At 42.6% G+C, this 72,089-nt stretch overlaps 1 non-coding gene across 1 annotated transcript; it reads left to right on the forward strand.

Annotated features, from left to right (window-relative positions):
- Window positions 1–24,319: 24,319 nt before the first annotated feature.
- On the forward strand, window positions 24,320–24,427 carry LOC126205367 (U6 spliceosomal RNA). Its single transcript, XR_007540565.1, has one exon. It is a non-coding gene; the product is annotated as a U6 spliceosomal RNA (small nuclear RNA).
- Window positions 24,428–72,089: the final 47,662 nt, after the last annotated feature.

Raw genomic sequence — 72,089 nt, forward strand, 5'->3', positions numbered from 1 at the left:
AATATAAATTAAGTTAACAAACCACTTTACTTTTCTCTCTCATTATTTCAATGTCCTGAATAATGCGTCATTACAGGTTCAGTCAACAAAGCATCTGGCTTGTGTTCTTGTATTAGAGTGTAATTCTGGTTTTCTTGAGTAATTATGGTATTTCTATTTTCTTTAATTAATTCAGTATAAATGATATTTAAAATTTCTTGTGTTGTTGAAGAAGAACCGTGCCAGATGCGTACGTTGAGTCATACTTCCACACACAGAACAGTTATACTTGTGCTTTGGTTTCGTAGGTTTTATAGTTGCTGGGGACTAAATTAATTAATTGTGTTAATGAAAATTTCCATTTCATTCTTTGTTATTGTTCTATGCAGTCAGATAGCGTAATAATACTAGTCAGGGCCAACCGTTACGAGACTTCGTAATCGGACAAACAGCTACAAAAAATTAAATTTATTTGCATTTTATTTTAATTAAGCCCCCATGCACGTGGCGACCGCTGCTTCGGATCGTCCCTTGGAATTCTTCTGATTGTAGAAATAGTAGACAGTAGGATTGTTGTAGTAATTTGTAGTTTAGTAATTGTAGTCTATTTTGCATGTGTAGATTTGGTAATTGTCATTCATCTCATGGTATTTTTATTTTGCAAAATTTAATTATGTTATCTTGTGTACGGGTTTGACAATTTAGTGCATTTAGGAAGATTTCAATTGTTCGTTAATCGTGTTTGAGGGAAACATTTCGTGTGAATGGTATTGTTGGAGATAAAGTGTCATTGTGTGTAATTTTCATATAGTGACGAGTTTTGTATGTTTTGTAAATGTTTACGCGATCAATGAAAAAGGCAAAAAGGATGGATAGTCAGAATGACGAAATTGTTAACATGGCGAACTCGCCAACAGAGGAAAACAGTATCATGAATAATGAAGTGGAAAACAATTTAATAAGTCGGGAAAATAGTCCGGAACCATTTCAAAATTTTTCTCAATCAGAAAATTTCTAGAATTCGAGATTAACGACAGAAGTTTCTGGAATAGTATCGAACACAGATAGCTTTACAGCTATGACGAAAGAAGTTGGTTTCGCGGGAAATGTTAGGGGCGAAAAGAATTTCGAACCGGCTATTATGGAGCAGTTGATGGGTGCAATATTAAATCTGGGATCACAAATGGGAGCAATGGAAACACGGATGGGTACAATGGAAACACGGTTAGGATCTGAATTTAAAACAGAGATGGGAACTTTGCGATCTGAAATTAAAACTGATATAGGAACAATTAAAACTGATATGGGAACAATGGAAACACCTTTTGACTCACTGGGATCACAGTTAGGATCGGAATTAAAAACAATGGAAACACGGTTAGATTCGCGAATAGGGACATGTTTCAAAAACATGAAGGATGAATTAAAGAAAGAGATTAGAGAGGAAGTACAACCGATTTTGAATGCTCACAATAATAGATTAATTGTAGTAGAGATTAGACAAAGGGAACAGGATAGAGAACAGGAAGAAAGAGATCGCATGATAGTACAAAAATTTTCAGAGTTAAATTTACAACTTGCACATGATAAGGAAGAAATATTTGAGAGAATCGAGGAATCCGTATCAAATGACAGCATAAATAACTTAACGCAACAGTGTGAACAATCAGCTACTAAATGTGACAATACCGAAACCCGAGTTGCAATACTTACGAAAGACGTAAACTTATTGGAAAGAGATGAGGAGATTCCAGATAAATTGACAAGTCTTAGTTTAAATGGGGATAGAGATTCGGATGATACAGCTCCATTACCATTTGCAGAAACCGAAGAGTACCAGAACATAAGTAAGCATGTTGAAAATCAGGGAAAATTTAATGAACGCGTGAAAAGGGAATTTGAGGCATTACAAAAGCAAGACAAATATATTAAAAGCGAAATCGTAGGAAAAGACAGCAGACGAATTTTAGTATCACAGATAGCAGAGGGCTTTGAAGAAAGTAATTTGTTTCATTTACGGGATGCAACAAGAGAGCGCCAGGCGCGCGAACTTGACAATAATCGACATTGGGACTGGGACAGACGCGGTAGGTCTTTGTCGCCACGAGGCGGAAGCTTTGACTGTAAACACTTCTTGACTGTTCGGAAATTTAAGATCTTTCGTAATTCTAAGAATGAGATACATCCATGTGCATGGTTAGATCAATTTACGTACGCACTTCCGCCAAGTTTGCCACTAAGTCACAAACTGAAAATTATGTGCAGCTATTAAAGTCCTCAGGGGATTCACTATACTAAGTGAATATGTGCCGTAGCGTTCACAGGGCCCCGAGCTGTAGTGGTGCTATTTCCCTTTTAGTTTTCTGCACCGCTGCCTACTCTTTCACTATTCTTTGTATCTATAAAAACAACTCTTCTACTATCCATCTATCTAGACAGTAGGTAAAGATTAACTGGATATGACGATTTTACCCAAAAGTGACTTTGGAAATTACCGTTTGGACTTACTATATTTTCTGCAGCATTCATTCGTAGTTTAAACGAAATTTTACCTGTTTATCTTCGTGACAATATTACTTCATATGTTGACGACATTCTTATTGCTAAACGTTCTTGGAGTGAGCACAACAAAATTTTGGATTCATTATTACGTATTTTTGCAAGAGTTGGCATTACAGTGAACTTAAAAAAAATCTGAATTTGGTCGTTCTCAGGTGAAATTTCTCGGTCACATTATTTCTACAGAAGGTATTCTTCCTGATCCAGAGAAGCCAGACGCAATTCGTAATTATGCTGTTCCTTCCACAAAACGTGATGTTCGTAGTTTTCTTGGTGTCTGTAATTTTCTTAGACGCCTTGTTAGATTGGATGATTTGGCAACACCTCATTTACGCTTTTCAGTTATGCACACTTCGGTCCCAGAAAATGCTTTCATAAATTACGAGAAAATTGTTACTCCAGTAATATGGAAAAACGTATTCGATCTGTTCTTGCCAAATGCAAATTATGTCAAAAGGCTAAGCCGCCAACTGTTTCTCACAGAGCACCGTTGTTTCCTATCATTCCAGCGAAATTAAAGGACATGGCTGCAGTCGATTTGTTCGGTCCAGTGGTTCGTTCTACTAATGGTTTTGCGTACATTTTCGTAGCAGTGGAATTGACATCAAAATATGTGTGTTTTACACCTTTACGCAAGGCAACAGCTCGTTCAGTATCTAATACTTTCATCAAACATTTTCTCAAAGAAGTTGGTCATGTTGATAAGGTTATATCAGATAATGGATCACAGTTTCGCTCTAAAATTTGGCTTCGTACTCTACGGCGTCGTAAGATTAAACCAATTTTTATTTCACTTTTTCACCCTCAATCTAATGCTTCAGAGAGATGGATGAAGGAAATCAATAAATTGTGTCGTCTTTATTGTCATCAGAATCACAGAACGTGGGATCAGTATCTTCATATTTTTCAAAACATTCTGAATGAACTTCCTAATGACTCAACTTCTTTACCACCTCTATTGATATTAAAAAATAAAGTACCAACAAATCGCATTTCTGAAATCGTTCCTTTTCCGCCTTCACGGAAACTGCGGCATTCCGAAGTTGTCAACCTGGCTCTACGAAATATTGCATCTGCGGCTGCTAGAAGAGAGAAATCAGCGAAACGTCCTGGTCGTTTAAAAATCTTGTCAGTTGGTCAAAAGGTGTTAATTAAGTCTCATCGTTTGTCTCATAAAGGAAAAGGCTTATGTCGCAAATTTTTTCTGCTTTATAACGGTCCATATAGAATTCGCAAAATTATTCATGATAACACTGTTGAAGTAGAAACTCTTAAATCTCGGCGCTCTAAGAGAATACATCATATATCTAACGTTAAAATTTTTGTGGAATGACATACTTTCGAGAAACCAACAGTTATACGTAAACATGCGGAGAATGCAAAGATACCGCGCTGTGTTCTGGCGGCGGCGCGTACTCAAAGCAACAGTGAAGTCTGCGCGCCGCACAAGGCTGTCGTTGACCGCAAACAATCACCTTCTACGTCACGCGTCTACAGCTGATCGAGCGCTCAGTGCGAATGCACTGACAGCCGTAAACAAATACACAGTCTTAATTTCTCCGATTAAATTCAGTATAAAGCTATGGTGACTTTATAAATTATGTTATTAACGTTCAGTATTTTTCAGGATACGGTTGTATAAGGTATTTAAGACCTTCAAGTAAATTCTGTGCGTGTCCGACGTTAAGATGACTTGCTATGGAGAAAATTTCAGGAAGAATGTAATTTCAAAGAAAAAAGTAATTAACTAAAAAAGGTAACTATTAATTGAGTTTATTTTTCAGGTAATATAATTCCACTTAGGTACGTATTTTAGATGTAATTTGCTGCTTGCGATTACGTGATTCATACTTTGTGCTATATTTTATGTTCTATGAATTTACTTGTGAAGCGACGTGCTTGCGTACATTAACTGATTTTGACAATGTTTTATTAATGAACAGTGTTATTACTTGCGTATATTATGCATTGCTTGGCTGCTATGCTTTTTCACTGATGTCACATTTTTTTTAATTATGTGCCTGCTGTGCCTATTTATTTAAATTATAATTGTCCCCTGATTAATTGTGCTGACTGTAATTAGGTATGTAGGTTACACTTTGTGATTTATCTGCTTGCGCCTTCATGTTTACTTATTAAGATTACATATGAACATTTATTTGCTTATGCTGAATGATGCTAATGACTTGTTTATTACGTAAGATATATGTTTGCTGCTGTGCGTATGGATTGCCTATTTACACACTTCTGTTTTGTTGTCATCACTACTCTTTAATTTGGTATATAGAATACTGATATACGGTGTACGAACATGGAGTTTAGGTCACACCATGGTGCTAATTATAGATTGTTCGCTTGGCAGAGCCTCGTTGTAGGGATTGTGCTGCATCCACTTGTTGACATTCTGTTCTCTACTGGTATATTTACTCGCTATTGCATGTTTTGCTTACGCTCAGTGCCTGATATTTTTAAGATAAGAAAATGAACTGCTATAATTCGACGAACGACATTAGTACGAGAAACTTCATAGAAGTCACATGAGCTGGAGGTTTTATGGAAGCTGTATAAATTTATGCTAATAGGAAGGAAGCTAACGACATGACATACCAACACTAGGTTTAGATCATTGACAGTTATTACACTGCATTCTTCGTGAGCAATTGAAATAGGAAGTGACACGTGACACAAGAAATACTCCACATGTTTGCTTCTGTTTGCCATAATTTTTGAAGTGGTGTACACACTGAAATATCACGATCATTAACATTTCGTAATCGTACTTAATTACTGAGAGTTATTCGAACTAAGTCTGTTACAGGTCATGTATGCATTTCTTTTATTTAATGATGGACAAGGAAACAAAGTGTATCTTATAATTTATAATGAGTAGAAAATTTGGGTCAGATGGATTACACAGAGGTTGTGTGTGGACACCGTGTCTTCGGATTGTATGGGATGCTGAATTGAAGTTGCACTAGGATTTTGTCTGTACTTGTTCGAGGAGACTGACTAGAGGAAAGAGTTGTTATGGAAGTGAAATGATATTGGTACTGAGGTTTATATATATCGACGTATTGAAGAGGTATGATTGAGGTATTGAGATTATGTGAAGTTGATGATTATTGGAGTTTTCGTGGACAAGAGGTAAGGTAAATGAGGTATTATTGAAGTATTGAGATTATGTAATGCTGATGATTATTGGAGTTTGGTGGATAAGAGGTGAAGTAAGTTAGGAACATATTTCTTTTTTGTTGGTCTATATGGAACAAGGAGGATGAAGATGGCAGACTAGAACACTCAAGTAGAAAGAAGATTGTCTACACACACACTTTGTCAAATCACTAAGCAGTATATACTTTTTTTTGAGAGAAGAAGCATTTGCATATCTTGGCTCACTGACAGTTGTTCAGCAACCGTACATTTTGATTTGGCTTGGCAAACATTGGTCTTGACATGATGACTATGACGTTGACTAACTATTATTGACTGTTATACATTGCTACCACTACTACTTGATACACATGATGAACATAAAATTTTGACAGAATTGCATTTACACCGTTAACACTATTCAATTACACAGTAGCACTAATGTGGATGAAAGATGAGTGAGCGTGTTTTGTGTGTTTTCCTTTTATAATCCCAGAGAAGTGATCCCAACCTATCTCCTAAATATTATTTTACTTGTTTGTTGTGGCTTGCACTGACACCCATAAATATTATAGGTTTACTGGTATTTGTGTATTGTAATAGTTAATAGGACAATTATCTGATATCATTTGTGTGTTTGTTATGATTTGTATGTTTAGTGTAAAAGCATTGTATGTGTATTCAAACTATTGTTCATGCCTGAACTGTCTGATTAGTGATGGTGCTGCACTTTTCAACATGATGTGTGACATTTAGTCATGTTTAATTTCTGCTGATGAACAGTGTGATTAGTGAAAGTGAATGTTATGGACTGCGGTCTGCACCTGTTCAACATTGCTGGTGCCACTAATGGAACTGCTTATACTGAAATGGTGTTACTTGTTGGTGTGTGCACCTATTCAACATTACTGGGTGCCACTGATGGACTGTTTCTACTGAAATTATGTCACTTGTTGGTATTTGCACCTGTTGACCATTGCTGGGTGCTACTGCTGGAACTGTGAACTACTTGTTTCTTGGGCTATGGAAAGAGTTTATGTGAATATTTGTATAAACTGATTTTTTGTGTATTACTGTTTGTGAAAAGTTATGAGACTCTTACCTGCACATATTCGTCATTGCTGACGCTATTGATTGAACTGTTTAACCACATAATACTTGTGTAAACTGTTATGTAAAGTCACATGTATGAAAGAATTTGTATTGCTTACTGTATTCTATACATTAGGTTATTGAAAGGTCAGTGCAAAGCCAAAATTTTATCTAGTTATATGATATTTACGCATTAATATTATCTTTTACTTTTGTCTGTATTTTTTTGACGAATTTGGTGGTATTTTCACCACCAATGCTGGCAAAAATACCATCAAATTCTAGCCCGTGGAAGAAGGGCATATGAAAGGTGGCTACACTGAGCCACAGCGCCAGAGATCGCGCTAGAGAGTATTGTTCCGCCGCCTCCACTGGCAGTGATTATTGAGATGTCGTAGTGGGCAGTGATTATTGAGATGTCGTAGTGGGCAGTACTTGGGGAGAGCTCGTGGTAGTCAGTGCTGAGATGTCGTAGTGAGGAGTGTTTGTTGAGATGAGCTAGTAGGCAGTGCTTGCTGAGATGTGATACTGAAAAGTTCTTGTTGAGATGTGATAGTAGCGAGTCGGTGTGGAGAGATTGTAATGTCTAGAGTGCTTTTCATCAATATAAATTAAGGTAACAAACTACTTTTCTTTTCTTTCTCATTATTTCAATGTCCTGAATAATGCGTCATTACAGGTTCAGTCACCAAAGCATCTGGCTTGTGTTCTTGTATTACAGTGTAATTCTGGTTTTCTTGAGTAATTATGGTATTTCTATTTTCTTTAATTAATTCAGTATAAATGATGTTTAAAATTTCTTGTGTTGTTGAAGAAGAACCGTGCCAGATGCGTACGTTGAGTCATACTTCCACACACAGAACAGTTATACTTGTGCTTTGGTTTCGTAGGTTTTATAGTTGCTGGGGACTTAATTAATTAATTGTGATAATGAAAATATCCATTTCATTCTTTGTTATTGTTCTATGCAGTCAGATAGCGTAATAATACTAGTCAGGGCCAACCGTTACGAGACTTCGTAACTGAACAGACAGCTACTGAAGCAAAAAAAATTAAAACAGTATTTGCATTTTATTTTAATTAAGCCCCCATGCAACACAAGAAATTTTAAATATCATTTATACTGAATTAATTAAAGAAAATAAAAATACCATAATTATTCAAGAGAACCAGAAATACACTCTAATCCAAGAACACAAGCCAGATGATTTGTTGACTGAACCTGTAATGAAGCATTACTTACGACATTAAACAATGAAAAATAAATCAAGTTTCGTTACCTTCATATATTGACCAAAATCACTCTAATCATTACAATATATCTCCACACCGACTCGCTATTACCACATCTCAACAAGAACTTTTCAGTATCACATCTCAGCAAGCACTCCCTACTAGCACATCTCAACAAACACTCTCTGCTACGAGTTCTTAACAAGCACTGACTACCACGAGCTCTCCCCAAGCACTGACTACTACGACATCTCAATAATCACTGCCAGTGGAGGCGGCGGAACAATACTCTCTAGCGCGATTTCTGGCGCTGTGGCTCAGTGTAGCCACCTTTCATATGCCCTTCCTCCACGGGCTAGAATTTGATGGTATTTTTGCCATCAAATTCTAGCCCGTGGAGGAAGGGCATATGAAAGGTGGCTACACTGAGCCACAGCGCCAGAGATCGCGCTAGAGAGTATTGTTCCGCCGCCTCCACTGGCAGTGATTATTGAGATGTCGTAGTAGTCAGTGCTTGGGGAGAGCTCGTGGTCGTCAGTTGGTCAGTATATGAAGGTAACTAAACTTGATTTAGTTTTCATTGTTTAATGTCGTAAGTAATGCTTCATTACAGGTTCAGTCAACAAAGCATCTGGCTTGTGTTCTTGGATTAGAGTGTAATTCTGGTTCTCTTGAGTAATTATGGTATTTTTATTTTCTTTAATTAATTCAGTATAAATGATATTTAAAATTTCTTGTGTTATTGAAGAAGAACCGTGCCAGATGCGTACGTTGAATCACACTTCCACACACAGAACAGTTATACTTGTGCTTTGGTTTCGTAGGTTTTATAGTTGCTGGGGACTTAATCAATTAATTGTGTTAATGAAAATTTCCATTTCATTCTTTGTTGTTGTTCTATGCAGTCAGATAGCGTAATAATACTAGTCAGGGCCAACCGTTTACGAGACTGCGTAAACGGACAGACAGCTACTGAAGCAAAAAATTAAAATTATTTGCATTTGATTTTAATTAAGCCCCCATGCACGTGGCGACCCTGCCGGTTGGCCCTGACTAGTATTATTACGCAATCTGACTGCATAGAACAAGAACAAAGAATGAAATGGATATTTTCATTAACACAATTAATTGATTAAGTCCCCAGCAACTATAAAACCTACGAAACCAAAGCACAAGTATAACTGTTCTGTGTGTGGAAGTGTGATTCAACGTACGCATCTGGCACGGTTCTTCTTCAATAACACAAGAAATTTTAAATATTATTTATACTGAATTAATTAAAGAAAATAAAAATACCATAATTACTCAAGAGAACCAGAATTACACTCTAATCCAAGAACACAAGGCAGATGCTTTGTTGACTGAACCTGTAATGAAGCTTTACTTACGACATTAAACAATGAAAAATAAATCAAGTTTCGTTACCTTCATATCTTGACCAAAATCACTCTAATCATTACAATATATCTCCACACCGACTCGCTATTACCACATCTCAACAAGAACTTTTCAGTATCACATCTCAGCAAGCACTCCCTACTAGCACATCTCAACAAACACTCTCTGCTACGAGTTCTTAACAAGCACTGACTACCACGAGCTCTCCCCAAGCACTGACTACTACGACATCTCAATAATCACTGCCAGTGGAGGCGGCGGAACAATACTCTCTAGCGCGATTTCTGGCGCTGTGGCTCAGTGTAGCCACCTTTCAAGGTTATATCATTAAATGAGAAGCAGTTGTGGGATAGCACTAGTTCAAGTAGATGAAGCAACTTGACTCTCGGGTATGGTTAGTGCTTCGTGTCTGGTAATGTTTTTTCACGCAATTTCAGTTATATCTTTGACAGGTGCATTTTTGAAGGCCACAATGATATCTTCAAACCTTGCGTTTTATGTAGTGGCAGTGAGCTTAGGGAAATGGACTGTCTTCGCGAGAATGTGTCCCTTCTACCACACGGTTTTCTTTTTAAATGCTTCTACATCAAATGAGAAAGAAGCTACCTTGCAATGTCTTGCTACAGGCAGTGTGTGGTCAAGTCGACTTAAAATGCGAAGTCTGCAATCCATTCCGGATGTTCAAATTTTCGTTCCTGCACTCCTCTTTCCTTCATAAATTGAACAAAATGGAATTTTAGATCAAAAAATCGTTCCAGGCATATCCCTTGACTTAACCAAAGTACTTTTTCAGTAAGACATGAAGTCAGCATACTTTTCGTTCAGTTTCATTGGAGATAGTTGCATCTGATAATGGAATAGTCTGTGCAACTTCAAAAATTTTTCTGTTCGTACCACCAATTTTTCACGTGCAACAATCCTGCAGAATTAGCACAAAGTACTTTTTATGTACCGAATGACGACTGCCATCTGTGGATCGTTATAATTTTCTGCTTTTTCATTGTCATCTATATATTTAAATTCTTTCTGCATGGTTTTGTAATGTTTCACAGCAAATATGCAGTAATGTCGTTAGGCGAAATGAGAATCCTCATCCCTCTCTACTGTTGTTTCTATTCATTTTAAAGGTTTGCGACGATAGATCGATAGGTAGTCTGTTTTTGCGAGAACAGCAATTGGACCTGCGAATGTCCTTCACAGCACCAACAAATAGTGACTGCTAAACAGCGCTGACAGCACGTTTCTGTCGAACTCTGAGGGTTTGAAGACCGAAAAATCCCGCACGGGAATGCTAAATGAAATGTCGCTCTGTTCCGGGTACTTCCGAGAAGGACTGAGTCACAGGCCGGGACTTGGCCCGCCCGCAGGTCTTACGCGTTGTACGAGTGAAGTCTGACACTTCGTGACCGACCCTGCTGTTAAGGTTAGTTACCAGTCATCAGTGGAAACTACTGAAGGGAGGTTTGGATCGTCTTGCAGCAACTGTTTAAGTTGCTAGCACATATCCGCACGATCTCGGTAATGGTCGTCTTCAAGCAGTCGTGGCAGGAACATCGACGCAATCCTCCCCAAGTCCAGTTCTCTTGAATATTTCCATGTGTATCGTTATATTTTCCCAAGTTTTTGTATTGGCCTTAGATTATCGTTCTACGATTTTGAGGGCCAGCTCCTTCAGTTGCTGAACATTTAACGGTGTAATCCCAGTTGAAGGCGGAACGGAACGTTAATCATCAGTCGATGGTCGCACGTTTCTGAATTGCGTATACCAGTCGTAGGTCTATGTCTGACCAAAAGCGTTGTCTCCTAACACTTGCTTCAAAATACCCTTCCGTGGTTTTCCCAAGTTTCCAACTATACAGATACGCTAACCTTTAAGGGCAGCCATCGCAAAACCGCAAATTCACGGAGACATGACAGTGGAAAATGCTCACGTACACCAACCAACCAAACCACTCAGCTAGCGGCTACTTGTGCGCATAATTCAAATTTCGGGAACCTTTGAACACCATCTTGTTCTTGCGAATACCAGAATTCACGTTGTGGACAGGTAAACAGCACTTCTTTTAATGGACAATTTATGTTTGATAGTTCTGACAATCACGAGAGAGCAGTTGTCCTGAAATGTTATAGAATGCCTTAAAATACCAGCCTCTAATTTCTTCAAAGTGACGGAGCATGTAACTTAGTTGTTGTATACTCCGCAGTTCTCGATGTGCAGCAAATACCCAGATTCTGCCCGAAGAAATGCAGTAATCTACAGCGAGAGGCCGTTGTGGGAAGTTAGCGATATTCCATGTCATTCTTTAGGAAAAAATGTCACGGTAAATCATTTGACTACTTTGGTTGATCGCCAGTACATAACTGTATTCAGATTTAATGTTTCTGATTGTCCGAGAACTCATTTTTTATTGGACACTGATGCTCTTTTGAAGAGGCCAGCTTACTATATGCGTACTTGTTGTTGATCGACATCTATCGTTACCCATCCACATACAAGAGTCAGTGCAGAAGTACTGAAATATTGATGTCTTTTCTGCTGAAACGCAATAACGTGGATTGGGTAGCCCAAGCGGTGGAGTAAATAACGTTTACAACATTAGAGGGGAGGCAAGTCGATCACCTGTAACAGCACGTTCTACGAGGAAAACAAAAACGCCGGTAGCAGCAATTTGTAACCTGGTGAGATACGCCACGAGCTTGTTGAAAGAGGTCTTTCTTTTTTGCTTCTTGGAACCGTATCCAACAAGTGTTGCAAGGAAATTGAAGCCCGAGAAGGAAAGAAAAGTATTTTACTGATATATTGCTTTTCGGTCACTACGTAATGTTTTTTGGCTTTCGCAGATGGGTTTTCCCAATGGAGCGATAACGATCGCTCCCTCTATAACGATTTTAAAAATGATTGCATCAGTTCCACACAGTAGACTTCGAAAGGGGAGAGAAATAAAAAAATGAGAAAGAGACGGAGAGAGTCGCCATATACAGGATGATTTTTTTTTCCCATCGTGTACAAACTCAACTGATTGATCTATGACAGGATACGGAGCAACAAAGGTTTAATGTTTAATGAATTTATGTCCGGAAATGCATGGTTTCCGTGCCAGAGACCATTTATTCAATCATACATTGTTACAGAGACGGCGGTCTAATACGTGCTGTACCATGCAGCCACATTTGCAGTATGCGTTGAAAGTGGTTTCCCTGTACTTCAACGCAAGCATGTACGCGCCATAGCGTGTTCTGTCTCAGACGTTCGCATCGGCCAGGTTGCATCCAAACAGTGTCAAAGGCAGCATAATACACTACTCCAGTGTTTCCACGTCTGGAATGGTCTCTGCACAAATTACACTTTTGATTTGGCCCCATAACCAGAAATCTCACCGATTGAGATCCGTGAAAGAGCAAGCCATGCAAATGGTATTCCTCGTCCGATACATAGACGAGGGGAGACACGATTGAAATGCGTTAGGACGTTAACATGGAAGTGCGCTGGAGCATCGTCATGTAGCAGCCACATAACTGTTCAAATCAATAATGGAAATTCTTCCAGCAGAGGAGGCAAAGTCACCCAGAAGAAACGCCAGTACTTCCAACCCGTCAGGCGATGTGGAAGGATGAATGGTTCAAAAATACGGTCGCCAATTATCCTCGCTCGCACATATCGACAGCACCGATGCTGATGATTCGGTGTCACCATACCATGAAGGTTCTGCATTCTCCGCGTATAGGTGGCCTCATCTTGTTTAGGAAGGATGACACAAACATCGGAGCTGGCCGTGGTGTCCGAGCGGTTCTAGGCGCTTGAGTCCGGAACCGCGCTGCTGCTACGGTCGCAGGTTCGAATCCTGCCCCGCGCATGGGTGTGTGTGATGTCCTTAGGTTAGTTAGGTTTAAGTAGTTCTAAGTCTAGGGGACTGATGACCTCAGATGTTAAGTCCCATAGTGCTTGGAGCCATTTGAACCAGTTTTGAACCAAACATCGGACTCCTGGTTGCCTGGTGAAGAAACCAGTGACAGAACTGCTCCCGATGTGGACCGTCTGTTGCTAGTAAGCCCTGCACACGTTGTAAGTGATAAGGGTAGTAACAACCGACATGGAGAATGCTCCACACGATCTTCTGTCTTAACCTGTACTGGCAGGCCTGCTGTTTGGTACTGACACGGCAGTTTCCGTCTACAGTGTTAATCAGATTTTCTTCAAAATCTGGTGTCAGAACATTTCAGGTACTTCCTTCATGATTTTCTGCCTCCTGAAATGACCCTGTCTCAGACAAACGGTGAGACACTGTTGCAAACACTGAATGCTGTTGCTTTTGTCGGTGGGGACAGGTGTCCTGATACAACCTTGCTGTCCGCCTGCCGTTGCCAATGACAAGCTCTCGATTCGAATACGGAACCATTGTGTACAACACTGTATCACATCCACTACAAGGTGAGTCAGCTAAAGAAGGGAATCGGACACAACATTACCAATTAGTATGGCAGGATAGGGCGTTAGGGCATGACGCATGAGAAACAGTTCCACCCTCTAAGAGGAAACCATCCAAATTGTAACTGTGGCAACATGGGACAGCGCGCATTAGACCGCATTCTCTGAAAAAAAGTATGATCGAATAAATGATCTCTACCATGGAAACCGTACATTTCCCGACATAAGTTCATTAGACCATTTTTGTTCCCTATCCTCTCAACGATCAGGCCCTAGAGTTTGCACACGGTGGAAAAAATCACCCTGTATAGAGATAGTATCTGAAATTTAAATAATTTGTAAGGTTAAATAACTGATTGCCGTGTGAAAGGTAATTAGTTTAGCAGTAAGTGATGAAGTAAATGTGTCAGTATTCAGAGCTTCTGTTAAGGATTGCATGCCAACATTCTATGCTTTTGTTAAACATTGGTGTTTCATGTTTAAAATAACTTCTTGTTTGCCATCAGTCTTATGACTACCATCTTTTGCCACAAACTCTTTATCTCAAACTGACACTTGAATCCAGCTGCCTCAGCTACTTGTTATAAGTAGCTCAATCCCTTTCTAGCCTTGAAGTTTTTATCTTCCTCAGCTCCCTCCTGCAGCTTTGAAGTCATTACATATTTTCTTAATGTGTATCTTAACATCCTACGTCTTCTTCTTGTCAATGGTCTCCGCATGTTCCTTCCTCGCCGGTTCTGTGGAGCACCTTTTCAGTTCTTATTAATACGAGGTGTCGCTAGAAAAAAACCGGACTAGTACTGGTGAAACAATAAAACGAATGCAATAAGGCTGAAAGTCGCGTGTCCTGTCACGTGACTCTCGCTCCGCCTACTGCTCGAGTTTCATCTGCCTCCTGCACTCAGTCTGCCCGTGGCGTCTGTTTTAAGTAGTTGACGTTTTGTCTGTGCGTCGAAAAATGTTGAGTGTACAGAAAGAACAGCGTGTTAACATCAAATTTTGTTTCAAACTAGGAAAATCTGCAAGTGAAACGTTTGTAATGTTACAACAAGTGTACGGCGATGATTGTTTATCGCGATCACAAGTGTTTGAGTGGTTTAAACGATTTAAAGATGGCCGCGAAGACACCAGTGATGACACTCGCACTGGCAGACCACTGTCAGCAAAAACTGATGCAAACATTGAAAAAATCGGTAAACTTGTTCGACAAGATCGCCGTTTAACAATCAGAGCAGTGTCTGAGTTAACAGGAGTTGACAAGGAAAGTGTTAGGCAGATTCTTCATGAAAGTTTCAACATGAACAAAGTGTGTTCAAAAATGGTTCCAAAGTGTCTCACAATTGAACAGAAGGAACGCCGAAGAATGATTTGTTCTGACATCCTGGAAAACATTGAAAGTGATCCCACCTTCTTACAAAATGTTATTACTTGCGATGTATCGTGGTTTTTTACTTACGATCCAGAAACTAAACGCCAATCGATGCAATGGAAAACTCCTGGTTCTCCACGACAAAAAAAAGCACGAATGTCAAAATCGAAATTCAAGGCAATGATGATTGTTTTTTTTTTTGACATCAAAGGGATTGTGCACATTGATTGGGTACCAGAGGGACAAACAGTGAATCAGCATTACTACATTAGCGTCCTGGCTACCCTACGTGAGCGAGTACGGAGAAAACGGAACGATTTGTGGAGAAAAAAGTCATGGATCCTTCACCAAGACAATGCCCCAGCTCACAGTGCGTTGTCAGTGAAGACGTTTTTGGCAAAACACAACATTCCCATCTTAGATCAGCCACCCTACTCACCTGATTAGGCCCCCTGTGACTTTTTTCTTTTCCCTAAAGTCAAGTCAGCTTTGAAAGGAACTAGATTTGAGACTGTTGAAGCAGTAAAAGAAAAAGCGAGGGAAGTAATGTAAGGACTTACCGAAAATGATCTGCAGCATTGCTATGAACAGTGGAAAATTCGTATGGAGCGGTGTAGAGACCGAGGAGGAGAGTACATTGAGGGAGATAACATGAAATTGTAAATAATTGTAAATAAATGTTTTTTCCAGCATCGGTCCGGTTTTTTTCTAGCCGCACCTCGTACACCTAATTTTCAACATTATTTTGTAGCAGCGCGTATTAAATGCCATGAGTATTTTTTTTTCAGTCTACCCACATTCCATGATTCACTTCCATACAATGCTCCAAACGTACATTCTCAGGAATTTCTTCCTCAAATTAAGTCCAATGTTTGATACCGCCTTGATTACACAAATTTTGATACTTTATTATTACTCGTTTCGGATTGTGCCATCTTAAGGTCATAAAATATTCTGATGTAGGTATCAAAGTCAAATTATACACTCCTGGAAATGGAAAAAAGAACACATTGACACCGGTGTGTCTGACCCACCATACTTGCTCCGGACACTGCGAGAGGGCTGTACAAGCAATGATCACACGCACGGCACAGCGGACACACCAGGAACCGCGGTGTTGGCCGTCGAATGGCGCTAGCTGCGCAGCATTTGTGCACCGCCGCCGTCAGTGTCAGCCAGTTTGCCGTGGCATACGGAGCTCCATCACAGTCTTTAACACTGGTAGCATGCCGCGACAGCGTGGACGTGAACCGTATGTGCAGTTGACGGACTTTGAGCGAGGGCGTATAGTGGGCATACGGGAGGCCGGGTGGACGTACCGCCGAATTGCTCAACACGTGGGGCGTGAGGTCTCCACAGTACATCGATGTTGTCGCCAGTGGTCGGCGGAAGGTGCACGTGCCCGTCGACCTGGGACCGGACCGCAGCGACGCACGGATGCACGCCAAGACCGTAGGATCCTACGCAGTGCCGTAGGGGACCGCACCGCCACTTCCCAGCAAATTACGGACACTGTTGCTCCTGGGGTATCGGCGAGGACCATTCGCAACCGTCTCCATGAAGCTGGGCTACGGTCCCGCACACCGTTAGGCCGTCTTCCGCTCACGCCCCAACATCGTGCAGCCCGCCTCCAGTGGTGTCGCGACAGGCGTGAATGGAGGGACGAATGGAGACGTGTCGTCTTCAGCGATGAGAGTCGCTTCGGCCTTGGTGCCAATGATGGTCGTATGCGTGTTTGGCGCCGTGCAGGTGAGCGCCACAATCAGGACTGCATACGACCGAGGCACACAGGGCCAACACCCGGCATCATGGTGTGGGGAGCGATCTCCTACACTGGCCGTACACCACTGGTGATCGTCGAGGGGACACTGAATAGTGCACGGTACATCCAAACCGTCATCGAACCCATCGTTCTACCATTCCTAGACCGGCAAGGGAACTTGCTGTTCCAACAGGACAATGCACGTCCGCATGTATCCCGTGCCACCCAACGTGCTCTAGAAGGTGTAAGTCAACTATCCTGGCCAGCTAGATCTCCGGATATGTCCCCCATTGAGCATGTTTGGGACTGGATGAAGCGTCGTCTCATGCGGTCTGCACGTCCAGCACGAACGCTGGTCCAACTGAGGCGCCAGTTGGAAATGGCATGACAAGCCGTTCCACAGGACTACATCCAGCATCTCTACGTTCGTCTCCATGGGAGAATAGCAGCCTGCATTGCTGCGAAAGGTGTATATACACTGTACTAGTGCCGACATTGTGCATGCTCTGTTGCCTGTGTCTATGTGCCTGTGGTTCTGTCAGTGTGATCATGTGATGTATCTGACCCCAGGAATGTGTCAATAAAGTTTCCCCTTCCTGGGACAATGAATTCACGGTGTTCTTATTTCAATTTCCAGGAGTGTACATGCAGATATATACTGTCTGCTTACATGTATAAGTTGACGCTGATTCCCACATCAGAATATTTTATGATCTGAAGACGACAGTAGCCGAAACCAATAACAGTGAATTGTAGAAGCTTGTGTGATCAAGACGGACCTGCAAAATAAAGTGCCACAGTATGATCACGGACTCATCGCCCAAATATTGACATTAAGATTACTGCAAATCTCATGTTCTCTACTCCTTTTACTTCGTCTGTCTTTCGTTTACTATAGCTCCATAGTGTGTGCTCTTTACAACATTCCATTCAACAGGTCTCCAGTTTCACTGAGGATAGCAAATCATCAGTGAATCATATCATCGATATTTTTCAGTCTTAAGTTTAATCCCACTTCTGGACCGTTGTTTTATCTATCCCTCTACCTAATTTCATCGTAAATGACAAACTGCCTATTGGCTTCTGTCTCGGGTTCTTCGGCCGACGTTCATCTAATGATTTTTCTGACGTTTCGCCAGCACGAGTGGCTGGCATTGTCAAAGCTTCACCCTCCACTGCCGGTGGTGAACTCGAGACAGAAGCCAATAGGCAGTTTGTCAACAAGTGGCCACGAAAGCCTTAACAATTTTGTGTTCATCGTAAATCTTCCGTAGCTCCGTTTAATTTTGTTACTGGATCCTCTGTGTCTACCGTATTGACAATGTCACCATATAGTTCTTTATTTGTTTTTATTGTTTTTTTTCCTTTTCCCTGCAGGCTTTTTCCCTTGGGCTTCCCCGCACGTCCAATTTATTTCATTCCTAAGAGATAATTTTTCGGAACACTTATTTCATTGATCATTCGAAGTATACTATCTGAGCGAACGTATTTGGTGACCCCCATGTAATGCAGAATTGTCCACTAAATGTTACGAGAGGAGGACTCACCAGTGTTGTCAGTAGAGAAAAAAGTAAAAGCAAAATGGGTCGGAAGGCGAGCTATGTCTTTTGGTATCACCTGACTAGCTAATCCGTTAAGGATATTTCAATCCTCGTAAAACTGTCCACGCCGACTGATGATAATGTGATGTGAAGTGGGGCGGCGAAGAAAGAACTACAGCTAAACCAAGAACACACAGACATCATGTACTGATGGACAGCACCTGTCGAGTACTGCAGAGGGTGGTTGTAAAAATTCACATGAAATCGGCGGAAGGATCGCTAGTGAGTTTCAAAGTGCTGCTACCAGTCCACTAGAGCTAATGTAAATCGCGATGCCACTGAGCAGTGGAAGACTGTAAACGAGTAACTTGGAGTGAAGCTCTTGCTATAACCTATGTTGATCCAGTGGAGCGGTTTGGGTTTCCCAAATGCCTGGAGAACGTTGCCTGCCATCATGTGAAGCGCCGGTAGTGCCATCTGAGTGGAAGTTGATGTTTAAATATGGGGGTATTTATCGGATAAGGAGTGTTCTCCTTAATGCGGTTAAGAAAACGCTAGCACAAGAAGTTGGTGATTGAGTGACGTGCTCACGTTCTCTAAGTAGTTTATCTGGAATTTAGAAGTCTTACTAAACAGTTAGGCTGTTCTATACATTCAAGATTCGTGTGACAAGCGCCTAGCATCCTATGAGCAATTCATTTTGAGTATTTTTTGTTTTTTGAGTCATCAGTATTCTGACTGGTTTGATGCAGTACGCCAGGCATTCCTCTCCTGTGCCAACCTTTTCGTCTCAGAGTAGCAACTGCAACCTACGTCCTCAATTTTTTGGTTCAGGATTTCCCATACGATCCTTTCCCCCGCCAATTCTGCGGAGAACCTACTCATTTCTTACCTTATCAGTCCACCCAATTTCCAACAATTTTCAGTAGTACCATATCTCAAAGGCATAAATTCTCTTCTGTTTCGGTTTTCCTACAATCCATGTTTCACTGCCATACATTGCTGTACTCCAAATGTATAGTCCCAAAATTCTTCTTGAAATTAAGACCTGTATCTCATATTAGCAGACTTCGCTTTAGCAGGGATACCCTCTCTGCCAGTGCTAGTCTGCTTTTTATGTCCTCCTTCCTCGTCGTCATGGGTTACTTTGGTGCCTAAACAACGGTGTTCCTTAATGTAACGGAACCAAACTGCGGAGGCCATCGGTCCCTAAGCTAAAACTCTATTTAATCAAATTTAAACTAACCTACGCTAAGGACAACACACATACCCATGCCCGAGAGAGTACTCGAACCTTTCTAATCCGAGAACTTCGTTCTTGGTCTCCCAGTCTTATTGGTTCCTCTTCATCCTTTTACATATTATATATCATACGTCTTTTCTGCATCCTACCCCTATTTTCCTCAGGATATCGAACACCTTGTGCCAAATTGTGATTTTATTAAAATGCATGATGCATGTCGAGCCCTGGGGGCTCATCGCCAGGAGCTTTGACAGTCCACATCAATTACGTTTGTTTTAATTGTGAGCCCAGCGAGATCTCATTGTTGTATTACAAAATACGTCATTATGAAATATAGGTTTATAGAACTATGACAAATCGTAAAGTAACTTATTGTTTCTAGTAGTAGTTGTATGGTTCTGGAGAATGTTTATGTACAAACACACACTATTATACAACACGCCTGCAGATAAATTTTGACACAGCACATTTTCGAGCACAATTTGAAACAAGTCAAAGAATTTCGACCATGAAGACGCTACATTTTTACGAATACGCAGAAATTATTTACAAAGTGTTACATTATTATTTAAGTAGGTGCCCTTAATAATACAAATATTTGTGTGTGTGGAAAACGTGCCTATATTTTATGAAATGGTTTCATTGTTAAATACTTGTTTCTGTAGGAAAAAATAAACTCTTACATTACTGAAAAAATTGTGACTGCTAAACTCTGTTCATTCAACAAGTTTTAGAAGCTTTTTCTTTGGGTAATATTATTTCCAATTGCTGTGGCTGGCTCTGAGCACTATGGGACTCAACTGCTGAGGTCAGTAGTCCCCTAGAACTGAGAACTAGTTAAACCTAACTAACCTAAGGACATCACAAACATCCATGCCCGAGGCAGGATTCGAACCTGCGACCGTAGCGGTCTTGCGGTTCCAGACTGCAGCGCCTTTAACCGCACGGCCACTTCGGCCGGCCCAATTGCTGTAGCAGATCAAGTTTCCTACCATTGTTTTCTTCATGGAATACGGTTAACCTGTTGTGAACGTCACTTAGTCCTTGTCTGTTAAGATACATGTTATTAGCTATTGTTGATTCGCCAAAGTCTAAAAGCATGAACGTGTTATTTGTAACGTGTACGGATAGTTCTCCCTGTTTTGCCTAAGTAAAATGAAGCGCAACTGTTACACTGTAATTTAGATACTCTTCTTCATTCTGTTATTGGAGTGTTTATTTTTACTGTGTGAGGTAAGTGCTGCCCCAGTTTGGTGCTTGTGGAGAAAGACATTTTAATATTGGTGTTTCTAAATAATTTAGCAATTTTTAGTGATGCTGTGCCTAAATAGGAAATGCTTGTGAGTATATGTGCAGTGACTGTGCAGTGTCAGAGGCTTTTCCTGTAGTGCTTATATTACTGATGTTTGTCTGTATTTTGTTTTATAATTTCTCAACTGATTTTCCTACCAGATTCAAACGTCTGAGATTCCAGGCCCCGATTCATTATTCAATCTTTTTCTCATGGTCACCTCCTCCTTCGTAGTTCCCCCTCGGAGGTCCTAATGAGGTACTTGCGCAGAATCTTTGGCCTATTGAGAGACCATCATGAAACTATTCAACTATAGGGCATATGTCCTGTGAATACACATTATGTGTCTTTGTGCAGTGGTTTCCATTGCCCTCTGCATCCTCATGCCGTTGATTACTGCTGATTCTTCCGCCTATTAAGCGCAGTTTTCCACCCCAAGGACAAGAGACAACTCGAATTTCTGTCAGCTCCTCTACCCTCTTTGATAAGTTTGTTGGTAGAGCGAAAGAGACTTCTTATGCCGGAAGTCTTTGTCCGCCATTGATTATGAATTTATTGAAAATTTAAGGAGTGACTAATTTCGAACCAGGAATCTAAGACGTTTTGATTAGTGGTCAAAGACGCTACCTCTAGACAATGCGTGGAGTCTACGTGAGAGGAGAAGAAATTTGAAAATACACGGAAGACATGGGGATATAGTATTACTGGCAGACTTTGAAAGAGCTCTGGAAGGTTTTATACCAAATAAGACAGAAGAGATAGATATCATTCCAGCGGAATTTCTAAAATCAGTGGGGGTAATGTTAACCAAACGACTACTCAAGTTGGTGTGTAGAATCTATGGGACCGGCAGCATAGCATCAAACTTTCGGAAAACATTATGCACACAATTCCGAACATAGCAAGGGGATAAGTGCGGCAGCTAGTGTACAATCAGCTCAATAGCTCATACATCCAGTTTTCTGGCAAGAATAATATATGTAAGATTGGGAAAGAATACTGGAGGACTTTCAGATAGCGATTAGTTTGTCAATTCAGACGTTGCACTTGATAACAGAAGCAAGTCTGTGGTCATAAACCAACTGAAAAGCTTGTAACGGTGTTGCAGGGTAGGTTGTGGTGAGAAATAATTGTTAAGAAAGCAATTCGATATATTGAGCCGTTTCTGCGTTAATTAGCATTGAAGTTAGCCAGCCAGGCGCTGCAAGCGCAGTTTCAAGTGTCCCGCCAGATACAGTTAGTGTCAGCTGTACTCATAACGTAGATTACACCGCACGTGACTGCTCAGCCTTCGACCTGGGTTCGATCCGTCCCACATCCAATATTTGTATTACTCTTTTATTCGGTTTTAGGAAACCAAACGAAGAACGCGTTTGGTGACGATGTATCTGGTAGGACGCTTGAATTTGCGTGTGTAACGGCCTGATTGGCTAACTTCAATGGAAATTAACTCGGAAACGGCGTAACGTACCGATATTTTTTCTTAACAATTATTTCTGAGCACAGCCTACCCTATTACAGCCTTAAATATTTTCAAACCGTTTCTGACTCCCCCACCCACTCCCTCCTGTATATCAGCAAATTATCAGATTAATAAGTCATGGTTACAAAATACTAAAATGATTTCTTTACAAGCAAGTGGAAAACTGATAGAAGCCCTTGGGGAAGGTAGGTTTTGGTTCTGGAGAAATGTAGGACCACAAGAGGCAGTACGAACCCTGTTTCTTAGCTGAGAAGGTAGATTAAATAACGGAAAATCCAAGTTTACAGCAATTGTAGATTCAGAAAAAACTTTTGTCACTGTTGACGGGAAAACTATGAAAGCCCGAAAGTAGAAGAGATAAAATAAAGGGAGCGAATGGTTATACACAACTTGTTCAGAAACCAGACGATAATAATATGAACTGAAGAGTATGAAAGGGATGCAATAATTGAGAAGGGAATGCCGTACGTTTGTAGCCTATCTCCGATGTAATTCAGTCTGTACATTGAGCAACCAGTACAGGAAACCAAAGAAAATTTGGGAGAAGGAATGAATGTTCAAGGATAAAAAATGAAAACTTCGATGTTTGTCGATGACACTGTAATTAAATCAGAGACTGCAGAGGAACTGTCAGAGTAGTTGAATGGACAGTGGCTTGAGAGGATGATATAAGATGAAAACCAATAAAAGCGAATTTTGTGTAACAAATGCAGTCCAGATTGAATCAGTCACCTTGAGGGAATTAGATTAGGAAATCAGACGTTTACATTTCTACGTAGGCAGTAAAAATAACTGATGATGGACGAAGTATAGAGGGCAAAAAATATAATCTGGCAATAGCAAGAAAAGCATTTCTGAAGAAGAGAAGTTTGTGAACTTCAAACAAAATTACGTGGTAGGAAGCGTAGATCTTTATGGGAGAGTAAAGTGGACAATAAGCAGTTCAGACAAGAAGGAAATAGAAGCCTTCGAAATCTGATGCAACAGAAGAGTGTTGAATATTAGACAGATAGATCGCATCACTAAATGAGATAATACTGAAGAAAATTGTGGAGAAAAAAAGTTTGCCATAACTTCACTAAAGTATGGAATCGTCTCATAGGGCGCACTTTGAAACATCAAGGAATCATCAGTATAGTACTGGAGAAGGTTGTAGGGATAAAAATTCTAGAAGCAGACAAAGAGGTGAATACTGTAAGTAGGTTCAAATGGGTGTAAGTTGTAGTAGTTATTCAGAGATGAAGAGGCTTGCATAGAAGAGGACAGAATAACGTGGAGAGCTATATCCAACCAGTCTTCTGACTGAAGACCATAACAGCAGCCCAGTGCGACACTTTGCATCTATGTGCGGTAGTCGCTGCTCCTTTAGATCGTGGAGGGTCCCCTCATCACAACTTGATCTACTAATCACATATGTGTCCAGTGCTTGATCAACTGTTCGTATAAACTTTGGACACAGTTCCTCTACATTCTCATGTATGTTGCTAAATGTTTCAGAGTTTAATTAAGGTATGCCACTATTGACTCTTTATCCAGTTTAACGAACGTATTAATCAAGATACTTGCTTTAGTTGCTCTTTGCACCTTGGTACCCAGCTACTTCATGATCACTGACACCAGTTTCGACATGAACGTTGTGAAGGAAGTCATGTCTATTCGTTGCCAACTTAAAACATTTCTATCATGTATGGGCTTCTACACTACTTGTTATACGTTGTCAGCAGAGAAAGGATGTAGTACAGTTTCACTGTATGTGTCTGTTACAAACCAAGATTGTTGCTATATGATTACTCGTACTCGCTTCAACGGTGCATACCCTAAAAATTAGAACGATACAGTGAAGATTACCATGGCCCCTGCGCAAGGATGACACGCGGAATTGTGAAGCATTCCGTACTTTGGGGAAGGTTGGCAGCCCTGGCACATATCGCATACGATTAAATAATATTGTGATCGTGAAAATAAGTAGTTACTCAATAATAATGGTCAATTAACTTAATATTACACCGCAAGGAAGTTAATTAGAATCTATTCCATTATTCCATATCATCTGTTGAAGCTTTCACTCGCTTCAAAGCATACCTAGAAAAAAATAAATAAATAAATAAAAAATAAAAAAACTGAAGGACGGTTTACATACTAATTTAAGACGTTTGCGTAAGTACTAAGTGAAGCAGTTACAATTACACATATACACTCCTGGAAATGGAAAAAAGAACACATTGACACCGGTGTGTCAGACCCACCATACTTGCTCCGGACACTGCGAGAGGGCTGTACAAGCAATGATCACACGCACGGCACAGCGGACACACCAGGAACCGCGGTGTTGGCCGTCGAATGGCGCTAGCTGCGCTGCATTTGTGCACCGCCGCCGTCAGTGTCAGCCAGTTTGCCGTGGCATACGGAGCTCCATCGCAGTCTTTAACACTGGTAGCATGCCGCGACAGCGTGGACGTGAACCGTATGTGCAGTTGACGGACTTTGATCGAGGGCGTATAGTGGGCATGCGGGAGGCCGGGTGGACGTACCGCCGAATTGCTCAACACGTGGGGCGTGAGGTCTCCACAGTACATCGATGTTGTCGCCAGTGGTCGGCGGAAGGTGCACGTGCCCGTCGACCTGGGACCGGACCGCAGCGACGCACGGATGCACGCCAAGACCGTAGGATCCTACGCAGTGCCGTAGGGGACCGCACCGCCACTTCCCAGCAAATTAGGGACACTGTTGCTCCTGGGGTATCGGCGAGGACCATTCGCAACCGTCTCCATGAAGCTGGGCTACGGGCCCGCACACCGTTAGGCCGTCTTCCGCTCACGCCCCAACATCGTGCAGCCCTCCTCCAGTGGTGTCGCGACAGGCGTGAATGGAGGGACGAATGGAGACGTGTCGTCTTCAGCGATGAGAGTCGCTTCTGCCTTGGTGCCAATGATGGTCGTATGCGTGTTTGGCGCCGTGCAGGTGAGCGCCACAATCAGGACTGCATACGACCGAGGCACACAGGGCCAACACCCGGCATCATGGTGTGGGGAGCGATCTCCTACACTGGCCGTACACCACTGGTGATCGTCGAGGGGACACTGAATAGTGCACGGTACATCCAAACCGTCATCGAACCCATCGTTCTACCATTCCTAGACCGGCAAGGGAACTTGCTTTTCCAACAGGACAATGCACGTCCGCATGTATCCCGTGCCACCCAACGTGCTCTAGAAGGTGTAAGTCAACTACCCTGGCCAGCAAGATCTCCGGATCTGTCCCCCATTGAGCATGTTTGGGACTGGATGAAGCGTCGTCTCACGTGGTCTGCACGTCCAGCACGAACGCTGGTGCAACTGAGGCGCCAGGTGGAAATGGCATGGCAAGCCGTTCCACAGGACTACATCCAGCATCTCTACGATCGTCTCCATGGGAGAATAGCAGCCTGCATTGCTGCGAAAGGAGGATATACACTGTACTAGTGCCGACATTGTGCATGCTCTGTTGCCTGTGTCTATGTGCCTGTGGTTCTGTCAGTGTGATCATGTGATGTATCTGACCCCAGGAATGTGTCAATAAAGTTTCCCCTTCCTGGGACAATGAATTCACGGTGTTCTTATTTCAATTTCCAGGAGTGTATTTAGTAGTGCCGTATATACTCAGGTCATTGAAAGTTTTAAGTAATGTCCATATGGCGTATATGCGACCTTAGGCCTAATTTTTCGGGTACACAAGTTTAGAATTTTAACGTCAGTTTGAGTGCAGAACGTTACTATATTAAGAGTATACACGTATATTAGTTTTCCCAATAACTTTAGTGACTTTTGTGATCTCTAGTTAATAGAATATTCCTGTTATTGCCTAGATAAATGTTGTAAAAGTATTACGAACAACTATGAGCGAGAAGTGTTTGAGCTCCCGCAGGAAGGTTAATTCTGTTATTCTATGCAACTGCTGTAACCGATGGTTACATTGGGAGGAATGTAGTGGCATGGGAACAGGGGAAGTAAATATGTCTCTTCCATGGTATTGCACAGAATGTCCAAGGGATAGGAAAAAAAGCTTAAGAGGAAAGGAAGACTAGAGCCCTTAAGGCTGAACTGGATGGTGCTAGGGAGGAACTGATGAGGTTAAGGGGGAGAAGGATGAAGACAGGTGGGAAGTGGTAGCAAGGAACAGGGGCCACAGAAAGAGAACAGCATCTGACAGTGTTATCACTGGGCCAACAGCAGATCTGCCTTGCTAACTCAGTTAACTAAGGAAGAGGCTCAGGTAGATATAAGTGGTCAGTACTCAGCAGACTTCCACCAGGAAACCAAGTCTTTCAAAAAAAGTAGAAACTAGGATGAAAGTTCTGTTGCTAGGCAGTAGCCATGGATGAGGTGTGGACCAGATCTTGCAGGAAAAATTAGGTGACAGTTATAGGGTCACAAGTTTTGTCAAGCCAAGTGCATGTCTTAGCCAAGTGGTAGAGGATGTAGGATTACTCTGCAAGGATTTTACAAGCAGATCATGTTGTGATAGTGGGTGGAGTAGGAAACATTACTGATGGAGACCAAGGCTACAATATTGAGTGTGACCTGGTAAAAACAGCATCCACAATAAACCATACAAATGTTGGCTTGGTTCCAGCTTTCATGCACTATGATCCGCCCCAACTGAACAACTGTGTCAGGGGGTCAATATGCAACTATATCAGCTGCTTTGGGCAGCTACTTTGTCAGGCACACGTTTTGCTTCTGTTGATGGTGTGTCAGAAGGAGGGAAGCAAATTACTAAAACTTCCTAGCAGATTAAAACCGTGTGCCAGACCGAGACTTGTACTCTGGACCTTTGCCTTCTTCAAGCAAATTATTATATGTGCGAATTTCAATGTAGGTTTTCTGAAGGAGCCCGACAGAAGGCTTCACCTTGAAGTATTATTTGGTTCTTTCAATTTGACGCCTGTTGTCGATTTTCCTACTCGGGTGGCAAAGGCAAGCAGCGCACTGATAGATGATGTTTTTGTAGACAAAGATTAATCAAATAAATCCTTTTCCTGTTAAGAATACTCTGATGATGGTGAACAGCTAGTCACAGTATGTGAGACAGTCTATACAGTAATGCAAAACAGTCCTCCAAAATAGTCCATTCAGTTAACGATTTAACAGTTATTTGCAACAGTTGACTATGATGAGGTGTATAGGGAACCTGATGCTAATTTAAAATTTAACCTATTTCATGATACCTCTCTGAGTATATTTTAAAATAATTTCCCTAAGCAAACAGGGAAAGATAATTGTAAGAAAACATCATAATGTTATAACACAATACATGCCCCAGAATCCTGCTGTATATCGACGTTAATGATGTGGGCCTGTAATTTAGTGGATTATTCCTACTACCTTTCTTGAATATTTGTGTGACCTGTACAACTTTCCAGTCTCTGGCTACGGATCTTTCGTCTACGGGCGGTTGTATATGATAAGTATGGAGCCAAAGTATCAGCATACTCTAAAAGGAACCTAATTGGTATACAGCCTGCACTCGAAGATTTGCTTTTATTAAGTGATTTAAGTTATTTCACTAATCCGATGATATATACTTCTAAGTTACTCATGTTAGAAACTGCTCTTGGTTCGAATTCTGGAATTTCCTCTTCGTGTTTTTCTGTGAGGAAATTTCGGAAGGCTGTGCTTAGTAACTCTTCTTTAGCAGCACTGTCGCCGATAGTATTTCCATTGCTATCGGCAGAGAAGACATCGATTGTGTCTTGCCGCTAGCATACTTTACATACGACCAGAGTCTCTTTAGATTTTCAGTCAGGTTTAGAGACAACGTTTCGTTGTGGAAACTTCAAACACCAAAAAAAGTTTTGCATCACCTCGGTTCCTTGAGTTCCGGAACCCGTAAAGAAAATTGGAATAGAGATCTACATAAACATCAAATGTTCAAATGTGTGTGAAATCTTATGGGACTTAACTGCTAAGGTCATCAGTCCCTAAGCTTACACACTACTAAACCTAAATTATCCTATGGACAAACACACACACCCATGCCCGAGGGAGGACTCGAACCTCCGCCGGGACCAGCCGCACAGTCCCATAAACATCATTTCCGCCCTTTTCATTGCTCACGAAAACAACACGTTGCATGTTTTACCACCATTCAGCGAGACCTTCAGAGGTGGTGGTCCAGATTGCTGTACACACCGGTACCACTAATACCCAGTAGCACGTCTTCTTTCATTGATGCATACCTGTATTCGTCGTGGAATACTATCCATAAGGTCATCTAGGCACTGTTGATCCAGATTGTCCAACTCCTCAACGGCGATTCGGCCTAGACCATTAGAGTATTTGGTAGGTCACGTCGTCCATAAACAGCCCTTTTCGAACTATCCCAGACATGTTCTATAGGGTTCATGTCTGGAGAACATGCTGACCTCCCTAGTCGAGCGATGTCGTTATCCTGAAGGAAGTCATTCACAATATGTGCACGATGGGGGCGCGAATTGTCGTCCATGAAGGCGAATACCTAAGCAATATGCTGCCGATATGGTTGCACTATCGGTGGGACGATGGCATTCACGTGTCGTACAGCCGTTACGGCGCCTTCCATGACCACCAGCGGCATACGTCAGCCCCACATAACGCCACCCCAAAACAGCATGGAACCTCCACCTTGCTGCACACGCTGAACAGTGTGTCTAAGGCGTTCAGCCTGACCGGGTAGCCTCCAAACACGTCTCCGACGATTGTTTGGTTGAAGGCATAAGCGACACTCATCGGTGAAGAGAACGTGATGCCAATCCTAAACGGTCCATTCGGCATGTTGTTGGGTCCCTTCTTACCGCGCTGCATGGTGTCGCGGTTTCAGAGATGGATCTCGCCATGGACGTCGTTAATGAAGTTGCGCGTCATGCAACCTACTGCGTGAGTAGTAAACGACGTCCCGTGGCTGCACGAAAAGCGTTATTCAACATGGTGGTGTTGCTGTCGGGGTTCCTCCGAGCCATAATCGGTAGTTAGCGGCTATCCACTGTAGTAGTAGCCCTTGGGTGCCCTGAGCGAGGCATGTCATCGACAGCTCCTGTCTCTGTGTATCTTCTCCCCGTCCGAACAACATTGCTTTTGTTCACTCCGAGACGCCTGGACATTTACCTTCTTGAGAGCCCTTCCTGGCACACAGTAACAATGCCCACGCGATCGAACCGCGGTATTGACCGTCTACGCATGGTTGAACTACAGACAACACGAGCCGTGTACCTCCTTCCTGGTGAAATGACCGGAACTGATCGACTGTCAGATTCCCTCCGTCTAATAGATGCTGCTCATGCATGGTTGTTTACATCTTTTAGTGGGTTTAGTGACGTCTCTGAATTTAAAGGGACTGTGTCTGTGATACCATATCCACAGTAAACGTCTATCTTCAGGAGTGCTGGGAACCGGGGTGATGCAATTTTTTTTTTTTTAATATGTGTACTACAAGCATCTCTCATTGAAGTCCAGATTTCTAGTTGCTGTAAAAGATTGACAGTCTTGGAGATTTTGCGTTCGTATGAATTTGGCATGCTTTTTTGTTGTCTCTGCAACAGTGTGTTGACCCGTTTTGTGTACAATGGAGGACCAGCTCCACGGTTTAAATTTTTTACTGTAAATCTCTCAATTTCTGTCGATAATATTTCTTAGGATTCGACTCACATCTGGTCTATGCTTACATTGTTAATTTGGAAGGAGTGGAGGTTGTCTCTCAGGAAGGCGTCAAGTGAATATTTATCTGATTTTTTAATAGATGTATTTTCCGTTTACTTTAGGGGAATTTGGTGGTTACAGTATTTAATCTCGCTACGACAATGCTGTGTTCGTTAATCCCTGTATCCGATTTGATGCTCTTTATGAGCTCAGGATTATTTTTTCTAAGATGTCAAGTATGTTCTGACAAACGTTTACTATCCTCTAGGGGTCATGAACTAACTGCTCTAAATAAATTTCAGATCATGCATTTAGAACAATTTCAGACGATATTTGATGCGTACCTCCGGATTGAAACATGTATTTTCGCCAACAAATCGAGGGTAAATTGAAGTCACCACCAACTATTACTGCATTAGTCAGACACGCCTTTGAAATTAAACTCAAGTTTTCTTTGAACCTTGCAGCAATTGTGTCACCGGAGTTGGGATATCGGTAAAAGGATCCAATTATTATTTTGTTCCGGTTGATAACAAGAACCTCTGCGCATACTAACTCCCAGGAAATAACTACTTCAGTTTCGCTGCAAGAGAAGCTAGTTTCTAACAGCAAGAAACACGATTCTGCCACCTCTGTTTAGGCTATTCTTTCTGAATACTGTTAGATCTTTCAAAAAAATTTCGGATGAACATACCTACAGATTTTTTCAGTACCTGTAAAGATTTGACCACCAGTGCCTTCTACACTCCTGGAAATTGAAATAAGAACACCGTGAATGCATTGTCCCAGGAAGGGGAAACTTTATTGACACATTCCTGGGGTCAGATACATCACATGATCACACTGACAGAACCACAGGCACATAGTCACAGGCAACAGAGCATGCACAATGTCGGCACTAGTACAGTGTATATCCACCTTTCGCAGCAATGCAGGCTGCTGTTCTCCCATGGAGACGATCGTAGAGATGCTGGATGTAGTCCTGTGGAACGGCTTGCCATGCCATTTCCACCTGGCGCCTCAGTTGGACCAGCGTTCGTGCTGGACGTGCAGACCGCGTGAGACGACGCTTCATCCAGTCCCAAACATGCTCAATGGGGGACAGATCCGGAGATCTTGCTGGCCAGGGTAGTTGACTTACACCTTCTAGAGCACGTTGGGTGGCACGGGATACATGCGGACGTGCATTGTCCTGTTGGAACAGCAAGTTCCCTTGCCGGTCTAGGAATGGTAGAACGATGGGTTCGATGACGGTTTGGATGTACCGTGCAGTATTCAGTGTCCCCTCGACGATCACCAGTGGTGTACGGCCAGTGTAGGAGATCGCTCCCCACACCATGATGCCGGGTGTTGGCCCTGTGTGCCTCGGTCGTATGCAGTCCTGATTGTGGCGCTCACCTGCACGGCGCCAAACACGCATACGACCATCATTGGCACCAAGGCAGAAGCGACTCTCATCGCTGAAGACGACACGTCTCCATTCGTCCCTCCATTCACGCCTGTCGCGACACCACTGGAGGAGGGCTGCACGATGTTGGGGCGTGAGCGGACGACGGCCTAACGGTGTGCTGGACCGTAGCCCAGCTTCATGGAGACGGTTGCGAATGGTCCTCGCCGATACCCCAGGAGCAACAGTGTCCCTAATTTGCTGGGAAGTGGTGGTGCGGTCTCCTACGGCACTGCGTAGGATCCTACGGTCTTGGCGTGCATCCGTGCGTCGCTGCGGTCCGGTCCCAGGTCGACGGGCACGTGCACCTTCCGCCGACCACTGGCGACAACATCGATGTACCGTGGAGACCTCACGCCCCACGTGTTGAGCAATTCGGCGGTACGTCCACCCGGCCTCCCGCATGCCCACTATACGCCCTCGCGCAAAGTCCGTCAACTGCACATACGGTTCACGTCCACGCTGTCGCGGCATGCTACCAGTGTTAAAGACTGCGATGGAGCTCCGTATGCCACGGCAAACTGGCTGACACTGACGGCGGCGGTGCACAAATGCTGCGCAGCTAGCGCCATTCGACGGCCAACACCGCGGTTCCTGATGTGTCCGCTGTGCCGTGCGTGTGATCATTGCTTGTACAGCCCTCTCGCAGTGTCCGGAGCAAGTATGGTGGGTCTGACACACCGGTGTCAATGTGTTCTTTTTTCCATTTCCAGGAGTGTATTAGCGTTTGAAACTCCGATACTTTCCCAACATCACTACGACAACTTACAACTGTTTTACCGATGGTTCCTGTATCTACGTTCTTCCTGTATTCGATCTGCACCCTTTGAGTCTGAAGCCTTGTTTGTGTATCCCCCAGAACCTGTAACTTAAAAAATGTACTGATGGAGAGAGTACAGACCTCTATAATGTTTGTCAGGTATTACGCAGAAGAATTGAGTAAGACCTGATGGAGAGAGTACAGACCTCTATAATGTTCCTCAGGTATTACGCAGAAGAATATGAGTAAAGCCTGTTGGGTTTCCAACATATTTCAGTTACATTGTTCGGAATGACGGATCATTGTGTACCGACGCAGATTTATGACTTGTGAGCAACCATGATCACTGACAGCACCTTCAGCTGCTGGGAGACCTTTGAGATTTTACCCGCGACGTAGTGAAAAGCACTTCTTAACACAGCAGACGTTCTGTATACAGAGATGTTTGGTGATCTGTGAAAAATTTGATTCAATGCGATAGGATGTGATTCGAATTCATGTGTGTGGAGGCAAGAGGAGATCATCTGGAATATGTGTGTTTCCATAACAACCTGAACAAGATACATGAGGTGAGAATGGTAAATTGATAATATGCTGTTGTACAAACCCTTTGTTAATAGTTACTGACAGACGAGGCATAGAGATACGTTTATATGAACCCGTTTATATGAACCCACCGTACATTCACCGCTTTTTTGAGAAATGGTAGCTGAGGTAAGAATTTCACATTCATGGAATCTACCATGCTACTACGGAGTGTTAAGTCGAGAAGCGCCCGCATCTCGTGGTCGTGCGGTAGCGTTCTCGCTTCCCACGCCCGGGTTCCCGGGTTCGATTCCCGGCGGGGTCAGAAATTTTCTCTGCCTCGTGATGGCTGGGTGTTGTGTGCTGTCCTTAGGTTAGTTAGGTTTAAGTAGTTCTAAGTTCTAGGGGACTTATGACCACAGCAGTTGAGTCCCATAGTGCTCAGAGCCATTTGAGCCATTTGAAGTCGAGAAGCGAAACCACCTCGAATGTAATTACAGAACCAATTCAGCAAAAGAATCCCTTTATTGAAAGAGTTGATGTTTGAACTGTGTTTTCTTGAACAGTTACCGGGTACTATGCTTCGCAGTGCAAACTGTTGCAATGGATTTCCAGAAAGTAATGCTGGGGAAATGCGAGGTAACACACCTTACACTTCCTCATTTCATTTACAATTCTCAAATGTAGAAACAAATTTCTGTTTAAAAGTTCATAATATGGAATAATAACAAGGCAGAGTCTTATGCACACGGTGATTAATCGCTGTGAGATATGGGACGCAAGGGAAGAAAATATTGTCATTATCAGCGGCGGTCAACGTTAAGAGGTGAGATTATCGGGCGTGAGCCTTGGGCAATCCACTCACAAGTGGGTAAGGCCGCTGTTCATTATCCTATGTCTGGAGGATGATTTACAGAATGTACCATTTCTCTATTTACTCCTGTATCATAACACTTCCATAATTATACGCAAAAAGAAACTAGAGACTCAGCTTAATGCCGGTGCATTAAGTAAGAAATATTATATCTGCAGCACAAAGCAGAACACCTAGCCTAGTGGTTTCCAGCCTTTCTGAGACTGTACCCCCGGGTGCAACAGTCTGACATTAGATACTGTAGTATCCACCCCGTTCTCCTTGCAATAGATAACATTAGCGCCTAACTAAACTTTAGAATCAAAAAGAATCTTCTTTGAACACTTCAATATTTAAAACGACGAAAGATAAATAAATTCAGTTTTTGTACGTATCTTATTAAATGATGAACTAATGAGTCAATGAGACAGTGGTACTGCTTAGTTCTAATAGCATTCTTTATAGAATAAAGAAGCAGTATTCTGAGCGTCACGAGTGATACCTACAGCTTCTTCTCAGAAATGAAAGCTGACTGCCAGCGCTGAGGGCAGGCAGTTGTTACAAACCATGCATCTTCTGCAACGCTCCTGTCCCTAGCGACACTTGTTTCACCCACACCCTGCATCGACATTTAAAGTTGATCAAATAAGTATATATATGATATACTTAGGTCTACTATCAGTAAATCACTTAATTGCTGGACTCTTTACTGCTTAACCGGCCGAAATTGAAAGACTTCAGGCTGCTTGTGACTGACCTCTGTCACTAATGATGCTGTTAATATTAATACCCTTTTAGTCCCTGAACAAGTGCAATAGCCATTACACAGTTCGATGTGTTGTACAGTCAATTAATTCGTTCAGTGTTGCGAAGTGAATAATGAAACTGTTTCTGGTCTATTTTGGAGCTACATACAACTCGGAGAAGACATTCTCGTGAGATGTGATGTGTATGTTTCAAAGTCACTCACATACACTCCTGGAAATGGAAAAAAGAACACATCGACACCGGTGTGTCAGACCCACCATACTTGCTCCGGACACTGCGAGAGGGCTGTACAAGCAATGATCACACGCACGGCACAGCGGACACATCAGGAACCGCGGTGTTGGGCGTCGAATGGCGCTAGCTGCGCTGCATTTGTGCACCGCCGCCGTCAGTGTCAGCCAGTTTGCCGTGGCATACGGAGCTCCATCGCAGTCTTTAACACTGGTAGCATGCCGCGACAGCGTGGACGTGAACCGTATGCGCAGTTGACGGACTTTGAGCGAGGGCGTATAGTGGGCATGCGGGAGGCCGGGTGGACGTACCGCCGAATTGCTCAACACGTGGGGCGTGAGGTCTCCACAGTACATCGATGTTGTCGCCAGTGGTCGGCGGAAGATGCACGTGCCCGTCGAACTGGGACCGGACCGCAGCGACGCACGGATGCACGCCAAGACCGTAGGATCCTACGCAGTGCCGTAGGGGACCGCACCGCCACTTCCCACCAATTAGGGACACTGTTGCTCCTGGGGTATCGGCGAGGACCATTCGCAACCGTCTCCATGACGCTGGGCTACGGTCCCGCACACCGTTAGGCCGTCTTCCACTCACGCCCCAACATCGTGCAGCCCGCCTCCAGTGGTGTCGCGACAGGCGTGAATGGAGGGACGAATGGAGACGTGTCGTCTTCAGCGATGAGAGTCGCTTCTGCCTTGGTGCCAATGATGGTCGTATGCGTGTTTGGCGCCGTGCAGGTGAGCGCCACAATCAGGACTGCATACGACCGAGGCACACAGGGCCAACACCCGGCATCATGGTGTGGGGAGCGATCTCCTACACTGGCCGTACACCACTGGTGATCGTCGAGGGGACACTGAATAGTGCACGGTACATCCAAACCGTCATCGAACCCATCGTTCTACCATTCCTAGACCGGCAAGGGAACTTGCTGTTCCAACAAGACAATGCACGTCCGCATGTATCCCGTGCCACCCAACGTGCTCTAGAAGGTGTAAGTCAACTACCCTGGCCAGCAAGATCTCCGGATCTGTCCCCCATTGAGCATGTTTGGGACTGGATGAAGCGTCGTCTCACGCGGTCTGCACGTCCAGCACGAACGCTGGTCCAACTGAGGCGCCAGGTGGAAATGGCATGGCAAGCCGTTCCACAGGACTACATCCAGCATCTCTACGATCGTCTCCATGGGAGAATAGCAGCCTGCATTGCTGCGAAAGGTGGATATACACCGTACTAGTGCCGACATTGTGCATGCTCTGTTGCCTGTGTCTATGTGCCTGTGATTCTGTCAGTGTGATCATGTGATGTATCTGACCCCAGGAATGTGTCAATAAAGTTTCCCCTTCCTGGGACAATGAATTCACGGTGTTCTTATTTCAATTTCCAGGAGTGTAGAAGCAAGGTACAAAGAGTATGTATATAGTGGGTTGATTATGTTAGAGAAATGTTGTTCATACATTTGTTTCGCAACCTGTAACCTGCACCACATTAGCCATTCATTTCTGCTTAGCCATTTTGCACTTCCTATCAATCTCGTATATATATATATATATATATATATATATATATATATATACCGCCTACAGGCAAATTAAAGAGGATCAGACGTTTTTTCGAATCGAAAAAACGTCTTAAGCAAAGAACGGAAAGCTGAGAAGCAGAAGGAGTACATAGAGAATCTATATAATGGATATGAACTGTGAGGGAATATTATAGAAACTGAGGAGGACGCAGATGAAGATGAATTGGGTGATGCGATATTACGAGAAGAATTTGACATAACGCTGAAGACCTAAGTCGAAATAGGGCCCCGGGAGTAGAGACATTCTCCCGGAACTACTAATGCCCTTGACAGAGCCATACATGACAAAACTCTTCCATCTGGTGTAGAAGTTGTATGAGACAGGTGAAATACCCTCAGATTTCAAGAAAAATATAATAATTTCAATTCCAGGGACCTCAGATGCTGACAGATGTGAATGTTATTGAACTATCAGTTTATTAATTCATGACTACTAATTGCTACCACGAATTACGTACAGAAGACTGGAAAAACTGGAAGAAGCAGACCTCAGGGAAGATAAGTTTCGATTGTGGAGAAATGTAGGAACGCGGGAGGAAATACTGACACCACTATTTCTTATAGAACACAGGTTCTAGGTGAACCTACTTTTATGACATTTGTAGACTCAGAAAATGCTTTGGAAATGCTGACCGGAATACTCTCTTTGAAATTCTTAAGATCTGTGCATCTGTGCATTGAGCAAGCACTAAACGAAAAAAGAAAATGGAGTTGTCGAATTGAATCATGTGATTCTGAGGGAGGTAGATTACGAAACGAGAGCTTAAAATGGTAGATGAGTTTTCATATTTGGGCAGCAAGATAACTGATGATGACAGAAGTTGAGAGGATATAAAATGTAGACTGGCAACAGCAAGAAAAGCATTTCTGAAGAAAAGCAATTCGTTAACATCGAATATAGATGGAAGGTTTAGAATACCTTTCTCGAAAATATTTATATGGAGTGTAGCCATGTATGGAAGTAAAACATGAGCTACAAACAGTTTCGGAAAGAAGAGAATAGAAGTTTTTAAATGTGGTGCTATAGAAGATTGTTGACCATCAGATGGGTAGATTACGTAACCAATCAGGTAAGAAAAGAAATTTGTGCCACAAACTTACTAGAAGAAGGGTTCGGTTGATATGACATATTCTCAGATATCAAGGGATCACCAATTTAGGAAGTGTGGTGGTAAGAATCGTGGAGCGAGACCAAGGAAGGGAGGACGTAAGTTGCAGTATTTACTTGGATAAGAAGAGGGTTACACAGGACAGAGTAGGATGGTGAGTTGAATCAAGCCCTTCTTGGGACTGAAGATCACAACAACAACAACAACAACAACAACAACGATAACAATGACACCACATTATGCCGTTATTTGAAAAAGAATGTAGTAATTAACGGTAACTTATGTAATCCGTATAAGTCTTACGAAATAGTTGTAATAGTAATGATCACGCAATAACTATTTATTTTTATGACTGAAACACAATTGACTCTTTTCATTTTTAACCCTCAGAAAATTTCATTTCACCCTCGTGGGCTAAGTACCCCCAGTATAGAAACCACTGACTTCGCCACATTATCTCTGCATCTCAGTATAAATAAGGATTACTATGATTTTCATATTGTGATGTCAATATATTATTCTGTGACAGTATCGATAGATATGGAAGGAAGCGTTCGATCTTGCTTGAATCCACCCGTTAATGGAAAATTCGATAACTTGAATTTATCGCCTTAATAACGTTGTCTACATACCTCCGCACGAGTCCTAATTTCTTTTGTTGATTCCCTTACGCGGCAACAGAACCACACTGCACTCAGCTTCAAATGCCAGTTCTCTATATTTTCTCAATAGTGTTCCGCGGAAAGAAACTCACTTTCCCAACAGGCATTCCCCTTAGTGTTCCCGAACCATCTCCGTTACACTTACATGTGTTCCAACCTACTGGTAACAAGTCTAACAGCCAACCTCTGATTTGCCTCTTTGCCTTCCTTTAATCTGATGTGCTGCTGATACCAAACACTTGAGCGGCACACAAAGAATTAGTCTTACTAGTGTTGTTTATGGGGCCTCCTTTAGAGATGAACCACACTTTTCTAAAATTTTCCCAAAAAAACCGTAGTCGATTATTTGCCTCCCTACTACAATGCTTACATGCTCCTTTCATTTCATATCGCTCTGCAACATTAACGCCTAGACATTTTTCCGACGTGACTGTGTGAAGCAGCATACCAGTAGCGCTGAATTCGAACTTTAAGGGTTTTTTCCTTACTCATGTGCGTTAGATTTCATTTTTCTAAATTCAGACTTAGTCGCGATTCGTCATACCAATTAGAAATTTCGTTTAAGTCGTCTTGTATCTTTCTACAGCCACTCAACGACGACACCATTCCATACACCGCAGCATCATTAGCAAACAGACTGCTGTTCACCCCGTCCGCTAGATCATTTGTGTACATAGCAAACAACAGCAATTCTATCAAACTTCCCTGATGCACTCTTACCGATACCCTTGTCTCCGATGAATACTTGCCGTCGAGGACAACGTATTCAGTTCTGTTACTTAATAAATATTCCAGCTACTCTCATATTTGGATCCTGTTCCGTATGTCCGTATCTTCGTTAACAGTCTGCGGTGGGGCACTGTGTCAAATGTTTTTTTTTTAAATCTAGGTATGTGGTTCGCAGGTTATCACTATGAAAGGGGAAGCTGACTTTCGCACGAGCGACGCTTTCCAAAACCGTGCTGTTTCATGGACAGAAGTCCTTACGTTTGAAGGAAATTTATTATTTGCGAACTGAGAATACGTTCAATAAATCTGCAGCAAAACGATATTAAGGATACTGATCTGTAACTTTGCGGACCCCGTATTTACCGGTTTTATAAACAGGAGAAACCTGTGATTTTTTTCCAGTCGCTTGGGGCTTTACGCTCGGCGAGAGATCCGCGAAAAATGCAGGCTAAGTAAAGGGAACTGAGCTCCATCCGGACTTGGCGGTTTATTTGCTTTCAGCTCTTTCAGTTGATTCCCTGCTCCAGGGCTGCTTATTATTATGCTGTCCATACGGGAGTCTATGCGGTGGTCAAACGATTGTACGATTCTCCTGTGTGAACCATTTCTGAAACACGAGGTTTAAATCTTCAGCTTTCTTTTTGCTATCTTCTAGTGGCACACCAGACTTGACAACGAATGACGGAGACCCGATTAGCGATTTGCCAGGGTATGATGAAGGCAGTGGTACGCTTCGTGAATCAGTCTTTTTCTACTACCTTTTGTCGCTCGTCATTTGCGCGTTCTCTTATGAACCGAGAATCCAACAGCCTTCCGTAGACACCACCATGCAAGTCAGAGTATTAATGTAATTCATAATTATCATTGAGTATCCAATACAAAAATGATTCAGACAAATTATTTAGAGACGCTGGATAAGATAATGTTTCCTCCTGCTTTTAGTTTATTGGGACGAATTCAGTAAGTATATTATTTTCGGACTATAGACTGTATTGTGTGGCCTGTGAAATAAATCTATTTCATTTTCCCTATTGAGCTCTCTTGTTGCTAGTGTAATTAATGATACTCTGAATCCAAATTAACTATATTTCTTTAGCTACCGGAAAAAATGCCATGTCTTTTTTTCTCCTTCTCGCAGGATAGAGTGCCCTAAAGATCCTTGTACGGAAACTTTAAAACATTTAACTAAACAATTTTTCAGTAATATTTATTTATTTACTTAGTTTAGGACATTATTTTATTATTGTAGTTATCTGCCTGTCACTGTTCAGCCACTGATTAGAACAAGTTATCGGCACAGAAGTACAGTTTCATTTCTTATAACATGATGAAAAGTTGCCTGTTGTGATGTTCATTGTCTTCTATGAATAATGGTATTTGATGAGGTTTCCTGGTAACTGTAGGAGGAGGGTGTCGTACCCCTTACAACAGTGCTAACTTCAGCAGAGCCAGCCGAACTGGGATGTGGAGAACAAAGTCTCTTGGAGGATTATGGACAGCAAAAGAGAAGCTACCATCAGGCTGCCATGTCCAATACGGGACATTGAAGGCTCTCCACAGATTCAGGTGTGACAAAATGCGAGGCTGATTTGATGAAGTATAATGTCAGTGATGAAGAATTTTGTGAATGTGGGACTGGGCAGGACTCTGAACATATGTTGATTTGCATTAATCTGATCTAGCCATGTGTCATGGAAGACCTAATTGCAGTGAACGACGAAGCCTTCATTAGGAATGAGACTAGAATGGAGGGATGGTGCTGATAGAATGGGTAGGTATTAGTGACGATTTCACGTACTGGGAGACAAAAGTGATTAAAATTATTCTAGGACAGAATGCAGAGGTTTTGGAAATAATAGGAACGTGTGATGCACTGATATAAGGGCGGAAAAAGGTCAAGTTCCGTGAGAATTGAGGATATAATCAGGTGATTACAAGGGCTACAATAGAAGCAGAGGTGCTCTTGAGCTACGTAAGGTGACGAAGAGGTAGACGGGTATGGTGGGCGACCGAGTATGTTTGGATGGAGTGGGACGGAGGTTCGTGGTACATTATCGTTAATCAGGGCATTTTATTGAGGTGTTTGATCTTGTAGCAGGGCCTGTTATCAACGGGAAGGCGGCAGAAGTAACGCAATTATGCGGATTTATCTCCGGATCTACCAGCTGTAAACTGTGTGCAGGGTCCTCGCCCAACGCCATCGCGGCGTCAGCTAGGATATATGAACTCTCTCCACATGTAAATATATAAGAACATATATCTTTTCAACAAAAGACTAACAAAGATTGTTGTATGTAAAAAGATTCACGTTTATCGAATATTTTTTCAAAGATTAATGAGCAAGAAGCTTCGACAAAAATTCAGTCTCGCAGCTGACCTAGCGTCTGAAAGTAGACAAACTCCAATTAAGGGTGTTGAAGGGATTGTCTAACCTATGATATTACTATTGTCTGATTTGTCAAGTTCGTGTAAACTCGCGGTATAGCAGGTTTTTTCACAACAAAACGACTGCTGCCCTGCAGAAGCTACTTTACGGCAGCCTCCAAAGGACAGCGCAAACAGGTTTCTGGTTTCTAACAGGTCACTGACTTACAGTCTTCGCACTTGTTTCTGATATGGTTGCATTGGTTTTCTAATTAATAATCACTTCTTGCTTTCTTGTTGGATTTCTGATCCGTCCATGGCCTTAACTGTAACACCACCAGATGTCCAACAGTTCGCAGATTTCTTCACTTCTTTTCTTCACCTATTTCGTCCATTCCCTGGCTTCAGCATTACTTGCCCCTGTTGCACACAGTTTGCATACAAGAAACTACTGCCCATTTTTTGTTGTGGTCCAGAAACTCTTCCCTTCAACCAGTTGGACAAAGCATCCATTCCGCGGCAGTGGCTCATGTAGCTGAGTTTCGTAGGCAAAATTTCTGACCTAGTGGCTTAATCACTTGGAGTTACGTTCTTAAACAATACTAGAAAACTTTCCTCACACTGTCTCTGTCTGATTTATAAGTCAGTCCATTCAACATTCCTTTTATAAGCTAAGTGATTTCGTTAGACTTGCTTTAGAAAACACTTTTGAAGGAACTCAAAATCGCAAAAATTGAACCGCGTGCTGATTGCTCCTAATGTGTACAGAATCTTCCAATATCTGCTTTATGAAGTAGATTTTAATCGAAAACTAAAGCCTATGGCACTCAGTTTCCGCTTTCCCCGAGTTACTATAATTATCTTTCCTTCATGCACCGCTTAAATTTTACAGTGTCACGATTTGCATTATTTAATTCCATAAAATTCAATTGTTTCTGCAGAGAGTATCGCAAATCACACAATCAAATGCTTTGGCGCAGAAAGAGTAATCCCCTGTATACACAGCTTCATCTCGTTGATATGTAAGGTGGCAACATAACCGTCCGAGCGCGGAAAATAGAGCCACAGTACAGGCTAGTAGAATCAATGACCGAAAGCTGTAAGGAAGCAATTGATCTGAACAGAGGCAAACTTAAAAATAAATGTTATCAATAAGCATTAATAAGTTATTCTCATGAAACTTCCTGGCAGATTAAAACTGTGTGCCCGACCGAGACTCGAACTCGGGACCTTTGCCCGCGGAAGGCAAAGGTCCCGAGTTCGAGTCTCGGTCGGGCACACAGTTTTAATCTGCCAGGAAGTTTCATATCAGCGCACACTCCGCTGCAGAGTGAAAATCTCATTCCAGTTATTCTCATGTTTTCTCTTCATGAGAATATTATCGCTTATGCAGTGTAGGTACTTATATTTGATAAAGGATGAGATTTCCGGCTGTAGCGTCTGTTGTCACACTAAATTCTTAACAATAATGAGTTTACAGAATTTCCACATCCAGGCATGCACGAAGCGTATCCGAACTTGCTTTAAGGGAGAAATTACGTCTGCTAAAATAATTCAGAGCTCCTTTTGGGCACAGACTTCAGCAGGAAACACAATTTCTACTGCTGTAAAAAATCACGTAATTGGTAATAGTGTTTTTTCTCTACGTCCGTAAACAATCAAAAGTATAAAAAGTCTGCTAGAATGGATAAACCGTTTGATGAAATGCGTGGATGCACTTGTGAGACTGTGCCACCTGGATTAACATTTCCAGAAAGTCAGATCATGAATCTGTAAGTTTTTGAAAATGTTTCAGTGAAGTAGGCACTTATTTCTTAAAAATCATTCATACTTTTCTTGTGTGATAAAAGCACACGGAACACAAAAACTGCGAAAAAAGCACACACTACCATCACAGCCAACGGTGTCGATACTTTTATTTCACCGCGTAATGTTGGCTCAAATAATCTAGAATCATGTCTCTGCTACTCTGGAAGAGCGATGTTATGCATCTCCATAGTGAATGAGCATGTGAAATTGTCAGAGGACTTTTTCGATAACTTTTGCAATGACTATGGTAGTTAAAAACTAAAATACCAATATGTAGAAAGTCGTAAAATATAAGGGGTGATATATATAATTGAATACAGAGCAGCACAGTTTGACGAGTGTTTTGTAGAGAAAGATCCGTTGGTGTTAAAATATGGTTCTGACGTTACGGAACAAATATTTAATATTATACTTGAAGAGTGTACTTTAGACCAACACGCTGTCATTCAGAATAACACTTGATACAGAGACAGCTATAAAGAGAGAGAGAAAGAGAAAACACGAAGATGACTCAAAGAGAAGAACGATAGAAGGAAGTCTAGAGAAACACTTTACTACAGAAAGGGTGAATATTGTGTCCCAAGTCTACGGACGCGAAATATTAGGTACATTTATGGCTCTGAGCACTATGGGAACATTTATAGGAGAAGAATAATAGGAAGTAAACGATAGCGAAAGAGATTAGCAGCTGTGACATTGAACACAGTCAAAACTAGTTGCGTACGTCTTTGCATATCATTATCACATAAAAAGTAAACAGGAAATGTAACGTTCAGGTTTGTGAAGCCAAACTACTTTAATGAGAACAACGTGTTTCACGACGGCACTGTGGTAAAAAACATTCTAGGACCTCCTGTCGCGTCAGTTCAAGGTGAAGCCTCGAGCTTTCGACGATTAACGCCATCGTGTTCATCAGGAGCAACTGATTCCTTGCTCATGACGAGGACGTTGAAGGTAACGTCTCGAGGTTTTCCTCTGAGCTGAAGTGGCAAGAACTCCGAGAACATTTTATACAAAATACATGAACTCCAATAAGAGAAATGGATGTCCTCATTAGAGCTACCTACGTCCGACAGCATAAGACAACTCTGAGGCCATTGTACTCTCGACTGGAGTGCATCACTGTCTCTTAAGATGTGGCGTCACTAGCGTCGTAATAGTTTCTAAATCTGAGAGCATTTGGCAATTGTCTCTTTTATGCATCGCAAAGAGGTATACAAAAATGTAATGCCGTGATAATGGAAAATGCAATATTTGTTTTGAGCTGGTGTAAATAATAAATGAACGTTATGTTTCTAGCAGTTATTGGGAGGAGATAAATTAATGCCTTTCCGAAGTACAGAAGACAAATAATGAAATGGAATCAATGATTATTCACATATACGTAGCTCCTGCTATTTGAAAATTTGGCATATTTTCGATAATATTCTGTGGGTGTGAGTATATAACGATGATTTACTGTTACTTTGTGTTACTGTTACTGTAACGTTTTTTGCATTATGAACATTGAACAAAGGCTACATGAAAATTATCGTGTGTCTTTAGATTACATTGCATTATGAACATTGAACAAAGGCTACATGAAAATTATCGTATGTCTTTAGATTACATTAATTATTAAGTACTACTGATAAGTTTCATGGGAATTATCTGGGAACTGAAAATATTTGCATCAATTCAGAAAACAATTTTAATGCGCATGAGAAGAAGATTAATTCTGATCATTAGAGCGACTTAAGTAGTCTTCAGGTGTCGAACCTCACTCTACAGCTGTAAGTTTGACTTTGGAAGTTGAAGAATTAGAAACTACCAGCATTCTGTGAAGTTAACTAGTCTTACACACTAACAATAAAAATTAAGTGAAAACCAAGCAGGCAAAAAAAAAAAAAAAACCAAATGAACTAAACTGCATAATGTATAATGTTTGATGTTTACATTGTTGTGTATATTTGAATTCTGTCGTTAGAAACTGTTTATGACGATTAGTACACATTACACAGAAAAGGCAAAAATGAATTTTGTGAAATACAGATAGTCATTTAATCAACAGAAATATATCTGAAACAAGGGTTTTCATAGGTCTTACAGGCTCACAAATCGCACGCGTTTATTAAAATTGCATTCATCTTGAACTACCCTGCAGTGAGAGACAACATTTTTTTAATAAAATCCTTGTTCATTTGTTTATGCGTTTTTGTTTAAAGAACTCCAACATATGGGACTCACGGTACATTTTAAATTACTGAGACAAATTTCACTGTTTTTAAATTGAAATTACGTGTACATGAAAGACCCTTCATCTTCATTTAATGGAAGTTGGTAGACATATCATGATTTTAATGTCAAATTAGGTAGAAACATCAGAATATTACAAAAAGGTTATGTTAGAGTGAAATAATGAAGCAGTTCGCAATCTAGGCAGTGGTGTTTGTGCTAGTCTTGGCGCTATATATACGAATTTTTGATGATGGTTCTTAAATAAGGGGATCTCTAAAAGAGAAACATGGCGTTGGACAACGATATTTTCTGTCATTCATACCCGAAATGAGGATCAAATGCTCTGGATATCAGCAAGACAAAACTTTTCACCACAAGCAAAACCCAGTCAACGAGTGCAGTCTTGCCGATACCTGCCTCTCTGCCAAGGAAAGTGTCTTATTACGCCACGCCAGGTCTGGGTATTGGTGACAGTTGTGAGCCTCATATCGAAATTTCCAAATTTTCCAAAGTAGTTTATAGAAACACCTATCACTATATCATCAACCTCGAGTTGTATCACCAACCTTCACCTGTTGTATCTCTAGTACTTTAAATAATGGAGCGTTATTAAACAATACAACAGATGAATTGCTGAACTGCTAATAGATGTTGACTCTGATTTTTTGGTATATCGGAGCACCACTTAAATCCTGGTAAAGGAATGATCTAATTCTGAGGTTTCCTTTACCAGGATACAGATTAGCTGGCTGTGTTTCAGAGAGTTCCTTGCGGAGTAGGGGAGTGGCCACGTATGTAGAAAACAGTATTCCATTTGAGTCCATAGACGTGTCACAGCACTGCACTGAACAGATGTATGAATGTTGTTCATTAGCAGTTGCATTTAAAGAAACAAAAATTACAATTGTTGCCTTTTATAGATCCCCTTTCTCTGACTTCAGAGCATTTCTGCTCAAGCTAGAGAGGGTTCTTGGTTCACATTATAGGAAGTACAAAAAATTAGATATGTGTGGTGCCTTCGGTATTACTTTTGTATATGATTTTGCAAGAAAAAGGATGTCGGTAGTTCGTCTAGTCTCATGTGATCTGCTGCAGATTGTGCTTTTTCCCACTTGGGTGCAGGGGAACAGTAGCACAGCCACAGTCAACAGCTTTATTTATTTTTCATTACTAGATGGGCATTTTGTAAATAAAAGAGTGAATGGACTTTCAGACCATGATGCAAAAATTTTAAGACTAAAATGCTTTTGTACTCAAACAAATGTCACATATAATTACAAAATACGTAGCAATGCTAATCCAACGACAATAGAGAGTTTTTTAAACTTTATTAAGGAACAACAGTGGCAGGATGTTTCTAGTGACAATAGCATAGCTGATAAATATAATGCATTCCTTAACACATTTCTTATGCTTTTTGAGAGTTGCTTTCCATTAGAACGTTCTAAACGGGGTACTTGCAGTAAAAGGCAACCTGGGTAGCTGACTAGTGGGATAAGGATATAACGTAGAACAAAGTAGTAACTATACCATAATGTTAGAAGCAGTCAAAATCAAGCTACAGTAGCCTATTACAAACAGTATTGTAAGGTGCTTAAAATGTTCTTAGGAAGGGAAGGAGTATGTGATACACAAATAGAATAGCTAATTCCCGTAATAAAATTAAAACCATATGGTCAGTTGTGAACTAAATATTTGATCAGCAACACAAGGTCGACAATATATAGTAAGATCGTAGTAAAAATATTTTTGTTACTGATAAATCAGATAAATGTACAGTATTTAACAATCATTTTCCAAGCACTGATGGTGAATTAAATAAAAAATTAGTTGCTACACGGAATCATATAACTCCCTTGGCAAATGACTTTCCAAGATTAATATCTGAAAGAGTCCTCTCTGATACAGACAAGGGGAGATTAAGTCCATAATTAAATCACTGAAGACTAAGGACTCTCATAGATATGATGGAATGCCTAGCAAAATATTAAAATACTGTGTTGCACATGTTAGCCCTGTACTTAGCCATATTTGTAATTTTTTCTTTATGAATGGTCAGTTTCCTGAACGATTAAAGTACTCAGTAGTAAGGCCGGTTTATAAAAAGGGAGCAAGGGATAATGTAGACTACAGTAGACCTATTTCTATGTCATCAGTGTTTGCTGAAGTTACTGAAAAGTTTGTGTGCGTAAGGATAGTTGATCATTTTGCATCACACAAGTTGCTATCAAATGTACAGTTAGGCTTTGGAAATCGTTTAACAACTGAAAATGCTATATTGTCTTTCTCGGAGTTTCAAACAACCTACACCATTAGATACTGTAGAACTTTTTTCCAGGTCGACATAACCTAAGAACATGTTTTGATTTTCTTTAGTTCTACCTTCCCTTATCAATCGCAACGTCACAATTGCCTCTCTGGTGCCTTTACCCTTGCTAATGTCAAACTGATCGTCATGTAACACATCATCGACTTTCTTTTCCATTCTTATTTATATTATTCTTTTAAACAACTTTGATGCATGAGCTGTTAATATTGTACTATAATTCTCGCACTTGTCAACTCTTGCAGTCTTCCGAATTACGTGGATGACATTTTTCCGAAAGTCAGATGATATGTTGTCAGACTCATACATTCTACTCCCCAGAGTGAATAGTCGTTTTGTTGCCACTTCCCCCAATGATTTAGCAATTCTGATGGAATGTTATCTATCGCTTATGCCTTATTCTATATTAAGCCCTCAAAAGCTCTCTTAAATTATGATTCCAGTACTGGATCCCCTCTCTCCTGTTTCTTCTTCTCTGACACCAGACGAATCTTTCCCATCATAGAGGCCTTCAGTGTACTCTTTACACTTATCCTCTCTCTCCTCTGCATTTAGCAGTGAAATTCCGTTTCACTCTTAATGTTAACACCCTTACTTTTAATTTCGCTGAAGGTTATTTTGACTTTCGTTTATGCGAAGTCAGTTCTTCGAATAATAATTTCTTTTTAGATATCTTCACATTTTTCCTGCAGCCATGTCGTCTTAACTTCCCTGCGTTTCCTACTTATTTCATTTCTCAGCGACCTATATTTCTGTATTCCTGAATGTTCATGAACATTTTTCACTTCCTTATATTACCGATCAACTTAATTACTTATTGTTACCCATGTTTCTTCGCAGTTACCTACATTGCAACTATGTTTTCTTCCTAACTACTGTGGTGGACCTTTTTAGAGAAGTCCATGCCTCTTCAACCGTACTGCGTACTCAGCTATTCCTTATTCCTGTATCTATAGCCTTAGAGAACTTCAAGCATCTCTCGTCATTCCTTAGTAATCCCACTTCTTTGCGTATTTATTCTTCTTGACTAATGTCTTAAAATACAGCCTACTCTTCATCACTTCTATATTGTGATCTGAGTCTATATTTGCTCCTGGGTATGCCTTACAATCCAGTATCTAATTTCGGAATCTCTGTATGACCATAATGTAATCTAATTGAAATCTTCCCGTATCACCCAGCTTTTCCCAATTATACCTCCTCCACTTGTGATTCCTGAACAGAGTATTCGCTATTACTAGCTGAAGTTTATTACAGAACTCATTTAATCCTTCTATTCTCTCATTCCTTGTTCCGAGCCCATATTCTCTTGTAACCTCTTCTTCTACTCCTTCCCCTCTAACTGAATTGTAGTCCCACATGACTATGAGATTTTCATCTCTCTTTACATCCTGTATTACCCTTTCAATATCCTCATGCGCTTTCTTTATCTCTTCATCTTCAGCTTGCGACGTCGGCATGTATACCTGAAATATAGTTGTCGGTGTTGGTTTTCTGTGGATTCTGACAAGAACGACCCTGTCACGGTACTGTTCACAGAAACACACTCTCCATCCTACCTTCCTATTCATAACGAATCCTACACCCGTTATATCATTTTCTGCTGCTGTTGATATTACCCTAGGCCCATCTGACCAGAAATCCTTGTCTTCTTTCCACTTTTCACTGACCCCTACGATATCTAGACAGAGCCCTTGCATTTCCCTTTTCAGATTTTCCCTACCACGTTCAAGCTTCTGACATTCCACACCCTGACTCGTAGAACGTTATCCTTCGGTTGATTATTCAATCTTTTTCTCACGGTAACCTTTCCCTTTGCAGTTCCCTCCCGGAGATCCGAATTGGAGACTATTCCGGAATCTTTTGCCGGTGGAGAAATCATCGTAACACTTCTTCAAATACAGATCACATGTCCTGTGGATACACGTTGCGTGTCTTTAATGCAGTGGTTTCCATTGCCTTCCGTATCCTCATGTCGTTATCCTTGTTGACTATTCCGCCTTTTAGTGTTAGTTTCCCACCCCTAGGACAAGAGAGCACCCTGAACGTCTGTCCGCTATCCGCCCCCTTTGACAAGGCCATTGGCAGAATGAGGGTTACTGCTTATGCCGGAAGTCTTCGGACGCCAATGCTGGTTATTAATCAAAATTCAAGCAGCGGCGAGATTCGAACACGGGACCGTAAACATTCCGATTGTGAATCAAGGACGCTACCCCCTTTTTTAATCTTTTGTTATTTATACCTCTTTGACGCCACTTTCATTTATTTTTCGTACAAAAATCCGTCACTCTTCAGATACATAACCAGAATAATAGAAAGTCGTCCCGTTGCGACATAAGGATGCTCCATACTATAGCCTGCTGCGAACTGTTCGATGACTGTCGTCTCGTTGCTGTGTTGTTTCCGTTGTTTTTTCAACCTCATAAAAAAAAGAAACTGCAAAGAGGTGTGATGCTAATCATCTCATGGCATCGATAATCCAGCTGCGAGCGGATTATGGAATGCGCTCCAAAGAAAATTAGAAAAATATTGCCTGTATTTAGGGTTCCTGACGATCGCACAATGTCGTTCGTTGAGGTAATACTAAAAATCGGGTACTGTCTTTTCGCCATTACCGAATAAATAGTGAACAGCGTGGCCGGTCATCCACCTCACAGAGTTCGTTTTTCCCCTTGGGAAATACGTCTCATCGGGGAAAAGAAGTGACCGGGTAGTTATCCTGTCGGGAGTCTAGCGTGTGGGAAAAGCCAATATCTGACGCACCAAATACCAAACGTCCTTTGCCGACCCGCATTCGAAACGATGTTCATTCGTGTCAGTCACTTGGCATGTGGCACACAAGGGTGAGGCGGCGAGGTGGATGTGATGTAGGCGGGACTGGTATAACTGTTTCCCGTTAACAGTTACGTACCATGCATATTGCACGTCAGTATCAAGGGTGGCCATATTCACTGCCTGCCACCCAGCACGCCACTTTGTGGTGGGGTGTATGGTTTCAATCACATTCGGCGTCCTGATCAGTTGCGTGGGAGCATATATTGCCCTCATCATCATCAAGCGTGTGGGTAGTAGTGCGGTATGGATGTAGCTTAATTCAAGGAAGAATTGGCTAACGCAGAAGAAAGGTGCTGGGATGTCCGATATCATCACAGGGGGTACGAGTGAGGTGGGTCGTAAGACCTCTAATAATTGACTTGTGAGGCACGTCGGGCTTCATCGGCACAGATGCAGGTGACAGCTGACGAACAGGGCCTTCGCACTGTTCTGAGCATGACAAAGGTCTAAACCCCCACTGCTCCTCGGGAGGGTAGACGAACCTTAAAAAACATGCCCGTACTAACAAAGGATCCCAAAACCGCCAACATATGGTGAGCCAGAGTAGGTGGTATCTGGAGTTGTTGTTGTTGTGGTCTTCAGTCCAGAAACTGGTTTGATGCAGCTCTCCATGCTAATCTATCCTGTGCAAGCTCCTTCATCTTCCAGTACCTACTGCATCCTACATCCTTCAGAATCTGTTTAGTGTATTCATTTCTTGGTCTCCCTCTACGATTTTTACCCTCCACGCTACCCTCCAATGCTGAATTTGTTATCCCTTGATGCCTCAGGACATGTCCTACCAACCGATCCCTTCTTCTAGTCAGGTTGTGCCATAAACTTCTCTTCTCCCCAATCCTATTCAATACCTTCTCGCCGGCCGCGGTGGTCTCGCGGTTCTAGGCGCTCAGTCCGGAGCCGCGCGACCGCTACTGGCGCAGGTTCGAATCCTGCCTCGGGCATGGATGTTTGTGATGTCCTTAGGTTTAAGTAGTTCTAAGTTCTAGGGGACTGATGACCAAAGATGTTAAGTCCCATAGTGCTCAGAGCCATTTGAACCATTTTTTGAATACCTCCTCATTAGTTACGTGATCTACCCATCCAATCTTCAACATTCTTCTGTAGCACCACATTTTGAAAGCTTCTATTCTCTTCTTGTCCAAACTATTTATTGTCCATGTCTCACTTCCATACATGGCTACACTCCATACAAATACTTTCAGCAACGACTTCCTGACACTTAAATCCATACTCGATGTTAACAAATTTCTCTTCTTCAGAAACGCTTTCCTTGCCATTGCCAGTCTACATTTTATATCCTCTCTACTTCGCCCATCATCAGTTATTTTGCTCCCCAAATAGCAAAACTCCTTTAGTACTTTAAGTGTCTCATTTCCTAATCCAATTCCCTCAGCATCACCCGACTTAATTCGACTACATTCCATTATCCTCGTTTTGCTTTTGTTGATGTTCATCTTATATCCTTCTTTAAAGACACTGTCCATTCCGTTCAACTGCTCTTCCAAGTCCTTTGCGGTCTCTGACAGAATTACAATGTCATACGCGAACCTTAAAGTTTTGATTTCTTCTCCATGGATTTTAATACCTACTCCGAAGTTTTCTTTTGTTTCCTTTACTGCTTGCTCAATACGCAGATTAAATAACATCGGGGAGAGGTTACAACCCTGTCTCACTCCCTTCGCAACCACTGTTTCCCTTTTATGCCTCTCGACACTTATAACTCCCATCTGGTTTCTGTACAAATTGTAAATACCCTTTCGCTCCCTGTATTTTACCCCTGCCACCTTTAGAATTTGAAAGAGAGTATTCCATTCAACATTGTCAAAAGCTTTCTCTGAGTCTACAAATGCTAGAAACGTAGGTTTGCCTTTCCTTATTCTTTCTTGTAAGATAAGTCGTAATGTCAATATTGCCTCACATGTTCCAACATTTCTACGGAATCCAAACTGATCTTCCCCAAGGTCGGCTTCTACCAGTTTTTCCACTCGTCTGTAAATAATTCGCGTTAGTATTTTGCAGCTGTGACTTATTAAACTGATAGTTCGGTAATTTTCACATCTGTCAACACCTGCTTTCTTTGGGATTGGAATAATTATATTCTTCTTGAAGTATGAGGGTATTTCGCCTGTCTCGTACATCTTGCTCACCAGATGGTAGAGTTTTGTCAGGACTGGCTCTCCCAAGGCCGTCAGTAGTTCCAATGGAATGTTGTCTACTCCGGGGGCCTTGTTTCGACTCAGGTCTTTCAGTGCTCTGTCAAACTCTTCACGCAGTATCGTATCTCCCATTTCATCTTCATCTACATCCTCTTCAATTTCCATAATATTATCCTCAAGTAAATCGGCCTTGTATAGACCCTCTATATACTCCTTCCACCTTTCTGCTTTCCCTTCTTTGCTTAGAACTGAGTTCCCATCTGAGCTGATGATATTCATACAAGTGGTTATCTTTTCTGCAAAGGTCTCTTTAATTTTCCTGTAGGCAGTATCTATCTTACCCCTAGTGAGATAAGCCTTTACATCCTTACATTTGTCCTCTAGCCATCCCTGCTTAGCCATTTTGCACTTCCTGTTGATCTCATTTTTGAGACGTTTGTATTCCTTTTTCCCCGCTTCATTTACTGCATTTTTATATTTTCTCCTTTCATCAATTAAATTCAATATTTCTTCTGTTACCCACGTCATTTTACCTACTTGATACTCTGCCGCCTTCAATACTTCATCCCTCAGAGCTACCCATTCTTCTTCTACTGTATGTCTTTCCCCAGTTCCTGTCAATTGTTCCCTTATGCTCTCCTTGAAACTCTGTACAATCCCTGGTTTACTCAGTTTATCCAGGTCCCATCTCCTTAAATTCCCACCTTTTTGCAATTTCTTCAGTTTTAATCTACAGTTCATAACCAATAGATTGTGGTCAGAGTCCACATCTGCCCCTGAAAATGTCCTACAATTTAAAACCTGCTTCCTAAATCTCTGTCTTACCATTATATAATCTATCTGATACCTTTTAGTATCTCCAGGATTCCTCCATGTATACAACCTTCTTTTATGATTCTTGAACCAAGTGTTAGCTATGATTAAGTTATGCTCTGCGCAAAATTCTACCAGACGGCTTCCTCTTTCATTTCTTAGCCCCAATCCATATTTACCTACTATGTTTCCTTCTCTCCCTTTTCGTACTGTCGAATTCCAGTCACCCATGACTATTAAATTTTCGTCTCCCTTCACTACCTGAATAATTTCTTTTATCTCCTCATACATTTCTTCAATTTCTTCGTCATCTACAGAGCTAGTTGGCATATAAACTTGTACTACTGTAGTGGGCATGGGCTTCGTGTCTACCTTGGCCACTATAATACGTTCACTATGCTGTTTGTAGTAGCTTACCCGCACTCCTATTTTTTATTCATTATTAAACCTACTCCTGCAGTATCCCTATTTGATTTTGTATTTATAACCCTGTATTCACCTGACCAGAAGTCTTGTTCCTCCTGACACCGAACTTTACTAATTCCCACTATATCAAACTTTAACCTATCCATTTCCCTTTTTAAATTTTCTAACCTACCTGCCCGATTAAGGGATCTGACATTCTACGCTCCGATCCGTTGAGTGCAGTTTTTTTTCTCCTGATAACGACGTCCTCTTGAGTAGTCCCCGCCCGGAGATCCGAATGGGGGACTATTTTACCTCCGGAATATTTTACCCAAGAGGACGCCATCATAATTTAACCATACAGTAAAGCTGCATGCCTTTGGGAAAAATTACGGCTGTAGTTTCCCCTTTCTTTCAGCCGTTCGCAGTACCACAACAGCAAGGCCGTTTTGGTTAATGTTACAAGACCAGATCAGTCAATCATCCAGACTGTTGCCCCTGCAACTACTGAAAAGGCTGCTGCCCCTCTTCAGGAACCACACGTTTGTCTGGCCTCTCAACAGATACCCCTCCGTTGTGGTTGCACCTGCGGTAGGGCCATCTGTATCGCTGAGGCACGCAAGCCTCCCCACCAACGGCAAGGTCCATGGTTCATGAGGGGAGGAGTATCTGTGCAAAATGGGGGATGTGTGACGCCAAATAGACGTTAGCATATCGCGTCCGTTGTTAGAGGTCTAGATTTCTAAGACGGTGGTCACTTAATTTTGCTCTCATCTGATTCAATAAACGCCTGTAGTTAAGGGCTGTCGGGCGCTTCATGTCAGATGTGAAATCAGTGCCAAGACAGCGGATTGTGTCACTGATTCGTAGCGGTGCTACGCTTTCGTCAGATTGACCTCTGCCTATAGACAGAGCGTGCGATTTGTGGATATTGAGGTTGCTCCCCGATGCCGCGTCGTAGGTCGCCACCCACGCCGTAGATCGCCACCCACGCCAGTGCTGCACGAAGTGCTGCACTCCTTCATTATTGCGAAGAAGGAGTACCAGACCATCAGCATAGGCAGTGCAGCAAAAAGTGTGTCCACCAAGGGACATCCTAGTCAGGCGTAGTCGGAGGCCACAGAGTAGTCGTTCCAGGAAGAAGGCTTTGAATATCGCCGAAAGAGGGCAGCCTTGTCGCACCGAGCGCCGGATCTGTATCGGTGGCGTGAGACGGCCATTATATAACACCTTGGACGTCGCGCCGCGTTGGAGACGCATCACTACCCCAACTGTGATGTGCGGATACCCCATGTGTCGCAGTACCTCCATCAAAAATGTGTGGTTTGCTCTGTCAAAGGCCTGGCTAAAGTCAAGTGAGGCCAAAACTGCTGACAATCGGCGAGCTTTGGCTAGCGCGATTATATCTCGATATCGGCACAGTGCAGTGCGAATAATATGGTCGCCACCTAACGATGCCTGTTCCTGCGACACAACACATTGTACCGATCGCTTTAGGCGAGCCGCCAGAAGTCGGGTGAAAATATTCATGTCACTATTGAGTAAGGCTCTGAGCACTATGGGACTCAACTGCTGTGGTCATAAGTCCCCTAGAACTTAGCCGGCCGAAGTGGCCGCGCGGTTCTGGCGCTGCAGTCTGGAACCGCGAGACCGCTACGGTCGCAGGTTCGAATCCTGCCTCGGGCATGGATGTGTGTGATGTCCTTAGGTTAGTTAGGTTTAACTAGTTCTAAGTTCTAGGGGACTAATGACCTCAGCAGTTGAGTCCCATAGTGCTCAGAGCCATTTTGAACCCTAGAACTTAGAACTACTTAAACCTAACTAACCTAAGGACATCACACACATCCATGCCCGAGGCAGGATTCGAACCTGCGACCGTAGCGGTCGTGCGGTTCCAGACTGTAGCGCCTTTAACCGCTCGGCCACTCCGGCCGGCTTATTGAGTAAGGTCAAGGAGCGATAATCACTGATCCTGCATACGCCTCGTGGTTTGTGTATGGGCACAATCAGTCCTTCTAGGAACGCCCCAGGGATCTGCTTCGTCGGAGATATAGCATCGCGGCAAATATCAGTCCGTGCTAGTGCCAGCAATTGTCTATATGTCCAACATAATTCCAGAGGAAGGCCATTAGGCCCTGGGGACTTATGAGCAGCCCCCTCCGGTATTGCTTCAATGATTTCCTCTTCCGTTACATCTGCAGTCAAATCCGCTGCCGCTGCCGGAGAGATCGTGCCATAGGTGAGTTGAGAGACTTCGGCGATCACCTCTTTGGGATGGTGTTCCGAGTACAGCATAGTGTAGTGAGCGTGAAGGGCGTTTCCTATATCGCACTGGGTATCAAGGCGTCGTCCGGCTTCCGTCGTGACAGCTTGGATCAGTGTCCTGCGTCGGCGCCGTCGTTCTGAAATGACGTGGTACATGGACGGTTCCTACCGGGCCACTCTGACTGCGCGCTGACAACGTGTTAATCTGATGATATGTGCCTTGGTACGTTTCACCGTCACCAGCCTTGCAGGTGAGTACGGCATTGTTGTTAAGATGCTGTAGTAAAAGTCCCTGGTATGTCTCTTTCGTACTGCTACATCTCATCTGTAGCCTATCAAGGTCTTCCGGAGGTTGGTTTGGCGCACGCTAACCACCACGACAGTGTAGACCGGTAGGTGCCACGCCGGCGGCTACAGGAAGCCCACGTGTTCGGTAGATGGTGGCGACATTCCTGAGAGCCTAGGTGGGCGACGTTCAACTTCCAAGGACCACTGCAGTGCCATACCTTCTGGCGGCCGAGGGTAATGGCGCAGATGTAGCGTGGTCAGAAAACACTGTGGGCCAAACCTCGGCAGTTCTCGTCCCCACAGCTTTGGAGTGCGAGATGTGGATCCGGTAGATGCGGTTGGATGAATGGCTGCTGTAGTGCGTAAATCCGGGCCGATCGCCACAAACATGTTCCCACGAGTCCACCAATTGAATATTAATACTGTGCAGGGAGAATAATGTGGTAACTGATCCTTAGGTGCTTGGCTACAATTGAAGTCCCCTCCGAATATCAAGGCGTCCTGACAAACCATAAAGAGGGGCGTGATTGTATCAGCGAAAAAAAGTGGACCGTTCGCGATGCCGACCAGATCCTGAAACGGCGCATAGATGTTAATAAGTTTGACTCCTTGGTGTCAGGGAGATAGTCGACGCCTTCTGCGGATATACCTTCGCGGAGAAGGATCGCCACACTACTCCCATTGGAAGAGGAATGTGAGACCCAAGTCATGTAGCCATGGGGTTCCTTGAAGTCTGCGACATACACCTCTTGAAGAAGCGCCATGTCGATGTCTGCTGCATTGAGCAGATCCTGTAGCGTCGCTAGTTTATGTCGGGCACGTATGTTGTTGATGTTAATCGTTGTTAGACGGTATGTTTGGTCAGCCACGTCGGCAACTGGATTGAGTAGGAGGCCACGTGTGGGCGGCAGGGGCGGCCCCACAGAGGCTGACGATACACCCATGGTCACTGTGGCTGTTCGGAGCTGGGTACAGCCGAGGGAGTACTCTGCCCTCGGCATCCTCCTGGCGCTGTGGCTCATCCTCGACATCATCTGCCCAAGAATCAGATGCAGCAGTTGGTAACTGTTGATTAGTGCTGTCATAGAGCGCTCGCTCTCGTGTTCGATGATACAAGTATAGCTATCACACCCAACAGACAAGAATTAACCGGCGAAATTGTAAACGATGTTTTTCGGAAAATCGTTAAGTGTTTCTGAGCAAAAACTTTGACGAAACACAGTACATACAGTTCCACACCATTAATAAATATAGACGTCGATCAGTAATCTGTAGCTAAGGTAGAATATTGAAAATTTCTAGGTGTATGCATTGATGAAGGGTGGAACTGGAAAAAACACACTGAAGGTCTGCTGAAACGTCTGAGTTCAGCTACTTATTCTATTAGGGTCATTGCAAATTTTGGCGTTATACATCTGAGTAAATTAGCTTACCACGCCTATTTTCATTCTCTGCTTTCGTATGGCATCATATTCTGGGGTAACTTATCACTGAGTAGAAGAGTGTTCATTGTACAAAAGCGTGTAATCAGAGTAATTTATGGAGCTCATCCAAGATCATCCTGCAGACACTTCTTTACGAATTCAAAAGTAATAGCAGCGTACATGGCTACAACACTAGGAGAAAGGATGATCTTCAGTACTCGAGGTTAAATCTAACTTTGGTTCAGAAGGGAGTAAATTATGCTTCCACAAAAGTCTTTGGTCACTTACCTAATAGCTTCAAAAGTCTGACAGATAGTGATATAGCAGTCAAAAGAAAATTAAAAGAATTTCTTAATGGCAACTCCTTCTACACATTAGATGAATTTTTGGATATAGTAAGTGGGTAATTTCCCCAACCCCCACAAAAAAATATTAAAAATCTTAAGTGTCATGTAATATTTTGTGTAATGGAATATCTTGTATGGACACCTTTTATTAACCTGACAAGTTCCACATCATTACGAAGTGTCGTATTCATGATGTATGGAACAAGTACTAATCTAATCTAGCAGAAGTGGTGTTGTCAGTCCGAGTCTCAGAAACGGTATTCGCCGTAGCATCGTGACGGGAAGCGTGAGTAGTGATGGTAACGTCCCGAGTGTCGTCCGACGCCAGATCTTCGTCCGGGTCACACATCCGAAGAAGGTAATTATCGGATGGTGTATGGCGACGTTTCTTGCGTTTTCGAGGGGACCGTTGTTTTCGGACATGTTTTTCTGCGTCAGAGTGCGGGCGGCAATCGTCTGACGCGGTCTCGATTGATAGGAAGGCAGAAGTCGGGACAATTTCTGGTTAGACTTCCATCTTCTCTTTAGGTTCGTGTTGGTAGCACAATTGATCACCGTCTTGAGGTAATTCTGCCGATGACGTTGTGGAGAGGTATATGTCGTCCGCCACACGGTCATCGACTATTGACTGCAATACGGTGTAGCCGGCCGAAGTGGCCGCGCGGTTCTGGCGCTGCAGTGTGGAACCGCGAGACCGCTAGGGTCGCAGGTTCGAATCCTGCCTCGGGCATGTATGTATGTGTGTGATGTCCTTAGGTTAGTTAGGTTTAACTAGTTCTAAGTTCTAGGGGACTAATGACCTCAGCAGTTGAGTCCCATAGCGCTCAGAGCCCTTTTTTTGCAATACGGTGTTTAGATCCTGGGCAGGAACAGTTGTTGCGGTTGCAGCCGTTGCATATGTGATGGGAAATGAAGTAGGAGTCGCCGGGGATGGAACTTCGGGGTTGGAACTTCACCAACCGGTATCTGACTCAGTCGGCGTTAAATAAAGGCCGATCGGACATGTCGTTCCTGGCCACAGCCGGCGCAGGTACGCGGTTGTCCGTCATTACATGACAATGGCTCTCAGCCGCCAATTACTAAATAGCATGGCACAGGCTTCGTCAGTGCAATCTGAATTTGTCGCACTCCGTTTAAGACGGAGTGTGTCTCAAACGTTTGCTATTTTCAGCCGGGTGGCTTAGCACGTTGCCGTACGATTTGAAAGCTGTCATCACAACATCTGGCGGGACTTTGAATGGCAGCTCGAAGAACCTCAGAGTGCGAAGGCGTAATCCAGCGTTACACTTCCTATGTGGCCATCAGGATGCTTAAATTTAAGTCCATGAGTGTGTCGGCACACAACATCAGTGCACGCCTCTTCATTGATCAGTTTTATGTACACGACACTTTGTGTTATAGAAAAGAGGATCCCAATGATGTATTGAGGTGCCACATGAAGTTCTTCCAGGATGAAACGTTCAATGTCAAGTACTCGAGGTCTTGCGTAGTCCGCTTGAAATGTGATCTTACCTGTGGACTTACGGTACGAGTGCGCCATGGCACTACCGAGACGCCGCGCGGGATTAGCCGAGCGGTCTAAGGCGGAGGTTCGAGTCCTCCCACTGGCAAGGGTGTGTGTGTGTTTGTCCTTAGGATAATTTAAGGTTAAGTAGTGTGTAAGATTAGGGACTGATGACCTTAGCAGTTAAGACCCATAAGATTTCACACACATTTGAACTACCGAGACACGGACGCGTGACACTCGCCGCAACGGAAGGTAAACAGGAAACACTAGCGCGCGCGGTACGCAAACAGGCGGGACACAGGCACGATGGCCTTGCCCCACCGCTGCTAACAGTGGACTGGACCCTAGACCACTGCTGCTGAACATTTGTGACGAAAATAGCGTGTCAACTCCATGATGACGACTGCAATCCCAGTTTGTAACTGGAGGGGGGTGGGGTGGCAGCGGTCATGTTGCGCGAATAGCGGACTGTTTCTCAAAGACAGGGATCCGGCAAAGGACAAACAAAAATTCATCATAGTGTATTCCTCACAAAAGAGTAGAAAAATTTTATCGGAACAATTACCAATTCCGTAGATGGTAAGGCATCGTACAGAGAATGGCATCAGGGAATCTGCTGTCCTTAGCACAACGAACAGGAAGAAAATTCTGAAAAATGTTCCGATGACATTAAAAAACTTCTCCTAGAGCTTTCCTTTGGAATCCACACCTCGTCGGCTGTAATCAAATGGTTCAAATGGTTCTGAGCACTATGGGACTTAACATCTGTGGTCATCAGTCCCCTAGAACTTAGAACTACTTAAACCTAACTAACCTAAGGACATCACACACATCCATGCCCGAGGCAGGATTCGAACCTGCGACCGTAGCAGTCGCGCGGTTCCGGATTGCGCGCCTAGAACCGCTAGACCACCGCGGCCGGCGGCTGTAATCACATAAGTGATTCACAAATGTGGCATAGTCCAGGCCAGTAACCCTGTCCTCGCCTTCTAGTATACTTGTACTCACTATTAAGCGAGCACTGCATGTACTCACTACTAAGCGAGCACACCCTCTAATGAAACCACCTGCTTTGCAGCTGCTTCCACCCAACTTCCTCCTGCCCACCCCATCCCTCTCGTTTAAGGTAGTCTATTTCTAAATTGAACTGACATCAACATGGCTTGCGACTATGCCTCTATGAAGGCTTGCTGGCAATTTTTTTCATAATTCTTACCGAAATTGCTGTGAAAATTTTCAGAACGTACAGCAGCAAGTAAATCGCAGAACGTCCAAATTAAAGCTATCTTCCCCACTTCTAAGTTATAAAACTTGTCCAATATTTGCTGTGGTCAGCTATATAGCTGGAGTGCTATTCTCAGTCGTAGCACTAGAGGCTATATATACACAGCAAGAATATTACGTCAAAGCATCTTTCGCTCAAAATCTTGTGTTACGCGACGAGCGAATATATCAAAGGATTGCTAATCTTGGGGGACACCTTACATAAACGAAGGAGATTTATTGTTGGACCTGTACGAAGTATTTACGAAGAAGCACAGTAATTGGTACAAAACGAAAAATTCTAAGTAAAACGCTGTTTGCTATGAGAAATAATAGTACACAATTCTTGTATTCCGCGTGCAAAAGAAGAGACTAGCTGCGGTAGGTAAGATAATTGTATCACATTGGTGCACACATCACATGGAACTGTTCCTGTGAAGCGAGCCGCCTTTCCTTCGCATATTGTAATCGAACTGTGGAATACGAACAAATGATTACGCGCGACACTGCACATCAATAGCGGAGCTCGGTGCAATAACAAGCCCGTTGGTTGGCAATTTTACTTCATGCGCCATCGAATTTGTCATATTGTGCTTCCACTGAAGCCATGAATGCTTTTAGTAACGCATTCCACACGCTCTTTTGAATCGACCTAAAATTTCTGTGTCCGACATTCATAACTAAATGTTCTGCAGTGTCTGTTATTCGGGATGATCCTATCATCCCAGAACGAGATATCAGCCTGAGTCTGTAGAGGAACGGCAGCTCGTATTGTGTTATTGTAAAATAGGGGAGAGAGTGTCATGGACATGATACGTAAGATGGGTTGGCAATAATTAAAATAAAGAGCGGTTTTCTTTCGCGGGATCTTAGCGAGCGGTTTATGTCACCAACTTTCTCCTTCGGTTGAGAAAATAGATTATTGTCGCCAACCTACGTAGGGAGAAATGATCATCAGGATAAAGTAAGAGAAATAAAAGCTCGCACAAAAGGATTTGGATGCTAGCTTTTCTCGAGTACAGTTAATTGTGAATTGCGGTGTAATCATATAGATGGAGATAATCGATGAAGAGTGTAAGATATGAAGTCAGAGCTCTTTCTTCTCCAGTTTTTAATCTATACTCAGCAAGACAATTTGCGATGTTTGAAGGAGATAAAATAACGTTGAGACTCTAATAATAATAATGGCGTGTGACGAGGGCCTCCCGTTGAGACTCTATTGAGCGCGGACTTCCTTGCTGGTGTAAGGCTGTCGCTATGCACTCTACCCATTAATATTTAGTGTCAGGTTAGTCAACGAAAGCTCTACGTATCCAGAAGCAGCACCCATAGAGCGCTAATAACAGCTTATCATAGTCCAAAACATAATGGATCACAACACAAATGTTTATGTCATGAATATAACACAGAGCACCATGCAAAAAATGAAAGTTTCAAAGCCTATTCAAAGTTGTTCTTCTATAGATCCAAACATCACTAATTCAATAAGGGAATGCAAACTGTGTTCAGCAGAAAATATGACACAATTAGAAGTAAAAATTAATAGATGCATCATAACGATAGTGCGGCCATTTGCTGTTTGCCGAAAGCTTAGACAAACACATATACAAGTAGCTAACAAAGCCGCCATTGCCAGGATATTCATTTTGCCGATTTTCAATTAGAAACGAAAACAAAATATTAACTGCGTTTGTAGTTCACTACCGAAAAATATTCATTTCCATGTATTCCTGAAAACACCTTTGACGCTGTGAAACAATCGTACAAAGAAATACACTTAATCTACAATTGTGTATGAACAGTGCCAAGAACTTTTGTAAACGTCTCTATGGTAACGCCTGTTCATAGCTCTATAGACAGCTACTGTTCTCACCAATAGCCGTTTACACTTCACAGTTGAAAGCTATCAAAAGAGCAGCCGAGTGTCAGGGATTTCCATTAAGTTGACTCGACTGCATGAGTGTCTTAGTAGTAAAGAAAAAATGTATTAAAACCTCATGGATGATTCAGTATTTCATCACGCATCTCAGTGTTTACGACGTCATTAAACTGTGTGTCGTACAATGATATATTTGCGTAGGTGCACTCAGCGGCATAAGTGGATAACACTGTATGCGAAATATGTTGCGAATAAAGGTATTAGCAAGGAAGTGAAAAATTTAAACTTCATGCACAACGGGGCACTTTCTCGCGCATTTCAGTGTTCATGACGTAATATCTTCTGTACTATGATAAGAAGGTGATAGGTGTGTGTGTCTTGTCCCCATGACAACTGTTGCCTGTTAGTAACGGGTATATGTATTAAGTTTGGTTGGAATCGATCCAATGTTTTAGGGGGAGATGTGGACCACACACACACACACACACACACACACACACACACACACACACACACACACACACACACACATGCTCGTGCATCCATTTTTGTAGTATCATTGCCACAGATACTACTACAACGCTGCGCCGACGCAAGGTTGATAGCCAGTCGTCTGCCGAGCACAGCGCACTTAGGCGGGCTGTGCAGCTCGACGGAACTGGAGTGTGCCTCGTTCACTTCTTAGATAGATTTCAACCTAGGCAGACGCACTTTCATAATCGGCCCTCAGCCACTTCTGTTTGCATTGATTCTCTGAGGAGGTCCCATCAGGCTTAGTCCCTGAGAATATGTTGTGTTAGTTACAGCCGTAGCTGCATCGCTACAAACTACTGAAGATAAGTAATTTTCATTGCACTATGCGTTTCTTGAATAATAATCCTTCTCTCTAACAGTGTGCCGTACCGCGTATTATTGCAACCGGGACTCCTTCAGCTCCTATCAACTCCGCCTCCTACTTATTTGCATTTAGTAACGAGCTGAAAACAACCACGCGTTTTGTGCCTCTAATCAGTGAGACAAAATAATTTTTGTAATATGAAAGGATTTATAATACTTTCCAATTGATGAACACTCAGGGGTAACAATAAAAATTGTAGACCACTAGAGTAGCGCTTGGATTAAAAACGCATAAGACAGTGATGTGGTCTACACACTCTAACAAGGGAACCTCCCCATCGCACCCCCCTCAGATTTAGATATAAGATGGCACACTGGATAGGCCTTAAAAACTGAACACAGATCAATCGAGAAAACAGGAAGAAGTTGTGTGGAACTACGAAAAAATAAGCAAAATATACCAACTGAGTAGTCCATGCGTAAGATAGGCAACATCAAGGATAGCGTAGGCTCAAGAGCGTCGTGGTGCCGTGGTTAGCGTGAGCAGCTGCGGAACGAGAGGTCCTTGGTTCAAGTCTTCCCTCCAGTCAAAAGTTTAATTTCTTTATTTTCGCAAAGTTATGATCTGTCCGTTCGTTCATTGACGTCTCTGTTCACTGTAATAAGTTTAGTGTCTGTGTTTTGCGACCGCACCGGTAAACCGTGCGATTAGTAGACGAAAGGACGCGCCTCTCCAATGGGAACCGAAAACATTTGATCGCAAGGTCGTAGATCACGCGTCTGATATATTCTATACGACACTGGTGACGGCATGTGCGTCACATGACAGGAATATGTTGTCGACCCACCTAACTTGTAAATGGGTAAAAAGATTCTTCTACCTTACCCGATTTCGGTTTTCTTGTGGATTTGATAATCACTCCCAAAACAGTGATGAAAACATAAGAGTTTGTCACATAAACTGAAAATAAAAAATTAAACTTTTCACTTGAGGGAAGACTTGAACCAAGGACCTCTCCTTCCCCACATATTCACGCTAACCACGGGACCGCGGCGCTCCTGAGCTCACATCGGCCTTGATGTTGCCTATCTGGCGCATGGACTACTCAGTCTGTGTATTTTGCTTATTTTTTCGTAGTTCCACACAACTTCTTCCTGTTTTCTCGATAGATCTGTGTTCAGTTTTTCAAGGCCTATCCACTGTGCCAACTTATAACTAAATCTGAGGGGGGTGCGATGGGGAGGTTCCCTTGTAAGTGTTCAACCGGGATATGGAGTAAACAAATGAAGATGGAAATATTAGGTTCAGAAATGGAATTATAATTGTGGGAGACTGGATGTCATTGACAACTTTCGTACAAGACATCGCTGCCCTTCGTGAAAGCGGGGAAGAATTACAGGAGCTGTTCTAGAGGATGAAGAGTCCACTGAGTGAATAGTATGCACTGAGCGAAACAAAAGAAACACGAAAGGAAGGAAGAACAGCGGAAGAGATTAGCAACAAATTCAACTTCAAAGCTGGTTCCAATGTCATTGGTGACATGAAAGAATTCTACTTCGTTCGAAGCAAAAGTCTTGTGGTGTACTAACTAAGCAGGATAATTTCAACTATAGACCTTAACAAGAACAGAAATTCCTGAGAGTGAGCGTTTAGAAATGACTAGTGTGTCGGAGTGAATCATTCACTGTGGAAAACAAGAGGGGAAGAGTCTTGAAACGAATGTAATCTAGTATTACAGTTGTTGTGGTCTTCAGTCCAGAGACTGGTTTGATGCAGCTGTCCATGTTACTCTATCCTGTGCAAGCTTCTTCATCTCCCAGTACCATCCTTCTGAATCTTTTTAGTGTACTCATCCCTTGGTCTCCCACTACTATTCTTACCCTCCACGCTGCCCTTCAATACTAAATTGGTAATCAAAGTAAATTTCTTAAATTATCTTTGTCAAAATAGTTAAGTTAGTGACAAAAGTTCTACACCCAATACTAATCTTGTCAACAACGGTGCTGAATGAAAATAAGTGCTTTTGATGTATTATGCCTACCTGCTTCTAAAAACAACTGAAAAATATGGTGCAGTGGAAACAAATCAGGCATTATAAATTTTTCGTCATTTGCTTACGCTTGAATCACATGAAGGCTTAAAATCCATCCTGGAAATTGCAGCGACCACAGCTCCTCGCATTTGGGAAATCAGGACTTGCGAACTTTCGTTCCTCTTTGGGATTCACAATGTCTCTGAAAGTGGGGAATGCAGCATTTGCATCCCATACTGACACAAGAATTACGGGCGTATACGAGTACCGTAAAATTTACAATCCTTTCAGGTGGCAAGCAGAGCACGCAAAACGTTCTCTAACTGAAGCTTTATATTACAAACGGCCAACAATTAGTGACGTCACTCTCCAATATGGCCGCTGAGCTTAGTCCTGTGTATCTAGAAGGCTTTGCGCACACACACACACACACACACATGCACACACACACACACACACACACATCAGAGCAGGCCGCTAATTGTTGCAAGACGCAGTCATCCAGCTTGTTACTGCCATGTGATATCTGTGTCGCCGCGACTAGCTGTTATCAACTCACCGTGTTGCTATCACACCGACGTGGAGATGGGAACTGTAAGTGTCGTTAAAGCACTGTCTTACAACTGTCGACCTACCCAGCCGAGGCTGACGAATATGTAGCGTCTGCTGGAGAAGAGATTTTACTTTTATTTTGGTATATTTTCAAGCGTGTAGTCCAAAGGAAATCGCCCACTGTTATTGTACTTATTGTTTTAAGATGTCTACTACGTGCTATCGGGTGGAGAGAGATGCATGATCGGTGAAGATCCACTTCCAGCTTTGCAGAGTCAGGTAGTGGCCCATATCCTTAAGAATTTCGAACTGCAAGAACAACTGTAAGGCCAACATGGGCCGACATCTGACGGTTAAGAGTTCAGGCAGTTTTTAATGAACCAAAACTGCACATGGCAACTCTTTCTTTTTGCATCACCATCAAGTGTTGCAAATAGTTTTTCACGGTTAACTTCATCCTCAAGGTTGACGACGATGTAGGATAGGACTTGTGTGTTACGTTTCTTCCATTTTATTTCTTTCTGCGTCATAGTCTTCCTTTCCTTATCTTCCCATCTGAAGTATTTCGCATTCAGGTACCACTTAGGAAGCGGTTTGAGACTAGGCTACCTAAAAAGACGTGTGATAAGAGATTAAAGTGAGGAAAATCAAAGATAAGGTGGTATAGCTCACCGAACCGAAGTTTTTAAAATAAGAGGTGCCCTTAGTAAAGCTTTTTGACCTCAGTGATACAGAGTAGGTTTTAGCTATGCAAATCATACGTCTCTCGCACCGGCGAAACTCAAAAACGCAGTATATTTTCCAAGTTGGTGAGTTGCATGAATATTGTTGAGAAAAACGGGACAAGTGCGAATAGGGCTCGCGTTCTGAAAGTTCTGTACAAGCTTAACTATATATGTGCATAGTTCATTCGTAGGTTTTGATGAATGAATTTGCGACTTTCAAAATGTGTGACATATTACAAACGGCCACAATTAGTGACGTCGCTCTCCAATATGGCCGCTGAGCCTAGGCAAATAAGAAATTTACTTGAGAAATCAGACAATGAATTTTATTTTTCGACTGCATCGACTTAGAAGCTTAACCCTTTTGCAGCACCAAGGGAAGGTAGACCATAGCAGTTGACATGAGTTTGAACTTGATACCCAACCTGTTCCTGAGAAAGAGAGATCTTAACAGGCGGACAGGCAGGCGTACGACAAAGTGGTCCTATAAGGTCTCCGTTTTTACCGACCGAGATACGGAACCCTAAAAGCAGTGCTTTTCGCAACATTTGTGCTACTTCTTCGTGTGTAACCGAGCAGAGTAGGCTTCTGTTCAAGGGGGCTTCATGCATGATGCATTACACACTAAACACGTCTGGCTTCGGAAACTAAAGGAAAACTATTTAATACATGACATTCATTGTGATGGTTCGTTACAGTTGATAATAAGAAGAACTTTCGGTTTACATTCATTGTTGAGCTATAGCGATTGTTATGAGGCGATGGTAACAGCACAACAATTATCCTCCGTCATCCGGTAAATGGTGTAGCGAGTGAAAGCTCGTATTTCCGTCGCACATATAGCATGTACAAAAGAACGAAACTGACAGGAGTCGCAATAAGAAATTTACTTGAGAAATCAGACAATTCATTTAGTGGGAAACACTATGAAAGTTCAAGCGGTGAAACTTAAGATGTAGTGACTGAGCAGACATGCAGGATGCCTCGCAGACGTATGCGGGAACCGTATCATCAAATCAGTGAGCTTGAAGGAGGGCACATTTTGACGTGAAAGAATGTGATGCATCCATTCGGGAAATTGCTGCTAGTGTGGAACGAACTGTTTCGGGTGTGTGCAGAATGGTTCACGGAGGGTCGTAGATAACGACGAGATGGGTCACCACACAGTCCACCCCCGAGAAAATCGACACCTCATCTAAATGCATTTCAGAACAGATCTGTGTCCTCCTGGGCTCTGGCTCAAAAGTCGAATAGTGTAACACATCGTACACTACCATGGCAGGTTGTACGTCGCCGTTTATTACGGCGTAGGTTACGTGCGCGTCGTCCAATTCTGCACCTGCCTTTGACGAATCTGCTGATACATGTTAGACGGTAATGGTGTATGGAACGACGTCACTGGGGAGAGGAATGGCATCAGATAACGTTTTCGGAAGAATCCATGTTTTGTTCGTTTGAGAATGATAGCCCCATTTTCGTTCGCCGTAGAAAGGGGAGCGGTCTCACAATAACTGCACTCGCACGAAGCATACAGCGCCAATTCAAGGCCTCATAGTATGGTGTGTTATTAGGTACAACCACCAGTTGGTGCGCGTCCATGGCACTGTCTTCAGTGTGACCTATGTGAATGACATCCTGCGACTCGTAGCCACACCCTTTCCGCACAACATCCCAGACGTCATTTCTCAGCAAGACAATGCACGACCACATGTTGCTGCACGAACACGTGCCTCTTGTTGTCATCCTTTTGCCCTAGCCCTATAGATCACCGGACCTGTCGAAAATCAAAAATATGTAGGATATGGTGAAACGACTGGTGCAGCCCTGTGACCCAATGCCAAACACCACAGATGAACTTCGGAACCTCGTGAATGCAGCATGGATGGCTACACCACAGGACAGCCATTCGCGCCTCATAATTGTCGATGCCATCAAGCATGGAGCAAATTATCGGAGACCACTGCGGATCCTGTGCCTACTAGGCAACAGGACACATGCTGAAACAAGGTGACTGAAATGCGAATCATTGTTACAGAACATACTAATGTACTTGATCTGTGAATATGAACGTGTTGTCTCTAGTCGTTCAGGTGATCTGTCCCCCCCCCCCCCCCCCCCCAGTCTGTATTGGCCAGTGCAACAAAGAGCATTGGTATGGAAATGTTAAAACTTCCTGGATACGAGTATCTGTTAGAAGGTCAGAACAGATGCAGTTCACGCGTCTAGGCACAGAACTCAAAACACTTTCAACTAGGACTGAGGAGAAGAAATAAACTTGTGGTGAATGCAATATTGGAAATACAAGAACTCAGTCGACGGTAGAAATATACGGCATGCTTCAATGTTACTACTCATATTTACAATGAAAGTTCAGCATCAAGAATTTTTTGATGTTGAATATATTTTTATGGCTATACTACGTTTTAACCGTTTTATGATGATGGTGATGATGATGATGATAGTGATTATATTTACGAAATTGTTTCGGAAGTTGTTATTATCAGTTAAATGAAAGACTTCTAGACACACGTGATCGAGGCGGTATTGGTGTGCGGCGACGTAGAGTGCGCTGGTGGCGCAGGCATCGCATGGAGATACCAGCGGTTACGCGGCGGTTGCCGGAAAGAAATCGAACATCGCGTTTCTGAACTTGCTGTGTGTGGAAATAGCGCGATTATCCTGCCTACACCCTCATGCGGCAAGATAGCACAAAACGTGACTGTTGAAGCAAATATTTGCGTCAAGTGGGGGGTCCCACTTCTTGCATCAGTTCGTATTGCCGAAAAGAGGGGACTGTTCAAGTTACCGAGCATGTGGACATAAGAAAGGTTTTTTTTTCCTGTGAAGGAGCTGGTTGATGGTTAGTCAGTTCACGATATTCAGTATCCGGGATATATATGGGCTCACTCACGTTGGTTAATGAGTCGAAACAAGGCCCCGGGAGTAGACAACATTCCATTGGAACTTCCGACGGCCTTGGGAGAGCCAGTCCTGACAAAACTATACCATTTGGTGAGCAAGATGTATGAGACAGGCGAAATACCCTAAGACTCCAAGAAGAATATAATAATTCCAATCCCAAAGTAATGCAGGTGTTGACACATGTGAAAATTACCGAACTATCAGTTTAATAAGTCACGGCTGCAAAATACTAACGCGAATTATTTACAGACGAATGGAAAAACTGGTAGAAGCCGACCTCGGTTAAGATCAGTTTGGATTCCGTAGAAATGTTGGAACACGTGAGGCGATACTGACCCTAGGACTTATCTTAGATTAAGGAAAGGCAAACCTACGGTTCTAGCAATTTAGAGAAAGCCTTTGACAGTGTTGACTGGAATATTCTCTATCAAATTCTGAAGGTGGCAGGGGCAAAATACATGGAGCGAAAGGCTATTTACAATTTGTACAGAAACAAGATGGCAGTTATAAGAGTCGAGGGGCATGAAAGGGGGCAGTGGTTGGGAAGGGAGTGAGACAGAATTGTAGCCTCTCCCCGATGTTATTTAATCTGTATATTGAGCAAGCAGTAAAGGAAACAAAAGAAAAATTCGGTGTAGGTATTAAAGTCCATGGAAAAGAAATACAAACGTTGAGGTTCGCCGATGACAGTAATTCTGTCAGAGACAGCAAAGGACTTGGAAGAGCAGTTGAACAGAATGGACAGTGACTTGAAAGGAGGATATAAGATGAACATCAACAAAAGCAAAACGAGGATAATGGAATGTAGTCGAATTAATTCGGGTGATGCTGAGGGAATTAGATTAGGAAATGAGACACTTAAAGTAGTAAACGAGTTTTGCTATTTTGGGAGCAAAATAACTGATGATAGTCGAAGTAGAGAGGATATAAAATGTAGACTGGCAATGGCAAGGAAAGCGTTTCTGAAGAAGAGAAATTTGTTAACATCGAGTATGGATTTAAGTGTCAGGATGTCGTTTCTGAAAGTATTTGTATGGAATTTTGCCATGTATGGAAGTGAAAGATGGACGACAGATAGTTTGGACAAGAAGAGAATAGAAGCATTCGAAATGTGGTGCTACAGAAGAATGCTGAAGATTAGATGGGTAGATCACATAACTAATGAGGAGGTATTGAATAGAATTGGGGAGAAGAGGAGTTTGTGGCACAACTTGACTAGAAGAAGGGACCGGTTGGTAGGACATATTCTGAGGCATCAAAGGATCACAAATTTAGCATTGGAGGGCAGCGTGGAGGGTAAAAATCGTAGAGTGAGACCAAGAGATGAATACACTAAACAGATTCAAAAAAAAAATGGTTCAAATGGCTCCTTGGTCATCAGTCCCCTAGAACTTAGAACTACTTAAACCTAACTAACCTAAGGACATCACACACATCCATGCCCGAGGCAGGATTCAAACCTGCGACCGTAGCAGTCGCGCGGTTCCGGACTGCGCGCCTAGAACCGCGAGACCACCGCGGCCGGCAACAGATTCAGAAGGATGTATGTTGCAGTAGGGACTGGCAGATGAAGCAGCTTGCACAGGGTAGAGTAGCACGGAGAGCTGCATCAAACCAGTCTCAGGACTGAAGACAACACGAACAGGCAGTTGCGTCAGTCGTAAGAAGACGTTACTTTTAGTGTCGGACCCAAGAAATAGTAGGAAGAAAATCACGACATTGCCAGATGAAAGCCGCTGCCAGAGTGAGAACAGAAGCTCCACACGGCACAAAGAGGGCCAGCTCGCATGAAAACATGGACAAGAATAGAAGACAAGAGGTGCTCGTTCAGGCTTATTCCCGCGAAATAATCTGTAGACTGCACTGGCGCATACTTCTCCAATACTGTGGTGCAATCGATATAATACGCGCCGTTGCAGTTGACGATCAATGACGCATTTTTCTCAAGTATTGCTTTTGTGGCCTGTTTGATACACTGCAACGATCCTGTTTTCTTGTCAGAAGAAAATAAGTTGTGTATCATTCCAGGAGGCATGCTTAAGGCATTTTTAACCTGTGTAATGACATATATAGACTTAAAACTAAGCTACTACCGATATTTTCCGAGATCTTTGGCTACAAAACTTCCTCTGCGCGGCCCACTATTGTAAATAGCTCTCCTGCTACCTTAATAGCATAGTTAACGTGTTCAAATTTATTTGCAGTCACAGATTTTTTTCTTATGGACGGTAATTTTTGTTCCTCATTATTGCAGTCATATCATAAACTATTATTT

The sequence above is a fragment of the Schistocerca nitens genome, chromosome 1 (genome assembly GCF_023898315.1).
Source record: "Schistocerca nitens isolate TAMUIC-IGC-003100 chromosome 1, iqSchNite1.1, whole genome shotgun sequence".
Classification (NCBI taxonomy): domain Eukaryota; kingdom Metazoa; phylum Arthropoda; class Insecta; order Orthoptera; family Acrididae; genus Schistocerca; species Schistocerca nitens.